At 46.2% G+C, this 63402-nt stretch overlaps 1 protein-coding gene across 1 annotated transcript; it reads left to right on the top strand.

The window, feature by feature from the left end:
* Positions 1-18114: 18114 nt before the first annotated feature.
* LOC119452848 (uncharacterized) lies at positions 18115-50336 on the top strand. The gene is made up of 5 exons (XM_037714804.2): positions 18115-19611; positions 22601-22811; positions 25288-25438; positions 39180-39335; positions 48930-50336. The coding sequence occupies exons 1-5, from the start codon at positions 18555-18557 to the stop codon at positions 49107-49109; spliced, it is 1755 nt and encodes a 584-aa protein (XP_037570732.2). The 5' UTR covers positions 18115-18554; the 3' UTR covers positions 49110-50336.
* Positions 50337-63402: the final 13066 nt, after the last annotated feature.

The following is a 63402-nucleotide window of genomic DNA, read 5'->3' as shown; positions in this document are numbered from 1 at the left end:
TCGGAAATGTCAGCGGCTTCCACCGTGTTGGTTTCGCCCATGGGGGAAAATCGTCCTGGTGCACAAAGCCCGCCTTTTCCGTTGATCGGCATGGACACTGCTTCTAGTCTTCATGATCGTGGCGCTCCCGGTTTTCATAATCGTCGATATCATCGAATGCGCGAGCTCATACTGCTTCTACTCTTGCCAAATTTGCAGCTTCGTCTCGAGAGTCTCGGATTTAGGCTTTGTCGGCGCACCTCCCGCTGCGCTTCCGCGGCGCATTTCCGCGCTCGCCGAGAGAAATACAGCTTATGTTTTGTTTTTTATTTTTTCCCCTCCCCTCCTATGGACGCTCGCATGACCGCCGCCGACGCGAAGCAGCTGGCGCCATCTTGCGCACGCTCCGCCAACTTGCGATGCTCTGCGGGCGAGATGCGCTGCGCGGTAATGGCGGCACATACGAACTCGCGTAGGCAAACTTTTCGTCCCGTATCGGTTAAGAGCAACTCAGGAACGCAAATTTCACGATTATTCTGCATGAAAAACGCCACCCAGAAGCAAAATTTCGATCGTTATATCCGAAATGCCGTGAATAACTTATCGTTACATATGTTTTTTTTTCTCATAGCCCTAATGCATAAGCTGATACTGTTAAGTCGACTCATCGTTAGAACCCATATATCGTTATATGTAGTATCGTTATAAGTGGACTGCACTGTATATGAACGTGCCAGTTGTATCGTTGCCAGTAAACGTTTCTGGTATGAAGAGGTAAACTCCTCCGAAAAAAGAAATTATTGCTAACACTGCATCAATACGAATGTTTAACAAAACAGCGCAGTTGAGCACGAAAAGCGAAGTATTGATAGCGATAGCAATGTATTAGGCAACTACACGAAGTAATGTTCGTAGTTTTATCAGCTGTGTAAATTGCAGTAAGTGATTAAGTTAACAAGCATGGTGGTACGCGCGCACAGGCAAACATGAACAGCTCTCACTCGATGGCCGCGAAAACTCGCTGTCAGAACTCTGGCATGGTGAAGAGCTGCAGCAGCGGCGAGCGAACGCTTCGTGCTGCCGCTCGCTTGAACGCGTCTTCGAAGCTTGAGATTACGTGACCTCCACAAACTAGGTGCGCCGAAAGACAACGCCCACTAGTGTGCCTTGAAGAAGGACATCGATGAACCAGCCATCTCGGCTCGCATGATCTTTGCCCAGCCGCACTTTAACTCCAAGGTAAGGCACGCGGTCCGCGTATACGCTCAGCCGCGCCATGAGTAGCCACAGCCACGCTAGAAGAGTAGACGGGGGCTCACCTTCAACTCTCCATTCCCTCCCCTAGCGCGCGCTCGATAACGTGACTTCCAACATTGGGCGCACGAGATGTTGGAGCGCATCAAGCCTCTATGCTTGTTGCGCTTTCCCTCGTATCCAGGACATACGGCGCCCGGGGCACGGTCTTATTCCACTTGGATGTATACCAACCTCACGGCGATGCCGACGACGACGGCGAAATTTTGCCTGGAGTATCTATATATACCCTATCGCAATAAAACAGTAAGCCAAACAGAATGCGCTGTTTTACAGCTGTGGTTCGTGTCACTTTCATTCAGGGAATCTAGACTCAAAGACGCATGCAAAACAACCTCGCAATACATGGGATTCGCAACGTCAGCGTTTTGATAAATTAATAAAATTGAAGAACGCTCACAAGAGCAAAATGCCAAGTCGTGAAGAATGCTGGCTAGAAAACAAAGATGCTTAAGAATACCCCAACTAAGACAACAGCGCCCGTGATCGTGTCTCCCTTTTCTTGGATAACATTTTTAGCGCCAGCGGACGAGGACAGAAGGACGACGTTGACAGCACAATGCGATTTTTCTTCTTTATCTTTTGTTGCGCTTACAGATTATCAACTTAGACATTGACGGCAAGAAGCAATAATTATTGTCCTACAACACGAGTAATGCTGGGTAACAAGAAAAATGCTTACTTCTCTGTTTTAACAAATTCATTCCATCAGAAATCAGTAATTCCATCAGCATCAGCATTACATGCTTCCATCAGCAATTGAAGGGCAGCGATTGATGGGCGTCACTTTCAGTGTAACCCGACTTTTAAAGGAATTCAGGGCCATCTACTCTTCAGACTAAAGACACAAAGTCAATATTTGCATCCGAAACCCTACTGCTGGAGAAATAAATTCCAAACTAAATTTTATGTTGAGGACTTCTTAAGCGTAGAACAACCAGCAGCTCAGCAAAAATACGGTATTTACTCCTTTAAGGCCCGCTCTCGTGTAAGGGCCGCACTCGCACTTTGAAGTGTGGGTTGACCCTATGGATCGCTCACCATCTTCATCATGACAATGCATCAGCCTTGCTTTCCTCTGAGCACCGAGCGTTCCTACAAGCCCAGAAGTCCATTCTCCCCAATAGGACACACGTGCTGTTACACCTTCGTGTGTCTCATCCTTCGCCACAAGCTTTCCCGGGTGGAGAAAGTTTGTCTTCGGAAGCTTCAAGTTGGGGTAGCTCTGACACCTGCTGTCACCTGTGCCTGGGAGATTTGGAAGTGACAACCCTACAACGTGTCCGTAGTGGCCGGCACTTGTGTCTGCGGCGGACCGTCGTCATTTCTTGTGGCTTTCCTGCCACTAAAGACATCAGGCTCAAGATGCTTAGGAGGGCCTAACTAAAGCCCAATGTCTCAGATTACTTTACCCGTTCGATAACGGACAAGTGCTCGAATTCATTGCGGCAGTAGCTGCATGAAACAGGCCTACACGAATTTATTTGACGCCTTTTGCTAAGTTTTGTTTGTACATGTGCCTTGCGGCAAGTCAACCGAATAAACAAAAAAATTGGCGGAAAATAGGGTAGGCTATATCAGGCACGTAGCCACAGTAGAGTACGTTAAACGTCTTGCGCTTGCGGCAGAAAGTGCATGCTTACTAGATATACGATATACAGAAGTGACGTAACCAAACACACAACTTACATTTTTTTTTCACGCACCAGACAGCTTGCATGCCTAAACTAATGTTGAATTTAGTGAGGTTCTTAGGGTCTAATTTTGCATTCGTGCTCACTCTCTATTCGTAGGGGTCCCGTTTGTTTTGCAGGGGAGTTTTGGGGCACTAGAGTACAGAAATGGCTTCCCAATTGGTCGAACCCGAGACTGCCCTGCGCCGTGCGAGAGCGCCGCCCTCGTAGACACTTGGGGCTCCTGCGCTTGTCTCAATCTCCGGCGCTTCCGCTCCCTATGGAGATGGCAATGTGGTGCCGCGGTCAAAGGCCCTGAGTATCCATCAGTGTTGGTGCCCGAGTCTGTTCACGCCATTTCTTGCGTGTCGAACGCAGGAGTGCCATAGCCGAGCAAGCGGGACATTTTTGCAACAACTTTTACACTTGTAGGCCTTATAACTCCTGATGAGCACCGGTTCGAGTTCGAGGAATTATATCTATTAAGGCAGAGTGAGACCTGTCAAACGCTACCGCTTCCGCTCGTATCCACGAATGAACTGCCGAGCTACGCCTATCTAACGCTGCGCTCGAGGCTAGACTTAGCTCTGATTGCGTCATTCGTGGCCCGACAACGGCGCCATCTGCGAACTCGACGTATGTATGATGAAGTAATGGCTTCTTTCCTCAACACAACGATTCTAAAGTAAGGCGTGTGGGCTGTACGGTTGCAAAGGTATAACCGCTATTGGTGTTAGATGTTCTCGTTTCAAGCGGTTTTAGGAAGCGACCAGTGTTGCGGAATGGGCGCCCCATTCCATGCCAATTCCATTCCGGGGAATTAGAACTTGCCACAATTCCAATCCTTTCAATTCCTCGGAATGAAAAAAAACTTAGCCCATTCCCACTCCTGGAATGTCCAGGCAGTTCAAATTTCATTCCTGTTATTCCTCAACGTAGGAAAGGCATCTTGATAGTTTTGTCGAGTTACCGATGAACGCACCATAAAGCTGATGTCATCAGGCGCGTTAAGAACTGCAAAAATACGCAAGTTCGAGGGAAAGTAGCTTGGTGACATACCTGGTACAGTACAACCACCCTACTAATTCCCATAGGGGCAGTTCTCCCGCTACCTATAGTACTATTTGCATGGTCAGCATGTTCTAACGGTTTGTGATGTTTTAATATTGTTTAAGCTTAAATGTGCTAATGCCAAAATGACGACATAGCGTATTTTTATGCTGAGAAAAGTAGTGTTCATGGAGACCTTATATTATGGCGTCGATCGTCAAGAGCAGCCTTTCGATGAACAGGCACAGAGCTGCACCCAGCGAGGCCGATGTTATCTTCGGCTGGCTTGCCAGCCCTTTCTCTTGTTGCGTGTACTGACGTTCATGCTTTCTTTTTAGGTGCTGAATCAAATTAGATGAAACTCTGACTACATCATGTATAGTTTCGGAGCAAAGATTGCAGCGTGCATCTTGTTTGTTTCCTTCATGGTTAATTTCAAAAGATTGTTTCCAATGTGCCATGTTGGCGGAGTTACTGCGCACGTCAGCCGCTGGGCGCAGGAGCCAGTGTGGCAGTGCGTTATGGAAGCGCTTTTTATTTGCAATAGAAGACTGGAAAGGAGGATGGGGGTGGTAGCACCTACGAGGCTGTCACCGAGAATAGAAGAAGACTGCGAAGTTCACGCACCTAATTTTGTTCAGGCCGCCCTTGCGAAATGGGGGAACGTTAAAACAAAACTTTAAACCGCTCTCCTACCGGAAACAGGTGTGCACGCGAAGCTTGTCCAACCCTAGGGGAGGGGTTGGACGCCAAGCGTATGATACGTTCATGGGCCCACTGCCGCTGCCGTTTCATCAACGCAGGGTGCTTTTCGGCAGAATGAACCAAACACGGCCTCCCCAACCGACTACCGGGCCTGAACTGTCGGGAAACGGCGGGCGCGAGGCGAGCGAACACGCGATCACCATGGCTATGTAGGCTGGTATACCCCCCAGGTAAACGGGAATTGCGCTACGAGCGCCAGTTTCTCCCCTGATGCTTGGTAGGCCATACTTCTGAGAAAAAAAACATAATTAAGTATGCTGTTATGGCAACGGTTTGCTGATGCGCGAGGGGGAGGCGGCCATCCCGCTTCTCTGCAATGTTCGATGAGTGTGCGATCTTCTAGGCAGACGCAAGAAGAAAATAGCACGAGTTCCGTTTGTGGCTACAGTCTGCATTATTCTAACAGCTGTCATTTTCAGCCTCTCTCTCTCTTTTTCTGTTTTTTTGTAATGACCATTTCCTTTTGCGTGTGTGGTTCGTGTATTGAATAAACGCCAGCAGCGCATATGTGTTTACTAAAATTTTACCCTATTTCGTTATACGTGAGACAACATGCCATAGCGCATGGCTACTGCGTTTCGGCAGGACAAGAACAGGCAGGGAAATGTGCTTTTTTAAAATTTTACTAGCAACTTTTGTAGAGCAAGAGATACAATACACAAAAGAATATTGCAGACCTGAGTATCTCGCATCTACAGTACAAACTGAACATTCTATAGGCGCATATACATAAAGCTTCTTACAATTTCTGAATAGCAAAAGGGACAGTTCTTATATTTCATGAGACAACCCTACTAAGGCACCCATTTGTCGCAACAGTTATCTGTGATTAGTCATGCAAAATTTATCATCAAGCGAGACCAGTTGAAAGACTAAAGACAGCTCATTTCGCATACTCAAACAGAGACGAGGTAGAGCTGTCCATGCTGGAGCTGTGGTCTGTAAAAAATGGAATAAGTTTTATGCTTACACACAGCGCAAGTGCAGGAACAAATTTCAGCACTCTTTCCGCAAAACAGTGCTTTCAAGTCATGCGCGTCAACTCTTATTATATTTTGTTGTGGGATTTATGCTAATAGTATGGCAAAAAAAAATTAACAATCCAAATTATTTTAACTGCCACTATATCGAAGTAACAGGTTTGGCAATGCTGCTTTCTTAAAAGCTGTCGGAAAACACCGGACAGTTTCTCACAGCTAAATTATCTTGATCCCTAAATTTTTTATTCACTTGTCAATAAGGCATCAATTGATTAATTTGTTCAAAGTTTTTGTATAGTCCTCGTCTTCCTAGTTCTGCAGAATGGCTATTACTGGAAGATGATCTTCCAAAAGTTGTAAGCCACTGGTCAATGGTCCATCAGCATTTCCTACTCTAGAAGCATTTGTTTTGGACAGGGGGAGCCATACCTTGCGGGAACACCGGAGCGCGTGGCTGGCTAAGCGCCGACGTAAACACCTTCGAACGCAATACGTGCCAGCGCGAATTGACACGAAGGTAAATTCGCTCGTTTCGAACAAAATATCTGCTCGTCTGCTTCGTTCGCAGTTAACAACCACGTACATCGCACATCGGAGATGAATATTCGATAAAGAAGAACAAGCAAGCAGGCGTTTTTTTTTTTTTTTGCGACACACAACAATTCGCTGCGCAACGTAAAATGCGCCCGGTGCCGTAGTCTCAAAAGCGAAGAAAACAGCGCCAGAGAGTACAGATGACTGGTACACCTGCAGAGCCGTTGTTTAGTCGCAATCAGCACCTCTTGCAGTCAAGGCGGCCACATACTTAAGGATAGATCAAGATTTGCGTTGTACAAATTTAACGACAGGACGCCAAGAGATGCGACCATCCATAAGGACCATAACTAAGCCCAAATAACGGTGTTGTCGCACCCAGCTTATCGGCGTTTCGTCAAGGTACCGTCGGCTCAATGTTCGACGAGCGCCTTGTTTAGGGTGATATGCTATTGCAGCCGACTTAGCAGGTGATAGCAGGTAACTTCACCCAGGTACTCGGAAGTCGCACTCAGAGCTCTTTGCAAACTTGCACGAAGCCGCGGACTAAGGTGCGAAGGGCTGCTTATCCACTGAGCAATGTCATCTGCATAGATAGCTTTGCTCACAGGGAAGTCATTGTCCCGAGGCAAGCGACTTGAAAGCGCGGCGAGTACGGTGTTAGAAGCGGCGATAAAACGCTGCTCTGTGGGAAACGGCACTTTACAGAGCGGGATTCACTTGTTATTCCTTCGACAAGCACTTTCATCCGGAGCTCCGATAGGAAATTGTATACAAAGCAGAGCAGACGACCACACATTTCCATGGTTCCAAGAGCGAAAATAATCGTCTTATGCGGAACCGAGTCGAAAGTTTCCTGTACCTCTAGAAAGAGCACGTAGGCGAAGTGCTTGTTTCCTCTAGATAATTGAAGCACTGAGACAAGGTCTGAAATGCTGTCCACAGCTGAAAGGCCGCGACGAAAGCCACTCATATCGCGCCAGGAAAAAAAAATAAGCTTCTCTATCATGTCATCTAGACGAAACAGGGCCATTCACTCCTTTAATTTGATGACATTTGTTGTCAGGGATATAAGCCGGTAGTACTTGATGTGTCTTGCTGGGCGCCCGGGATTCAAAACTGGTATTACCACGGACGATTTCCATTACACCGGTTCTGCATACTTCCTTATACTCGTCTAATAAAAGGTCATGAAAACTCTTATCAATGTTCCGCAATGCTTGATACATCACACCGTTTTCACCAAGGGCAGTGCGGCGTTTGGAGAGACTGAGCGCGTGTCGCAGCTCCTCAAGGGTGAAGTCTGCCTCGTCCATCTGGCAGGCTGGACCGTAGAAAGTAGAGCTGTTATGATACTTTCACTTGTCAAAGAAGGAAGGTTGCCATTTGTGGTGTCACTGGACATAGGAGAGACGACAAGGTCTGCAAATGCCTCCACTAGAACTTTTGGTGACTGGCCAGTCATTATTCACAATGCAGCCGTAGGGTTATTGCAGATTTCGGGAGTGCGGAGAGCCTTCAGTATGCGCCATACACTTCCAAAACCACTTCGAGTATGCAGCGAACTACATACGGCTGCCCAACTCTTGCGACGAAGCTGTTCTGTATGCCACCGTATGACTGCATCAATGCGATTATACGTACTGGTACGTCGCTCAGAGCGCTGCGCCCGCTTATAAGCGCGGCGTTGACATACGCGGAGCCGCAAAAGCTTAAGATAGAGGTTTGGTTTGCCGATACTCTGTCGTCGTTGTACTGTAGCTTCTTGTAAACACTCACTCATCAGTTTAAACAGACTGTCTTAAGATGGTGCCTCTGAGATAAGCTGATAGAATTTGTCCCAGTTTGTCACTGTATATACGGCAGTCTGGCACCCCGCAATATGTGTTGGTGCTCATCAAATGGGAAGTTGATCTGAGCCTCACGGGTCAGCTTCACATGACCAGTCTAAGCACCCATCTCTCGTTGAAATGGCAAGGTCTATAGTAGAATGCTCCTTTCCTCTACCTATAAATGTGGGTGAACCGTCATTCAGTATTTGGAGCTCATTCTTGATAATAAGCTAGTTAGTCTGTCCCCAGATTGTCTTGGGGACGGCTACACCATCGCGGAGGGTGGGCATTAAAATCGCCGCATAACACAAACGATGCACCACACCCAGACACTAAGCACTCAAGTAGTGAGGTATCTGAAGAACGTGTAGGCCGGTTGTATATGCCTGCCACCGTCATAGTCACACCCCTGAGGCTCACAGTAACACCTGTGCACTCAAACTCATCATCAAAGATGTCGCCTGGGTCAAGAACCGTGAAATAAAATTGAGCACGTACGTACACAGATTCTTTTCAAGCATTGCGCGTATGCGCCGCGTCGACGCACTGGAAAGAGCCACACGTTGCTACCGCGCATCGAGTGTTACTGTGGACACCCACGAAGCCTGGCAGTCGGTATTTGTTTTTCCTTACGTTAGTTTCCTGAAGCGCTATAACACATGGTGCAGTCTTCATAGCGATGAGTGGAAGAACTAGATCAGCGTGCCGCGGTCGCAGCGACCTGACATTCCATTGCAGCACAAAGGGGCGAGGCTGCCGACCACTGTTACAATTGTTTCCGGTCAAATGTCTAATGAACGCCGTCGAGGACTGCAACGAGGGCCTCCAAAAGTTGATCGACTGCTGATGCAGCTGGTGTCTGAGACCGGCGATTAGAGATCTGATGGCGTTGGCAAGCATCTTCAGAAGATTGGCAAGTTGCACCTCGTCGTTGGCTGAGACCTGTTTATGTACTGCGTTTGCAATATTCTCCACTGTGGATTAGTCTTTGTAGAGACTTGTTCCGACGATTTTGATGACAGCACTGACCACGATGACTCTGAAAGGTAGAAGGTCCGCCCCCTCTCTTTTCGATGCGTTGTGTATTTGTCATCCCTTGAACGCACTGTTTTTTGCTTAGTCGAGGCGTTTACAGTCGCTGGACTAGCACTACACTCTTGGCACGGTAACGTTTATTTTAACCTATAATTGCAAGTAACGTATAAAATAAAGGTTACTCGGTGACTAAAAAAACTTGATCTTTGTGTTTTCGTGAATTTCCGTCGCGGCTAGAGGTTACATGTGCCGAAGCGCATATTTTGAAGGTAACTGGAACGCCAAATGTCTTGTAACCTTTAGATTGTAACTTCTAAAGGAGTTGCCATTCGTGGCTTAGGGGACCTACTGTATGGATTGGAAGTTCAATTATTATTGTGTCGTATTGCTATCCTGATGTGGTGTTTTTAGCCGGGACTAACCTATACGATATGTTGTGCGGCCGAGGGAATGAGGCTGGTTGGACTAGATTAATATTTTATTGATACCAGTAGGGTTCTTCGGTTTCGCAATGTAAAAAAAAAATTAAATCTTCCACGAGCGTATGCTCAAGAGAGACAGCAGCAATTCATTCGTCACTGATCTGTACTGCATATGTGCCATTATAATATAAAAGGAAGCCACAGAAACAATGAACATACACCGGAGAATATTGTGGCAAACGATGTTGTGGCATGAAGTATCACTACGCGTTTCAATGTGATGGAAAGCCCCCCGCCGCTACCGGTACAGACATTTTAGGCTGTGGTATAAAACACAGACTTGTGGGCCTGCACAAAACCTAAAAGCAGATGCATTATGGTGATTGAATATATAGTTGTACCCAATATTCTTTTTTTCCCTTGTGTATCAATGCACCTTATATTCGCGTTTGTTTTATATTCTCCTGAAACGCGACACCCACTAACAGCGGGCGCACACTGAAGGCCGCACGTGGGCGCACGCTAGAGTCGTGTAAAAGCTCGACGACCGACAGAATCAAAGCGTCGAGCAGGCCGAATAACTAATCTGCAGGGCGAGAAAGATGCTTCGTAATCAGACTTACTTGTACACTGCAACTGAATGCTTTGCCACCGCGCTTTCTTTTTCTTCTTTTCTTTCTTTTTTGTATTTTGATGTATAAGAGGGAGTGGTTCCTAAATTACAGCAAATGTTGGGTTCATTAGAGAACGCCAGACACGCACCAATTTTGCCCGCTCACTAACACGCGAGAAAGACGCCCCTACATTCACATGACAGCAGGCGACAGCCGCTCCAGTGAGGTCTCGTAGAGAGATGAACGTGCGCTCACGGTGGGAGGCCACAATGGCGGCCGGCCAAATGAGCAGGGAGAAAACATACAAATACAAACGAAAAGCAACATCCTGAAACATTAAAATATTAGTATCTTGATATATATGGTCCTGTGATACTTTGACGGAACTGTAGTTTATTATATTTAGTTGCGCTAGATGCGGGGCGTAATCAAACGCGCTTCAACTTCAGCCACACATGAGCGCCGTCATATCTCCTCTGCATTGCGCAGTTCTCGCGATGCATGCTGGGAAGAGTATGGCCGGTGGTTTCGTTTTAAAACGGTCGTGTCGCGCTTTGTTTCATCCCTTTACCCACGTTTTTACGCTCTCCGATTTGGTGGCGTGCGCTTACCAAGCGTATTATGTGTCTGAGTCACTCGTGGCGGGTGGTACAGTTACCAAAAGGACTCCTAAAGGCTCGCGCGCCGCTGAAAAGAAGCCGTGACGCCGGACGTGGAGCACGGACATGTTTGGCGTGCTGCGTGGCCGCTGCGACGAGACGCATTGCCGATGGCCAATGGTAAAGGTTCTTCGCTTACCTGAGAGTGGTGAGCATCGTTCGTGTTGTGACTGCTGTAATGAATGCCGAAGACAGCAATAAATGTGACCTAGGTAAGCAATGCTTCCTGTTCAACTATCTATTTGCTGGTGTGTGTTTGTCGTATATTTCACCGTCAATTCTTGCTCATACTCGCACTGTTCAGTTTTATTTAAGTGAACTACTTGCTTGCTTCATAAACACTGTTGTTTTAATATTTTTTATCACTATCAGTCACCGTGTTGGTTATTTTTAAATCTCAAGTTTATGTTGCACTTTTGTGCGGACGCACATTGACCTCATGCACGGAACTGGTGTTTTGTGCTGATATTCATTTTGTAATCACTTGATATTGCATTTTGACTGTTAAACTGTCACATTATTGCGGTGTTGTTTTTTGTACTTGTACTGGAGGGGAGTACGAACTGACTTGAGAATTCATTTTCGTTCAGTTTTTTTAATCTTTAATTTTTATTCTTACCGACATTTCCTAGACAGAAGAGTATATTCGCCTTAGGCGTGTTTAATTATTTGTTCTGTGGTAGTTTTTCATCTGTTTGTGGTTTATTTATGTCTCTTTCATTAGATGTTAATAGCTGTTGTTTGCAGGGCGACGCTAACACATAACTATGAGATTGTAAGATTACTTTTCTGTCGTTGTAGGCTCCACTACACAGCAAGGAGATCTGAAAATTAGCAACTGACATACTAACAGCAAAGAGACATGATTGTGCTCGAAACAGGGATGAGATCGGCCTCCACGTGGAAGTCTAAAACTTATATGTATTTCTATTTGAACATATTGTACACGAACCTTCAACATTTCTCTTTTTTTTTGCCCTATTCCTCGTGATGCTGTAGAAATTGGTGATGCCAGGCAGCGCTGTACTCAGAGGTTTTTTCATTGCTGCTTCATGGCCGTGGAGAAGAAAACAGACCAAGGAAAAATGTAATTTTGCTTGTGAAGGGAGAACTTTGAGTTACCTTGTTTTGTATATGCAAATAAACATGACATTTTCACTAAATGTTTTGTGTCAGCTTTCCTTCTCACAGCTGCTACTCACATCATTTCCAGAATGTGGGTGCTGCCGTCTCATACCTATATATATATATTTTCGATACAAGAAATATTGCATGCAGAAATGCGTATTCATTCTGAATTGTGCCGCCTTTTCAGATGTGCTTTCCACTTGTACAAAATATAATTATTAGAAATCTCATTATCATGTGATGACGACATGATACTTTTTGCAAAAAAACTTTTAACATGGTCCGCAGCAAAGAAAAATGTTGCGGGACGAACCTTTATAAAATGCATTCACCAGTATACAAAAGCAACATACTGTGTATTTCATAAATTATTTTGTGTTTTGCACATTTAACCCAAAATTACCAATTATGTGCCAGCTTATTTCAAAAGGTACAACTCTTCATGCATTGTGCATTCTATACTAATTCCTGCAAGCTGCCTTGTGTAAATGAGCTGCGCTGTAAAATAGCAAGGTGGCAAAGGTTTATACGTTGTTAACCAGTCTGTCCATGAATATGAAAAAAAAAGAATTTGAGACGAAATGTTGAGGCTAGCTTAGCAGGGCCATTTGAGGAATTATCAGGCATTGCCTGGGATATTATTTGGTGTAGCGAGGTTATGATTTCTGCTGAACAAGTTTTATAACCGCAACATAATTTCAATAATAATCATTAGTACGAATGGCGCCAATGTTTGACTGATTAGCATGTAAATAAACAATCGTGGTTAACGGCAGAGCTGGTCAATCAGCACGCCATATCCGGTTGCTGGAAGCATTCTGCCACAGAATAGTCTCAAAAACACATACTGTGAACATGCCATAAAATGCGTTGCTGTTCCAGTTGAGATATTTACAGAATTTTGCAGCAAACATGCCATAAAATTCATTGCTGTTCCAACAGATATTTACAGAATTTTGCTGCAGGTTGTGCAGAAACAATAACTGAAACAGCAATGCACTTCATTGCAGATTCAATTTCTCGAACTTGGTGCCAGGCACAATTATGGCAAATCGGTATGTTTTCAGTACTAGCTGCCTTCAATGTGCAATTACATGTTCCCAAAGAAATGAAAAAGCTAATTAGTAAAATTTTCTTCCCAAATGTATTGAGTATCGCGCTAATGCTGTGTGTCGCCACTATGAAGTTTTCACAGCAATAAAATGTCATTTTGTCTTAAAACCTGAATATCTTTTTGGTTTTAGACAATGAGTCATGTCTAAGAAATTAGGGCATAACCCCTGCGGCCATATTTAGGAACCTTTTTTTCTGTAATCTTTCGTATAGGCATCCAGTCTTGCACGTTTTCACCCGCACGTCCTTCTGCGCACGCACATGAATTTTGTGCATTGCTCCTTCAGCCATCCATTGAACTTCACTGCAGGGCACTAGCGTAACTCACTGAGTAGCGTTTTCAGAAAAAGTGTATTTCGGAAGATCAGCCGAATTTCAACAACTTTCCATTGGCTACGTCGAAAGGATACCTTTTTCCGATAACATAAGCTTTTACGGCGCTTAATCGTAAATTGCCTGCTGAGTTATAACAGTGATTTAACCTTGACCAAAGCGCTAATATAACGCAGCAGAGAAGTTATGACTAAGTGCCTTAAATGCCTATATTTTCAGAAGAGTGCATCCTCCTGACGTTGGTAACCGAAAGTTGTAGAAATTCGGCCAATAATTTGAAGGATAATTTTTATGAAGTTCTGTTCAGTGAGTTACGCTAGTGCATTGCGTTGAAGTTTGGTGGTTGGCCGAAGAATCAATGTCCTAAATTCATGTACATGCGCAGAAGGACGCACGTGCGAAGCCTTGAAAGACTATGCCTATACGAAAGGTTACATACAAAAAGGCTACGCGTACCTATACTAAAGGTTACTATATAGTAACTTTTAGTATAGGTACATGTAGCCTTTTATTTTATAGGTTACACGTTGGTGAGAGTGTACCCTTCATTAAAGGTTACTTAAATAAAGGTTACTATGTAACTTTTTTTTTATAGGTGCACAAATTTGTGAGAATATACCCCTTTAGTAAACGTTACCGTGCTAAGAGTGTACGGCGACGCGTGCTTTCATCTCCTGCTGCCTTCTTTTTGGCTTTCTCTTGTAGTGCCTTTTGTTTGTCCTTCAATGAGGGACATCCTTTATCCGTTGCCAAATGTTCGCCGTTAAAGTTAGGGCACCGATATGCCTGACTTTCACAGGAACCTACATGATGGTTCCCACCGCATTTCGCATGGACCAGATCTCTGGTGCAAAAGCCCTGAACATGACCAATCTTACGAGATTTATGGCATTGTAAGGGCCGTGGTACGAAAGGCCAAGCAGAATAGCGCACAATTCCAGCCTTTATATGACTAGGCAGCTTTCTATAGGCAAACAGTATCTTCATACACTTTGACAAGCCCATCCTATACGAACGCTAATTATTTTGCATGGTGGTGTGCAAATGATCATGCTCTTAAAAATGTTGTCTTTGAGAACCAAATCGACATCAGATACGACACCAGCTGCTATATGCGCACCTTGTGGCATGTAGGCGCGCGTGTGGACACCACAGATTTGAGGCAAGCCAAGTAGACTTTGCACCATCTTATCATCTGTTGTGTCAATGGCAATGACATTTTTCCAGGGGTTCACGCGAATTTCTTGGATTAGTCCAGAGGCAAGCTTGAAAAACAAATCATTATGTTCTTTCGGGAGATAGCATTCTGGCTTACCATCGCATCGACGGGCATGAAAACTACTGTCGTATTCACGAAGCTGTTGTATATGATAGTTGGTTCACTTGAGGTCGATGGCGTAGACGTCCGTCTTGGATGGTGGTGCTTGCAGATATGAAAGCATCCGAATCGTCCGACCTTAAGTAATAAAGCTCAGAATCAGCAGCGTCTGATCCTACTGAAGAATTGAGCCGCTTCCAAGCCCCGGGCGGTGTGTGCTGGCCACCAGACGAGTCCATCTCTTCCATGGCAAGCTCTGCGCGGAGGATCTCTCAGCAGAATAGGAGTGTTCGGGGTTCAGCACAAACGTCGTTGCCTATTACTGATGCATGAAAAGCACATACATAGAGAAAGACTTCAGCACCAGAACACACGATGCTACCGAGCACGAAGTGCAAAAAAAAACGGGTTTAAAACAAAAATAATCACAATGTGTGTCACGGCTGTCACCCGTTCGCCGTCGGCGCGAAGTCGATCGACGGGGTATACAAGCCGGTTGGTCATTCCCTACTAGAGCGACCATAGTGAAAGAGTCAGAGTCGAGAGTAAAAAGAAAGAAACAAGATATTTACCGATTGACCACGATACACAGATTGATAACATAGAATAATAATAAAAAACACGAGATAACTAACAGCCCTGAAGTTAATATAGCTCAATGATGACGACAAAGAAATATGACGAGCAAATAACAGTGGATATAAAAATGAAACAGGGTGCGGATCAAATATACAAGAATACACTTAACAGTAGTTCACTAAAACAATGTTCAAAAGAAAACAAAGTCCACAAGAAAACAAATAGTGTCATACGCGTTGCTGGGCAGCAGCAGCAAGTCCATAAACCGTGAAGTCGGCGCGCAAAGCTTTCTCGAAGAATGCCGGCGAGCCGATCTTGTTGGAGTGGATGCGATTGCTGGGCTGGGTTTCCCAGGAATCTAGATCTGACGACTTCCCTCAAGCAGGTTGAGCTAACTTAAGGCGAACTACCGTGAGCTTCGTTGCAGACGTTGGTTTGTCGTCTCGTACGTCAACGAGTTACTCGGAGTTCCGACGTGGCCCGCTAGGCGGCCCAGGCGATACTGGACGGCACTAGCCCCCAGACTGCTTCTCAGCAGATTACAGGTTCAGCTTCTAGACTGATTAGCAGGCTCTAAAACCTGCGTTTATATAGCCTCTCCTGTCCCTATTTCCTTAGGTCGGGGAACGGCAGGTATAAGTAACAGTTCACCTAATTATCTCATGACTCCTCCCAAAGGTCTTCGCCACGCCCATTTTAATCAGGGGCGAGGGAACGGATGATGAGGAACTGAACACAGCACGTGGCGGCTCCACCGCCGGTTGAACGCACACTAGACTACCTTGCTTGCACAGGAAAGCTGATCGAAAGCAACAATCAAGTAGGAGGAGGCTTCTTCCTGCTCCCTGACCTGAGAACCATTGCTTCATGAGCTTACAGAGAGAGAGAGAGATAAATGAGATGCGAAAGGCAGGGAGGTACATCGGCTCGCCGGCATTCTTCGAGAAAGCTTTGCGCGCCGACTTCACGGTTTATGGACTTGCTGCTGCTGCCCAGCAACGCGTATGACACTATTTGTTTTCTTGTGGACTTTGTTTTCTTTTGAACATTGTTTTAGTGAACTACTGTTAAGTGTATTCTTGTATATTTGATCCGCACCCTGTTTCATTTTTATATCCACTGTTATTTGCTCGTCATATTTCTTTGTCGTCATCATTGAGCTATATTAACTTCAGGGCTGTTAGTTATCTCGTGTTTTTTATTATTATATTCTACGTTATCAATCTGTGTATCGTGGTCAATCGATAAATATCTTGTTTCTTTCTTTTTACTCTCGACTCTGACTCTTTCACTATGGTCGCTCTAGTAGGGAATGGCCAACCGGCTTGTATACCCCGTCGATCGACTTCGCGCCGACGGCGAACGGGTGACAGCCGTGACACACATTGTGATTATACAGAATGCAGTAAAAACTAACCAGGTGCCTGCTGCAATGAGTAAAAACAAATGCTCTCTATGCAATAGGAACTTACCCGTTTTCACAGTTGCGAAGCTACTGCTTTCCAGTATAGCATGGACATCGCTATGGCTAATATTTACGCCAACAAACCTTCATAACATTTTTAGGTGCGTGATCTGACTTATAAAAGTTGGGAACTGGGAGCCAGTTGCATATCTTGTATATTTCAGATTTTTTTTACTCTCAGTAATTATACTCAAAATAGCAAATTATTACTTTCATTCTTGTTCTTTGAGGTGATTATTTGAAGTTCCACATAACAATGCTCAGAACCTGTCTGAGCGATTATTACTGCTTTATATCCATTCAAAACACCAGTAATCAGGCTGTAATTTTATGCATCGCGGCATACATTGCGATTACAACGTCTTCAACGAAAATTTTAAAACATAAAAGTACTGGAAATGAACCCATTTCTAGCGGTAAATAAAAAGTTAAGGTACTAAACGTTGAGGAAATGGACTCGGAAGTACATAGCCCTCAGCTGCAAACATGATGCGCTTATTGAAATGGTCGCAAGGATTATGACTCAAGTACTAAAGGCCGTCCTCCTGGCACGACATTCTCTAAACTGCAGCTGAATCTGACTGCGTCAGTAGCTACAGTGTTTTTTTCAAAGCTGATAAATGGTGTGATATTCGGCTGTGACGCCACAGTGGATTTGGGCAGCAGAAATACGATCCGCATCAAGATCATGAGGGCGTGGTGCTCATGATTGCCATTGGAAGAGAAAGATCCCAGACGATTTTTTTTTACTGTACTCAATTTTTTCAGGTTCTGCCACACAAGTGCTATGCCACGGGACATCTCGCATGCCGGGCACAGCGGTACGTATTTGCGACCTAAACGATTACTGCTGCTCTTTACTATTCCTATATGGCTTAAAACTGCGGCAATATTATATATATTTTCTGTCGGCGACAAAACTTATCGTTATTGGCGATGTTCATATAAAACACGGAATTTTTGTCGCGACTCGACAAAGAGTGCTTACAACATTTTCAGTGCATTAAAGCCACTAAGACTTTAACGCTTGTTTTGAGCGTGTGAAGTCACATGCTAAGAGTGCAAAGTTGTAAACGAGAAATAGCATGTGCAACGCGAAAAGAAAAAAAAAATGCAGTGCACCCCCGCTCACGATCAACCATTAAAATTATAGTTGGTTTTGGTTTCACAACATTGTTCCTTCTTTTTTTTACTTCTGCCAGGAATGCGCATGAGCATGCCGGGCTAGGCATATCTATCTTTGATAAAAAGAAATAGGAAGCTATCTTAGTTCATTTCCATCGGCGACTGCTACGAATGGCGCAGGTCATGTTAAATTTCCGTGACGCACGACGTGAGCAAGAGAAATGCTAGCCCGATGCATAACATTTACTGCTACGCCATGGATACACTGCAAGTTTTATTTCTAAGCCGAAAGCTACATTCCATGACACTTCATCATGAGCGGGGGCAGGGATGCTGGACCAGTATTCCCTGACGTGTCCCCTCCAGGAAAACTGTAAGTGCCGAGCAAGTGGTGTGGAAGCGTAAGCAGCATCATCAGGTGGTTACGTCGGGGGCGTGGTCCGGAATGAAGATCGAAGTACGAGGTGCAAAAAAGCTTATGCGTCCTGCAAAATGTCCGTCTTGAAGGGAATTCTTGTTAAAAATCCTGGGCGCGTATGTTGGTTTAGTATTCTTGCGTTTGTTAATTGACGAACTACGGAAGAACACTCGCTGAACCTTGAAGCTGGCCAAGAAATCATCACGCTGACGTCTGTTATGGCTGAAGGGTTCCCTGCTACTGAACATGACCCGACCGATGCTGTTGTACACGAAAATGAGGAGAACACTGGCGAAGATGCCGACAAGCTTCTGACCCTGTCGGACGACATCGCGAAGAGTATCTTAGAGTCTGAAGAGTGGCCCTCTTACGTAGAAAGACTGCGGCAGGCCGGCGACGACGATGAGCACACCGAGGGGCTGTTGCTGGCTGAAAGGTTCGGCCGACAGTACCCGCTCTGGAACGCCAATCAGAGTATTCTAGAACACGTCGATCCACCACTTCCAACAGGTTGCCTTGTCGTCGAGGCTGACTTGCCTTCTCCGCGCCTGACAGAGGACGATCCACTGCCGGCACCATTGAACAACAGCTTCCGGGCTGACGACGCGAGCTCCCCTAATTCCTTACTGCTACAACACGGCTCGCGTAACAGCGTTTCAGACTGCCGTGAAGCGACGTCGTTCACCCCTGACCACTACAGTAAGTCGTCCTCGAGGTCTGTGTTCCTGACGTCTCCGTTCAAGCCCCCCAAGAAACTCGATATCATCGAAGAAAACAAGGCCAGTCGAGAACGAAAGCAATCGTCGTCATCTAAGCCACTCGGAACCCCTGGAGCCTCCGCGCTGCGGTTCCTGTTTGGACGATCCGGAAGCCGGAATGCTGAATCAAGTTCATGCTCCAGGTGCCCGTTAACGTCAAAGAACTCAAAAGAGTGGTCGCCTGATATTGAGCAGTTGCGCGCTTCTCTGATTAGTTCGGGATCTTCTGGCGAGGGTGATTTGTTCAAGTCTTCCTTTCGCATAAGCAAGAGCGGCAGCTCCATCTTAGCCTTGGAACGACTCTTTCTCGAAGTCGTAGAAGCATCGAGCCAACACCAATTGTGCTTGGCGCAGTTTCAAGGAGACGTTCGCTGCGGGCTACCAACGACCATAGTCGGAGAGGATTGCAATGCGCTCCGCCGCGCAGTAATAGCCTCTAGTGCCACGAGCAAGGGACTTCCCCTGCAGCGCCTCGGAAGAGGAGCATTCGGCAGGGTTTTCGGAGTTCAGATAAAAGGTAGGTCACAAACGAAAAGAAGAAATATTAAGTTACGCTTGCCCGTGCTATGGCAAAAGTACTGCGTGTAGAACGTTATTTCTGTACATATCTGACATATGCTTCAATGCGAATGTGTAAGTTTCGACGTTAAAATGCAGCTGTTGAACGGTGTCTTTCTCATGGCCAAGCGGGATCTGACAGTTAAAGAACTTCACATCATTAAAACAGTATACGCGGATAAAAATTTGTCTAGGAACCAATTGGTTCTATAGAAGTCACGTTGTGTCGTCTAAGAAGAGCGTACGCTGAGTGCGTGCTATTATACGTCTGGTTAACCTTAAAGAACCTTCAACAGACATACCACAACGCCCCTGTAGGGTCGACAATTTTTTGTTGACACGTCCAGAGCTTGCATAGCAGCACGAGACATATTTAAGAAGGTTTCCTCGTAAGCTTAACAGCTTCTTATACGTCTCTAATCTTCCGGATAAAACATTCTTGTGTACCAGATCCCTTTTACAGCAAGCATCAGTTATGTGATATAAACAGACCGATCGTGTTCGTTAGTTCAGCACGAATTGTTTTAGGCAGGGCACGCAAGAAAGATTCCTGAGCAAGTCAATCGAAACATCGATCTTGTGGTTTCGAGCACGACATTCTAACAGCTACACCGAGGTTACATTGCGCAAAGGAACAAATAATACTTGTATTGGGCGCTCATGATCTCCGTTTGTTATCGCCGGGCCGATTTAGTGCACCACACCACTGCTTTGACTTGGACGCGATTACGGTATCATTGGCGTACGTGCTCTTCGGCCATTTATTCTTTGTTCAGGTTTCTCCGCTTTGTTCTTATATCCGCCACAGCAGGGAAGTTATAGGCTTAAAAAAATATAGACGTGTACATTCACACAGTAGGCTTGCTCAGCTGGCACCCGATTTCCACTGAGGGGTGGTTTTAAAGCGAAGTTTTTTTTTCAAACAATCTCGGACTTTCCTGACGGTGCAGGCTGGGTGATGGTGCTGTCTTGCCGAATAACTCGTATTTTTAAAGAGATTAAATTACGTGCCCGGATGGTGGGATCGGACCTCGGTCCCCCCAGCACCACAGACCGATGCTCTAGCCATTAGGTCACAATCGCACGTAAACTTCAATCGTGCCAACGCTAACTATAGCTCTTCGAGATGATTGTCGCATGTGTCACATTGCGTAATACGGGTGCGCGAGAGAGCACGAGCGAGCGCGTCAGTTTCCTTTACGCCAACAACGCAGGAATGAAATCGGCATATTTATAGAATTTGATTACCCGCTTCACGAAAGCTTCGCTTTACATGGATTCCAAGATGTGCGTTGCATCTGCATAATTTTTTTACAAAAAAGAGTTTGCGCACAGGTTCGCCTTGCACTAGCATTCAAAAGGCGTCAAAGTTTGCGTACTTTTCAGAGCTGGTGCTAAGTACACGACTTCTGCTAAACGAATATCACTTTATTACTGGTCGACTAAAATTATTCTGTTAAGAAATGTGCCCTAAGGCAATTACGCACGAGGTTCTTTGTGAGACTGTTCATTCTATGACGTAACACAGTGATTATCGTTCAAGTAATGTAAGCCTCTTCAACTAATCCAGCTGGTGATTGAATTGCGCTATCTGACAAGTATAACATTCTCAATAGATCTGTTGCTACTACAAAAGGATAACATAGTATAGTCCTATGCCATGCCGTTAAGCAAAAGCCAGTTTTCAGCAAAGGGTGCAGTTGAGCCTCGTGAGGAAGCGATAAAATTAGTTGATAAATGGTTGATGATAACCTCAATTTTGTAACAAGACCCCTGAGGGACACTGGCGTCGACCACCCGAATTGAGTCATTACAAGGGCACAACAGCGCACCTTTGTCGGTGATTTCCAGTGACGTATGTCTGGCGTTTGAGTGCTCTGAGCTATGTGTTGTGAGCTGTTTTCCTTCTATGTTTTATTTGTATCAGTGTTGTTTACTTTGAGTGACCGAAAATTCGCTCGACAAATATACATTATAGCTTAAGAGGAAGCTTTAGCTCGGGGCTGCAACTTACATGAGAAAGAACTCGTTTTTTTTTCTTTTGGCAACCACTGCATCGAGTTTGATGAGCCTTGTTGCATTTAGAAGCAAATAGGTAAGATCTAGTGACTGTAGTACGCGGGACTTTTTATTTAGGCAGTCATTTTTAGTACAAATTGCTAAAGATCGCCAAAGTTCAATGAAACGAAATTATCAAGTTTACAACTTTCTAACTCAGCTATAAAAATTACGTCAGAGTTTTGTAAGCTGCACGTAATAATACAACTAAACCGGACAAAATTAATGTTTCATGCAGCTCTGAAAATGCTGTTAATTATGTGATTAGGACTTTTTCAAAACCCTAGTAAACATTGTGACAAATTTACGTCAGCCTTACATCAGCTTAATACATAAAAAATTCTGCTTTTGACGCCCTGACACGTAATTGACGGAATTGTGGTATCTGTTTTTGGTGCCGAGTTACGGATTTGTAGACTTCGTGCTTCTATCTTTTTTTAACGAAAATAATTCCGGCAATCTTTTTAAAAACGTCCCTGCCGAAAAGCAAAATTAGCATTGCTACATTTACAAGAATCCAACTTTCTGTCTCAAATGCAACAAATTGTATTCAAATCGGTAAAGGGATTGTCTCATCAATGCATTTATGCGTTTTACATGTATTTGAATGAGTGGAATTGGGGTTGGTCCCAAGAATTAAAGCTTTTAAAATATCGCGCTATGTCTAGGTTCTTTCCTCATTCTGCCGGCAGATGAAAGAATCCAACTCGTCTACGATGACAGATTGCAAAAGCCAAGTCAGCAGAGTACAACGGAGTAGAAACTTAGCTGTTGAGGAACTTTTTATTTTTCTCCGAAATATTTCCCAAACTCACGCACTTGATTAATCGACCAAGCCCCATATGCTTAATGTCTTTGCATTCTGCTATAATCTCGGCGTTCTCCCGCAGGGCGCCTGGTGGCGGTGAAGGACGTGCGCAACGTTGACGAACCCAGCGAGCGGAACGCGTCGCAGCTGGTGCATCGCCACGTGGTGCGCACACTTTGTGTGGCGCCGCTGGAGCCTCGCCGCTTCCTGGTGGTGATGGAATACGGCGGCCCGCACACACTTCAGCACCTGTTGGACGAGCGTGGCCCGCTGGGCACCCTTGACGTCTGCCGGTGAGGAGAGAACGTCTGATTACGACTTCAGGTCAACTTCCGCAAAGCGTCGTTGGTAGCACCTGGTCAGTTTTTGAGGCTACTCGCAGTTTATATGATCAAGCGCGGTTTGTTTTCACAACAGGTCCCTGCAGTTGTACCCATAATAATCCCTCTTAGTACGCGCTCCCAATGCGAAGAGAATAGTCAAAATATAAGACAACGCTGCAGTGGCGATAATATTGTTTTTCCAGCGATGGTCGAAGTGGTGGTTGCGAAAATCACCAAATGTGTGTATAAACTGATGAAGTAGTTACCGAAATTTCGCTAATTAATATGACAATATCCATTATATGTACACTTCAACCGAATTTTCTCTGTCACCGGGATAAAATACAAGTGCGATAAGATCCTATCGCGACCCGCGCATAGTATGGTGTGGGTGTGAGAGAAAGCGTGCGAGAATAAGTCGAGAAGAATGGTGACTTGAAGATCACGTGATCAAACGCACGCTAGGGGAAGGGCGCGCGCGTCTGGTCTTCTAGCCGGCTGTGGCAGCGCGTGGCTGTCCAAGCGGATGAGTGCATGCGCGGCCCGCGCGCCGTATCTTAGAGGTAATATGGCGGGTCAAAGGATCAGCCGAGATGGCTGGTGACTTCATGCGCGTTGTCTTCCCGCGTGCCTAGTGTTGCAGGTTGCGTAATTGTAAGTTTTGGAGACGCGGAGAAGCGAGAAGCAGCACAGAGCTTTTGCTCTCCGCTGCCAGCGCTCTTCATAATGCCAACGTTGTGACAGCGAGTGTTCGCAGTGATCAAGTGAGATCTGTTCATGTTTGGCTGTGCGCGCGTGACACCATGCCTGTTCATTTTATTAGTTAGCGGATGCTTACTGCAGCTGATACGGCGGATATTAGTACGAACCTTAGTTCGTGTAGTTGTTAAATACTTGGTTATTACTAATGCCTCGCTTTTCAGGCCAAACTGCGTCTTTTCAAAAGAAATTTCTCTATGACACATGTGTCAATGGTGCATTTGAAATCGGTCAGTTATCAAGACATGTATACATTGCAATCCAGAGGTCAGCGCCAGTAATTCAAGTTTCCCTCCCCAAACTTGCGAAATAAATGCGTTTGTGTTCCGATTATTTTTTTTCAAAGCCTCCCTCGTGCAATGCTCCCCGTAGGTAAGCGGAAAACCGATGTCCCTTATGTCGGTGTTTGAGGACAAACATTGCGAAACTGCTGCTAGTCTCAACATTTCCTAGGAAGTGGATGTTTCTGGACCACTGACCGGCTTCGATTGCGTGATAACAACAATACCCTAACGCAATTCTTTGAGAAATGTGTGAGAAAACAACCTCTTTTACTGACGTTTGCTGTGTCGTTAGTGATGCGTTTTCAAATAAATAGTTATGTGCACTGCTGTGCCTTAAAGACTTCGGTGTGTTCCCATTAGAGGAAGGAACTAGTGTAAGATATCGTTCAGACTGAAACACGAATGGCAGCGTTTGTTTTTTCCGAGGGCATTACTTGCTTTGCGTATGGCAAGCAAGGAGTGACATGCAGGGTGTTTTATTTTAGCTGCACCAAATCTTTAAAAATTGCCTGTGGCAGATAGCACAATGATAATCCTTGATCTAACCTACTCGATCAGGCGGCCATTACTCCCACGAGAAATCAAAACGCCTAATTGAATAATTAACATAATCACGCCAATTACCTTTTTAATTATTTACGGCACATCTTTCAATCTACGAATTATAGCCGGCTGTATCCACTTGGAACAAGTTCTCAGGACTGAACCAGTTTCGAGATATTAATTTTCAAAATGTCCGACGAAATGCATGGGCGTTCCAGTTAACTCTGTGCTTCAATGCATAAAACAGCGTTTTCATCAAAAAGTTAACTGGATCGCCCATGCATTCCGTCGGAAACTTTGAAAATTAATATCTCGAAACTGGTTCAGTCCTGAGGATTCGTTCCAACTGGATACGCCTTGCGAACTCAGCGGCTATAATTCGTAGATTGAAAGATATGCCGTAAAATATTTAATTAAAAGTTAATTAGTGTAATTATTTTAATTACTCAATTAGGCCTTTTGATTGGTCGTGGAAGTAATGGCCGCCTCATCCAGCAGTTTAGATCAAGGATTAAAATTCTGCTATCTGCCACAGGCAATTGGCAATTTCAGAGTTGAAGCTGAAACCCTATTCCATGTGAACAGCGTGTAATTTTGGGAAATTACTCCAATTTGTCTTGTACAGTTGCTTCCAGGAGCCCAGTCTGGCTTTTACTTGAATGTCGTTTCACATTTCTCGTGGAACGTTTGCCAGTTTATGCAATATACAAGGTGCTTTTGACTTCAGGCTAGAATGCTTCTATTTTGGTGAATATTTTCGCAGCAGCGACCAGTTTTTGGTAACATATATAAATGTATGCATATGTAGCTATGTAAAGGTAACTATTCGAATACGTGGTTTACTTTTTGATTGGTCGCAGTTTCGGCCGCCAGCTGGCTTCGGCGCTTCACTACTGCCATCGAAACAACGTGTTGCACCTAGACGTCAAGCCAAGCAACGTGTTGGTTCACAATGGAGAAAGCAAGCTGGCCGACTTCGGGAGCAGCGCGACCCGCGGTTCCCAGCCCAAGGTCCAAATTTTTTCTCCAACTTGTTACCGCGATGCTGGTGTGAATTCTAGTGCTTTATTTTTCTTTCTTTTTGAGTCCTCAAGCTGGACATGCTGATAACTCTTAATAACACTTTTGACTGAACGCTATGAGAGGAAGAACGCTATGCAAGAAAGAATTGGTAGTGTGTGGTGTAACAGGCGCGAAGCATGATGTAAATTCCACACAATATTGGTGGCTAGAGTAAAAAAAAAAAGAATGGCAGTCATAAAACTGTGCCACGTACTCAAATACATGCCAGATAATTGAGAGCCATGCTCGTTGCTGCACGTACCTTGGCTCCAAAAGGAAGTGTGCAGCAGCGAAGAGGACAGCGTTGGGATGTCATTTTCACAATTATAACCATTTGGCCTTTTCGACCAATTACCATCTGCACAAATTCTTGACAGGAACAACCAGCGCCTTTAGCGGGCACGCGCATTATTATTATTATTATTATTATTATTATTATTATTATTATTATTTGGTTTGTGCACATATAACACAAGGATACGAAGGAAATAGGGAGGGAGCAAGCTGACAACTGCCACCGAGAGGTGCACAACGCCTGCCTACACTTTCAGGAGGAGGGAATAGAGGAAATGAAAACATGAGGAAAGAAAAGAGGAAATGAAGAAATGACGGAGACACAGACCGAACAAAACAAAATACAAATAATGTCTATAAACGGGAGGCCAAGTCTGTGTCCTTAAGAAGAGTTAGCAGGGCTCGATGGGCCTGATCACGTCGGGAAGCGCACCCTCTTGGAAAGAGGCTATCGTCAAGGGTCGCACATTGCAGTTCAATAAGTCCATATTCCTTAATTAGCAATGCGCGCTGCTCAACGAATGCGGGACACTCTAAAACGAGATGTTCAAGTGTCTCATAGGAGCCACAAAATGTACACGACGGGCTGTCCACACGTCCTTGTCGGTATAGGCGTTCGCGCACCAACACAGACCCAACCCTTAATTTATATAGCAGTGCTCTAGCACGACGGGGCAAGCCTCGACCACGAACACGGGGAGGGAACGATCCGTCTGCAACACTCCGGTCTGGGTGCTGCTTTAGGAGGTGTCGGCGTATCAGAAGACGAGCATTTTCAAGCAAGCAGGAAATGTCAGGACAGTCACATTCGTGGTGGGCACAACTTGAAGCGAGGCGATCAGCCTCTTCATTTCCAGAGATGCCTACGTGCGAAGGTATCCACTGGGCAATGAGGGACACCCCAGAGGAAGTAATTTTGCCAGAAGTTTCTTGAATACTGCATAAAATTGGGGTATTGGCATCATGTCTCAGTCTGCTGATGGCAGCACGGGAGTCTGTAAGGATGACGACCTTCAATGCTTTTAACTCTTCGTGTACGTACTTCAGAGCAACATCAATCGCGGCCAGTTCTGCAGTTGTTGATGAGGTTGGATGTAGTATTTAAAACACCCGTCTGATGCCAGTCGAAGGGCAGAAGAAAGCTGCAGAAGTGCCTTGGGCATCGCTGTGTACAGACGCGTCCGTGAATACAATAATATAACCTCCAAATTTTTCAAATAGGTGGGACTGGGCCAATTGAAAAAGTGCCGAAATAAGCTGGCTAGACTTTCTGTGTATTTGGGGAATTGAAAGATAAATGGGGAATGAACATTTGTTGCACTTCTTCGGAGTTGTGAATGAAGTAGTGTCTCCCGAACTGCGAGTAATGTCCACAAAAAATGTCGCCATTTTCCCCATCCGAGAGAACGGGTGCTGAATCAGCCGATTAATCAGTGCGTGGCCGTCTAATGCTCGGTGCAAACGCTCGATATGATGTAGCGCTCTCTGGCCTACTTGCAAGCTCAGGGGCAACTGGTGCGCTTCTGTGAGTAGTGGAACAGATTGCGCCTCACGAGGTAAGCCAAGCATGACTCGGAGGGCAACACAATGGCCCCATTCCAATTGCGACATCACATTTGGCGGCACGTTCAAGACTGGCAAGGCATACATCACGCCAGAGAGGACAGATGATTGGTATACCTGAAGTGCTGTCGTCTGGTCGCAGCCAGCGCCCCTAGCAGTCAAAGCGGCCACATAGTTGAGCAGCGACCGAGATTTGCACCGCACAGAGGTAATGGCAGGGCGCCAAGAGAGGCGATAATCGATAATTACGCCAAGGTAGCGGTGGTGTTGTACCCATTGTACTGGTATCTCTCCGAGGTACAGCCGGCTCATGCTTCGAAGAGCCCGTTGCCTTGGATGATACGCAATTGCGGCCTGACTTAGCAGGTGAAATCTGCAGACCAACTTCCTCCAAGTACTCTGAAGTTGCATTCAGAGCTCTCTGTAAGATTCCACGAAGACATGGACCGTGGCGCGAAGGACCGCTGATCCACAGTGCAATGTCATCAGCATAGATTGCTATGCATATTGGAAAGTCAGGTTCCTGAGGCAATCGGCTTGGAAGTCCAGCAAGTACGCTGTTGAAGAGAAGCGGCGACAAGACGCTGCCTTGCGGTACACCCCACTTAACAGGGCTAGAATCGCTTGTTGCTCCTCCAACACGCACTTTCATGTGGCGCTCAGATAGAAAGTTATGCACGAAATGAAGCAGTCGACCCGAAATTCGCGCATCCATAAGGGCGATAATAATCGCCTTATGAGGAACCGAATCGAAAGCTTGCTGTATGTCCAGGAAGAGCATGTATGCAGAGTGCTTGTTTTCTCGAGCAGACTCTAGAGATGATACGAGGTCTGCTATGCTATCGAGGGCTGAACGGTGACGACGAAAGCCGCTCATGACATCGGGAAAGAAATTCAGCTGCCGTAGCCTGCCATTTACACGAAACAGTACCATTATTTCAATCAGCTTCATAACATTAGAACTTAGCGATATTGGCCGGTAAGACTTTAGGTGTTTTGCAGGGCGGCCGGGCTTTAAGACTGGTATCACCACAGATGATTTCCAATCCTTGGGGATCAGAGACGTTTGCCACACTTCGTTATATGCGTCCAACACATTTGATGAAAGGCCTTATCGATGTTTCGTAACGCCTGGTACGTAACTCCGTTTTCACCAGGGGCAGTGAGACGTTTGGAGAGGCTGAGCGCGTGATGAAGCTTCTCGAGAGTAAAGTCTGCTTCATCCATCTGGCAGGCTGGACCATAGCAGAACGTTGTGATGTTCGGACTTGTCAGAGGATTATGGTCATTGTTTGCGTTGTCACTTGACGTAGGAGGTGCGAAAAGGTCGGCAAATGCGTCCGCAAGAATTTTCGGAGTTCGGCCAGTCGTTATGCACAAAGCAGCAGTTGGATTCTTGCAGATATCAGGAGTGCGCAGAGCCTTCAGTATTAGCCAAACACTTCCAAAACCATTTGCCGTATGCAGCGAACTACACAGTGCTGCCCAGATCTTTCGACGAAGTTGTTTTGTGTGCCGCCGTATGGCTGCGTCTAGGCGGTTATATACCGTCTAATCGGAGCTTCTTTTAGAGCGCTCCGCTCTCCTGTAAGCGCGGCGTCGACAGGCGCGTAGCCTCAAGAGCTTTAAATCAGGGTTCCGTTTATTGATTGCCCGCCGTCTTCTTACGGTAGCTTGTTGAAGACACTCGCTCACCAGTTTAAACAACTTGTCGTGTGATGGGGCCTCTGAAATCAGCTGACGGAACTTTCTCCAGTTTGTCACTGTGTAGGGGGCAGTCTGGCGGCTAGGAGTATGTTCTGGAATCAACAAAATTGGTAGGTGATCTGAGCCCCATGGGTCAGGTTCACATGACCAGACCAGATACACATCTCTTGTTGATATCGCAAGGTCGATGGTGGACTGTTCCTTCCCTCTGCCCACAAATGTAGGTGACCCGTCATTGAGTGTTTGTAGATCATGTCGAACAATAAGCTCGTGGATCTCTGTCCCACGCTGACCTTGTGGACCAGAACACGAGCGAGGATGGTGAGCATTGAAGTCTCCGCACAGCACAAATGATGGGCCACACCGACAGACTAAGAATACCAATAAGGTGATGCTTGAAGCTCGCGTCAGTTGATAATATATGCTTGCCACAGTCGTCGTGGTATCTCTGAGACTCACAGTAACAGCTGCACATTCAAATTCGGCATCGCAGATATCGTTTGTGCCAATAACTGCGAAATGTAGGTCAGCTCGGACATAGAACGATGCTTTTGAAGTATTTCGCAGATGCGTGGCGTCCGCATCTGGAAGGACCCGCATGCTGACGCTGTGCATCGAGCGTTACTGTGGATGCCTACGTAACCTAGAAGTGTAAATTCTTCTTTTCTTACGTTGGTTTCTTGTAGCGCTATAACATCTGGCGGGGTGGGGTGTTCACTGCGAGGAGCCGAAGGACTAGATCGGCATGCTGCGGTCGTAAGGACCTGACATTCCATTGCAGCACAGAGGGACGGGGCTTTCCACGAGCATTCATGTTGTTTCTAATGAAGGCCGTCGAGCACAAGAACAAGAGCCTCGAGAAGTTTCTCTGCGGCTAATGCTGCTGGTGTCTGACGACCGGCAATGAGAGATCTAACGACGTTGACAAGCATCTTAAGCAGGTTGATAAGTTTTTCGTCATCATTGACCGAGACTGCTGTAGGCACCCTATTTACAGAGTGTTCTACTGTAGACGACGCCTTGGATGGAGTTGGTTCCGAAGCTTTCGGAGGCGTGATCTTGGCAGATACTGGTTAGGACGCTTTCGATGGAAGCGCCGGCCACGATATCGCAGAGAGACAGAAATTCCGTTTCATACTTTCCTGCCGACGCGTGGTGTCCTTGATATTCTTCGTACGTGCGGGTACATTTTCAGTTTTGCCATTTGTAGCCGCTGGACGGGCACTGCGGCTGCTCAGCTTCTCTCCTGATGCTTTCTTAGCGTTCTCATTCAGAACCTTTTGTTTTTTCTTCAGTGTGGGACATTCTTTGTCTGTTGCCAAGTGTTCACCGTTACAGTTCGGGCACCGAGATGTCGGACTGTCGCAAGAATTTGCGTCGTGATTTTGACCACATCTGGCACAAACCACAGCACTTGTGCAGAAACCCTGCACATGACCAAGTTTTAAACATTTGCGGCACTGTAAGGGTCTCGGTACGAAGGGCCGAACTGGGTAGCGCACTAGTCCAGCCTTTATATGACCAGGCAGTTTTGCACAGTCGAAAAGAATCTTAACACACTTTGACGAGCCGAGCCGTCGAGCGCTGATGATTTTGCATGGTGGTTTGCAAGCGATCATACTTTTTAAGACGTCGTCTTGAAGTTCTAGGTCAACATCTGATATGAGGCCAGGTATTACATCCGCGCCCTGTGGTATGTAAGCCCGCGTGTTGACATCACAGAGTTGAGACAGGCCAAGTAGAGTTTGCACTGTCTTTTGATCTGTTGTGTCCACGGCAATAATATTTTTCTTTGGGTTCACTCGAACCTCTTGAATAAGACCCGGTGTCAGTTTGAAGAAAAAAAAAACATGTAGTTTCTGTTTGGAGATGGCATTCAGGCTTACCATCACGTCGACCGGAACGAAGGCTACTGTCGTAGTCACGATGCTGTTGTATATGATGGTTGCTTCGCTTGATGACGATGTCGAAGACTTCCGTCTTGAACGCCGATGCTTAGCAGGTATGAAGGCATCCGAGTCGTCCGACCTGGCGTCAGACTCGGAATCGGCAGTTTCTGCTTCCACTGAGGAGCTGAGGCGCTTCCTTGCGGCGGGAGGTCTGTCCCTGCCGCTAGACTGGTCCACCACCATCTCCTCCGTAGCAGGCTTCGCAGGGAGGGCCTCCCAGCAAAGCAGCAGTCTTGAAGGCCCGTACAAACAGCGCTGGGTGTTGCTGATGCACGATTAAACACAAAAAATAGAAAAAACTTCAGCATCAAAAGGAACCACCACACAAACGCACGAACGTCTTCGTCCACGAGCATAAAACAGCAGTTTCAGGCGCCGTTTAGTTTTGTACGTATGAATACCTACACACTCAAGGACATTTCATTTAGTCACACGAGTTCTCCGCGCCGAGCCGTGCTTATGGTGTCAAGGGCAGTACAAAGTTTCACTGCCGTATTTCATATTTTTCTTTCGAATGCTTGCGAAGTTTGAGTGATCAAAACTCCGTGGTAGTTAAGCGGGGAAAGTGAACCCAACTGTCAATAATTTCGTTCCATGCCGTTATCTGCGCGCACCCGCCATTTACAGACGTCCAGAGGTCTGACGTATAAAGGTTAGAGCGAGTTCCTGCGGAAAGCATCTTGTGAGTGTACAGGAGGGATATTTATAAAACAATATACATATAAAAAGTATGAGCTTTCTTTAAAGAAAAAGAGCTCGCTGAACCAAACTACGGCATTTTCTTCCAAGAGTTGTCTGCACTTTCACTGTGCCACAGCTTCGAGAAACGAGATAGATTTTAGACCCACTTCTTAGCCACCGTGTCAGCAATAATGCTTGCGTGGTTGTCGCAATGATCACTCCAGCGAATCGTTTCTACGTGCAAAAACATCGCCGCGGAGCTGTCAGGAAGTAGAAGACGATATACAATATACGAGAATGGGTACCTTTAGCCCTTTCTAGCACAGTGGTACATGTACAGTCTGTTTCACACTTAGGGGAAATCTCGGAGCGCATTGCATCGCGATGCGGCGAGCGCTGGAGTCGGCTGCCGGAAGCAGCGCGCGAGCTGGCGCAGGCGCAGACGGTCGCGGCGCGTTATCTTGAACCGTGTCGACTGCTACGGTGGCGCACGCTGGCCGTATCATCGGGAAGCGTGCTACTGTCAAGGGTATAGTTCATCGTTACTGCGGGCACTGAGCCGATAATGTTAGCTAAATGTTGTGCGACGCCAACCTCTCAGCCTTCATTGGCGAAAATGGGGTTCTACACAGTTCTTTTGACAGCACGCTTCGTTTGTTCTTTTCGAAAGGCCGAGGTACTGAGTGCGTGCACGCATATCTCTTCACTGCGTGTGCTACCGTAATACGCAGCGACAAGAAGGGGACACAAAAATGTGCGCACAACGTTTAGTTAACATTATCGGCTCAGTGCCCGCAGTAACGATGAACTGCCCTTTATAGTAGCACGCTTCCCGACGATGCGGCCAGCGCGCGCCGCCGTAGCAGTCGACGCGGTTCAAGATAACGCGGTTCAAGATAACGCGCCTCAACCGTCTGCGCCTGCGCGAGCTGCTTCCGGCACCCGACTTCAGCGCTCGCCGTATCGCGATGAAATGCGCTCCGAGATTTCCCACAAGTGTGAAACAGACTGTACGTCCCACATTGTGATGTGTGCGAAAATGCTTCTCAGTGGCAAATGGGCACGTTTAGCTCGTTTGTTTGGTGCTGAAGTCTGTCTAAAGATTTCAGCTTTCATGCCACAATAGTTTTAGGGGTGGATACTAAATGGCGACAAGCATGTGCTAGGTCTAAAAAAATTGTTTTTATTTTTGTAACGCTTCTAAAATTTGGCCCACAATTGCTCGCAAGAAGTAGACGGAGAGACAAAAAAGGGAAGGAAAGTCGGGATGGTTAACCAGTATAAGTACCGGCTGGCTACCCTGTGCTGGGCAAAGGGTTGAAGGGAATAAAAGGTGATAGAAGAAAGAAATAAAAAATAAAGGGAGAAAATTTCCCAAAATAACGCGTGGCTACGCTCTACAACTTTCAGCATGCCGGATAATTTATTCCTCTTTCCTGCGTTTAGATTTATACCTTTAGCTCACAATGAGCCCCCATTTTTGTATCTTGAGGCGATAGCTAGTCTGCAAAACTCGCACTTGTGATTGCACGTGCGGAAACACGCACGTGCTGATGACGTTGGTCGAGTAGTATGGGCAAAAAGTGCATGGGTAAGAAGTGCGCACAAACTTTTTTGTGTATGGACTCCGCTGTGCCATTTTTTCCGTAGTGCTTCGGCATGTTTTATTTTATGAGGACAGTTGTTACATATAATTTTTCATTCAGAACCTAGAAGTTCAGTGGATCAAACGAGCCCCACTAAAAAAAAAAAAGCTAATTAGTGTCAGCTATCCGTATACGTCCCACATTTAAAAAATGAACGACTTGCTGTACAGAAGTGAAATTAATGGAAAATTACTCCTAAGCACCTCAGTTACTATACCGCACACAGAAAAAGAAAAATGGGGAATTTTGGGTAACGAAAGGAGCAGTCAGAAATAATTTTGCATTGAGACTCTAGAGGGCCAGTGGGCCGTATGCGTCCCACTTTTTGAAAGACGGTTTCGTGTCGGTGGGAGAAATGTGTCCCACTTTTTAAAAGTACACGGCTTAGTGTAAAGAAGCCATGCTTGTTTGCTTGTTGGCTGTGAACTATTTCTAAGCACCTTATTTACTCATACTACGCATAAAATTTCAAGCTTTGCAAAAATCATACGCCATCCTATACACAGGGTTAAATTTTACACTGAACGAATCCCATCTTATTGTCGAGAAACGACTGTGGTCTGAAACCGTTAGCTGGGTTCGGCGCCAGCGGCAGATGACGAGCCCATAAGGTGACGACTTGCAAAAGCCCCCATTGGGAGAATCGCAGAAACCCCCACGTCCGCACACCTTTACGCTATGGAGATTTTTTTCAGATATTTTTTTCTTGGGCTTACCTGCATTTGCTCTTCTTAACCCATCAAGCCTTAAAGCTGCCCGGATCGACGACGAGCCGAGCTCTCGTTAGAGCGTTTTCACTTATTTGCGCAGCCCTCAACACGCGCCTTTTTCGCGTACCGCTTTCTTTGCCCTCAGATGGCCCAAGAAAGCATTTTATAATGTTACTTAAATAATAACTTCTGTTTTCTCTCATATATTACGTGATGATTTCGCCAAAACAGCGTCATCCTCGCTGAGCGATGACCCTTCTTCAGGCAAGAAAAAAAGGGGTGTAGCTTTTAAGTTCTTTAAAGAGCCATCGCGTGCAATTAAAAATGCAAAATACTGGCGACGGAACAAGAGCCTGTTCTTAATACCGAGCAACTCTGCACCATACCTCGCTCCCATTTATTTGAAACGTCGTAGTTATAGAAGCAGAACAGCTTCAGAGACACTGCTTCTTTTATGTTATGGTAATTACATTTGTAGTGCCAACTTTGTAGAAATACAAGAGATTATTCACGTAAATGTATGAATAGCGCTTTAATCTAACAGTTTTTAGTGTGCCCAAGGATCCAGCTCATGCTCCGAAACGTCTTTGTTCACCTTGACTATGTAGTGATCGCAACTTAAACATATACAAACACTATACAGAGAGAAAAAGGAGCAGGCTTGCAATTATCTCCTGAAAGAAGCATTACGTCCACCCGCTTGAATAAGAGAGGGAGAACGTGAGAAAACAGGAAGGCACACAGATGTTTTTCGAGGATTGAAATGTGCTTCACAAGGCGGAGATGCCTCGCCTCATACATGCAAGAGACTATACTAATAACATACCTGCCAGCTGTGCCAAATTTTTCGTAAAGTTTACGAATGTCGGCCCGTTTTATAAGTTTACGAATGCCAGCCCGTTTTCTAAGTTTACGAATGTTGCGTCAAGTTTTACGAAAAAGCTATTTTCTTTGCGATATTGGTCTCACGTCGCTCTCCCTACTTGACGTTTCAAGTTTTCTGATGGCGAAAGGATGCGAGAGGGATACTTGCTCAGAGCGTTTATACAGGTGGAATTGGTGGAAAGCTGGTGGAATTGGCATACACGTAAATTACTCAAAGAGTCAATGATGTAGGAACAGTTTCTTGCTTGTCCGTATTTGCAGTTACAAGCTTGTTGCTACTCGATGTGCTGCGCCTGAAGTTCAATACTCGTTACTAAACTGCGCATGTATCTCTGAAAAGACGTGTTCAGGGAAGCTTTAAAAAATACGTGCCCTCTCCCCTCACCCTTGCCCACCTCCCGCAGAATTTTTGCGAATTGTAAACTTCAAAGGTTGGCAGGTACGCTTCAGGGACAAACAAAAGAAATGTGTCTCATTGAGTGCTGCCTTCACGCTGCGATCTACTTTTGATTAGCAATAAGCAAGGCCGAACTCGGCCGCCTATCTGCGCTTGGTCTTGGGAGTGGTGTTACAGGCCCTCTTGCAGAAGGTAACGCGTACCAGGACATGATGAACTGGCACTGCTCAGGAAAAGGAAAAGGCACATAGTGTTGTCACCAGCTCATAACGCAGTCCACAACCTTGAGAAGGTACTGTGCATTTAGTGCACGTTAAAGAACCCCACGAGGTCAAAATTAATCTGGAGCTCCCCACTGCCACGTGCCTCAAGATCAGATCGTGGTTTAGGCACGTAATAGCCCAGAATTTAAAAATAATAAATAACTTTGAGAAGACGCCAGCCCGGTTCGGTATCGTTACTGTGCTTTCCACGCTGAGCAAGGTGGCTGGACGGTATCCACGCACCACATATGCATCGACAAAAAACAAAATAAAAAAGGGTGCCACCTTTGCAGGAGGTATTGCTGGGAAGGCATGTAGGCCCCTGGACTACGCGTTATAATCCAGCGTAGTAGTGCAAGATTCCATGCCGGACAAACGGAAATTAGTGCACGTGAATTCCACACTCCCTGAAACTGGAAGCCTCAGTTTCATTCAACTAAGGTTCTCGGAAGGAGCAGACACAATAGCAAGATAGCTATTCCACGCTGCTACATTGGGAAGTTAAAAGAGACAGAGAGATATAAATGAGATGCGAAAGGCAGGGAGGTTAACCGGAAGATAGATATCCAGTTTGCTACCCTGCGCTAGGAAACAGATAAGGGGAGACAGAAAGATAAAGAAAAATGCGCACACATAAAGAGGGAGAGTTAAGAAAAAGCAGCTATCTCTACTCAAACTGCACGAGACATACAAGGACAACATTCACATTTACAATGATGGTTCGACAACTCTTCACGCATCTACAGGAGCTGCGATCTTCCTCGAAAAAGCCACTATTCAGTTTAAAACTTCTACCGGACAACGTCGATTGCTGCGAAGCTTGCTGCACCTCACAGCGCACTTCACATCATTCATGAAGATCTACCTGGAAGGTGGAGCATATTTACAAATTCGAAGGCAGCCGTGCATTATCTGCTATTCACTCTACGTCGTGGACCACAACACCAGCTTGTGCTGGAAATCAGGCAGATATATCACCAACTAGCAGAAAAAGGACATTACATCACTTTTCAGTGGCCACAGGCCACAGCAGCATCATGGACAACGAACAGGCCCATGAAGCTACTAGGAGGGCTCACGAAAATGCTGTGAAGAAACCAATCCCGCTATCAAGAACCGATGCAGCAACAAAGCTTCGCATACTCGCGCGTGATGCCACACGATCCCTGTGGAACACGCCAGTTTCCCGGCATACTCGACTGCATCGCCTGGACCCATCCCTCCGACTACGCATTCCAAATGGACTTTCCCGAATCGAGACAACTGTTCTCTGCCGACTGTGGCTTGGAGTATTTTTCACGAATGATTTTGATTCTCGCATCGGAATGGCTGACAGTGCTGCCTGTGATAGTTGCAGCAGCGACAAAACCATCGAGTATATCCTGTCTCATTGTCGCCACTACAGCTGCCACAGACAGTTGCTCGTGACGGAGTTGGCACGCCTCGATGACAGGCTGCTTTCTGAGCAGACAATCTTAGAGTGCCGGCTGATGCTGTCTTCACACCAGAAGGCGACGAGGGCGCTACTGAAGTTCCTTCAGTCAAGCGACCTGTTTGAACGACTGACACTCCTGAGTTCCTTCGTATGTGTGTTTGCGTCGGGAAGTTGAACCCTACGAATCAGTCAATCAGCAGTCCTATGAAGATATCGAGTAGATTTTTTTGTCATTCCGTCTATTCTCTAAAGCTATATTTCCCTCCACTCTCATCTGTAGTTATTCTACTAATCCGTTAAAAAGTAACATGCCAAAGTTGACGGCCGGCTTTGACAAAGATAGGTGCACCTATTGAAACTTCGGCCAACCTGTCTGGGGCACTTCACCCCCGTTATAGACATTTGTATCACAGTGTGTTTCCATCTGTAGGCATCCATCTTTACTTTTCAGTTACTGCTTGTTACACTACTTTACTACGCTGCCGTGAACAGGCTGTGAGTGAATCAATGTTCGGCTATCGATGGAAGATAGCGGAAAGTGCCCACGAAGGGGCATGCTTAATCGTTATAGGCTGCTGGGCAAAGCTTTTACTTGAAGATTTGTGGGCTGTTTGCGTTCGCCATCAGCGTTCCAAGGCCAGCCGCTTTTGTCGAGCTGTCCTGAATCAAAGCTGGGGCTGTATTTCGCATAACGATTCATTTGACTTCCCGTTCTTATTTTATCACCCGTCGCACCAAATGATCGAGCTGCGCGGCAACGTCCGAGAAAATGACGTAGGGAGAAAAGACTGGAAAACGGAATAACTCGTTACGAAACAGACCGTATTTTTTGCATATTCGTCAAAAGTTGATCCCTATTCCTACTCAATTTCTCGAAATTCGCGCCCACTAAAGTTGAATGGGGCATTGCCGATGTGAGTTGAGGTTCGTTACCTACGACCGAGAAAGGCTGCCATTGGTAGAAACGCAATGGTCTCATCAAGACTGCATGATCGAGTCTCTTTTATCCTGAACAGTAGATCGCTTGCTGGCTACAAATAATCCAGAGCTCTTCAGTTAGCGCCTACCTCGTGCGCGTTAAAGAAACATCTGCGCAGTATGTTGAGTGTAACTTAGAACGACTGAAACTTGAGAAAGTTGGCAGGGATTCATATGAAATGAAGGCTGGTTAACAAAGACATAAGTAGGAACGAAAAAGGACATTTGTGTTGTCCTTTTTGCTCCTACTTGCATTCGAGTTAGCTTGCCTTTCATTCAGGGACGTGAATTAAGTGTCGACAGACATTCACCTTTATTGCGGTATCACTTATATGGAGTCTCCCGGCGCATTTTTGCCGTCGCCTTCACCGTGATGTTCAGTATAAAGTCCAACGCCGATAACACCATCGCCGCGCGCCGTATGTCGTATGTGCGAGTGGACGCACGTGATGGCAGCCGACAATCGCGGCTCAATCTGGCGCGCGCGAGGGAGAAAAGCGCAAAGCAAATGCGCTGTCTTCCATCGCGCGAAAGGCCGTTGGGGGGGGGGGGAGTAATAGGCCGGAGGAATGGGGGGGGGGGGGGGCGGCGTTTTGCTCCGGCAGCAACTGTGTGTTTCGCGACAGGGCACAAGGGGAACTGACCATCGCGGATCAATGCTCGCGCGCGAGTGGGAGGAAAGCGGGGAGGCAGCGCAGGAGAGAGGGAGAGAGGGAGGGAGGGAGGGGGGTGGTTTCTACTTCGCCTGGAACTGGGTACTTGGCGCGCCGTATTTTGAAAGCGAACTGCAGACGGCTCATGCCTTTGTGCGTGCTGTGTTCTCGCCGCTGAGTTCGCGTTGAAGCGATAAACAGCACGCAGTTCACTTCACTCCTGCTGCAGCCGCGCTTGCTCACGACAGCGTTTTGACAGCGAGGGTCCGTGGTCATTGAGTGTGTCGTGTTCAAGCTTGCCTGTGCGCTGGCACCATGCTTGTTAATTCAGTTAGTAAGCGAATGTTTCCAAGTTTATACGGCCGATACAGCTACTATCCTTACTTCGCATAGCTGTCTACTAATTTGCTATCGCGATCGATGCTTCGCCTTTCGGGCGAAACTGCGACTTTTTCGTTCCAGCTCATTCAAAATCTAGCGGTTAGTTTACACAAGCACTCTGTAATTTTGTTTTTCCTTTTTCGGCCAGGTTTGCGGAACGGTGCAGTACATGGCTCCAGAAGTCCTCTTGGGCCAGCGGCCGGAGTTTAGCGCCGACGTCTACTCGCTAGGCATCGTACTCTGGCAGATGCAGTCCGGCGTGAGGCCCTTCGATGGCCTTCATCAGCACGCTGTCATGTTTCAGGTCTGTGGGGGGCCAGTCAGTGGTGAACATCACGACACTTGTGCATTGTTGTATGGCTTTTCTTGCGTCTTCGTGCTTTCCTGGTTTGGCGTGGACACGGCGATGTGCGAACTCTGTATAACGGCTCTTCATCTTTACTTTTACTAAAGAGGAATCTAGGAAGAGGCGAATGGCTTCGTAACCCCGGCTACATTTCAATTCTTTCACTATCTTTTTATCATTTTGTTGTTGGTTAAAGGTTGTCTGTTGCACTTTGACGTGAACCACAACGTATGCCCCGTGAGCCCCTCCGGTTTTGAACGCTTGCGTTTTATTGACGTTGTAGCTCATTTGCCTGGAGAATCAGTTTACAGCGAGTAAGCCTTCTTGTTCGTTACCATTTGCGGTGCCTTCTCTTCTTATAAACCTCGAACTTTATTTTATTGATGACATGAAGACTACTTCGTACTGTGGACTGAACCTGATTGAACAACTTTGGCACGCAGGATAGCATGAACTGGTTTTCGCTGAAAATATTGGTAATAGAGTTGCTCCGTGACTGCTTTTGGTGTTTACGAGGCACAAAATTCAATATCACTTAGAATTTGGTTCACGTGTGTGAAACCTAGCTGCAGATAACATAATCCTTAGGTAACCTGAATCATGTCCAGGAATTCGGGACATCGACTGTTAGCACCGTCTCTGGGGTAACAGGTGCAGAGCAGTCGTGTGACTCAACGTAGAAGGTCTTTTAAAAAAAGTGACGACAGCGCAACACCCTTCACGAACTCAAATCGCTTTGCTGAAACATGCAAGACATTGTCACACCGAACGCATAGCCTGGCTTTATTACGTAAACGGTTTCAGTGGTCACTTTCACTGTACCCATGGAAACTTTATAGCAATGTGTTTAGAAGGTTCATGTAAGCGTAATGCTCATTCATCGCTTCACGTAATTATTTTGACGTAACCACTACAATATACTCCTGGCACATGTCGTGTTTGGTCCCGTCCAGGGAAGTTATCGAGGTTCCAAGGTTCGAAATACCTTTTTGCAGAAAACTCCGGAGTGAAGCAATATTACAGGGGCTGGCTTGTTTCTACGTTGTGATCGTTGGTCACCTGACAAAAAATAATTTTTTTTGGGGGGGGGGGAGGGGGGCCGGGAGATGGGAAAGAGCAGGCAACCTCTACTCCAAAAAAGTGCGGAAAAAGTAACTTTTCAAACCGCATTCAGCGTTAAAGCGGCTCTGCCACATGATATGTGTTTGTGAAAAAATTGTTTTGCGAAGAGCTTGACGTCCCGTGCGTTTTACGCTGAATAAGATGGTTCCATATATCTGAAGATACTGTGGCCTCAACATAAGTCTAAAAACGGGAGCTACGGAGGCCATTTTAAGGCTAAACGTGACCAGAGGCTTCGTAACAGACTGAAAGCGTGTAAAGACACAAAGCTCGCGAACTTTATTGAAAATGATCACAGGTGGGCTCACATAAATCTCTAAGCACATATGAGAAGAGGTTGGTGCTGAATGACCTTTTTTTTTCTTTTCTTGTGAAATGTAAAAATGCTCAAAAGCAGCGCCTTTCCGACAAAATTACACTCACCGCTATAATCATGCATAGAGAAATAACGGCCGATAGTTACGGCAAAAAAATTATTTTTTATACAAATACGGATGTCCTTATGCTTTACATGAACAAAAGAAACGTTCATTTAGGAGTTTTGACGCAAGGAACGAAACATTATACAGATCCCACGCACCTTGGGAATTGACGTTCTGCTTAGCATTTGTCAGGTATGGCTAATGACTCCTGCGGAAGCCAGCAAGCTGCAGTCAGGGTCCGGAAAATTGTAATCCACACGACTGTGGGACCACTTCGCAAATGTGTTGGCCTCGAGTTTGATCCCCAGATCAGGAAAAATTTGTCTTGAAGTGTGAAGATTTTCTGCTGAGCAACCCGTATTGGGTTTTCTTTGTGGCTTCGTACTATAGAGTCGAGTGGATGACAATTTTCCTTATCATTTTGTAGGTATATCTGGTTATCCAGCGAGGTACGATCCTACCATCACACACTTAAGAAACCCTTTTATTGAAAACCGAAAAGAGGCCAGACAAGAACCTATCTATCGCTAATTAACTGGAATTTAGCGAAATAATGGGTCTCCTTAAAATAGCCTCGATCTGCGACCAAAGCACCGACTTGTCACCAAAGCGCAATGCACTCACACAATGCAGTGAAGGCAATGCATAGGAGCACGCCGTGAAGTAATGTGGTGAAATGAGTTTCTTAGGAAATAATGAAATGAAGTGGGCCGCATTCACCCAGCCGCCATTTTAAAGATTCATGGACTACTAACAAGCCGATAAATGTGTGATCGCATTTAAAGGGGCCCTGAAACACTTTTTGAATATAAAAAAGCTTGCCAGTCTGTTAACGAGGCTCCTGCGAACATGTGAGCCAAATATGATTGCACTGCATGCAACAGGGAATCTCCTACTCGCTCCTACTCAGCAGCAATCTTGTCTCAAAAGTGAACAGAAGCTTGCATTCGCACCCGCAATGTCATCGAAAGCTGATCGACAGCACTTGGCCGACCAACGTTACTGGCTGACTTCCTGATCGCGAGAAAAATCTCAGTTATACATAATTGCGAATTTTGATTTAAATATGAATTTTGATAAATATGAATTTAAATATAAATTTAAAATGCTATGATCTCGCAAGAGATTGGCAGTATTGTAAATAAATAAATAAATAAAATAAATGAAAATTTCTAGGTATGCGATCTCAAAAAGAAGAAAAAATAATTTTATTTTTGCACTGCGCATATCTGCGTCGACTGCGCGTGACATCGGAGAAGGCAGCGGCGTTCTGTGTAGACAAGTCTACCGCGGCAGCAACGGGGTGCCGCGGCAAGCCCTTTCGCCGCCACGACACAACTTTTGGCACTTTTGGCCGAGGCTTCACTCTCTTGGCTTCTCGCTCGGAAGCTTCCAGCGCACTAGCGGATATGGAAATATAGAGAAAGCGGGCTATCGGTGCGATAACTTCAGGTGTTGATGAAGGATTGGAAAACATTTTCCGGCATGAGGTTCGTGGGGCGACCTACTTTAATAGTGGGGCGTTATTATGATTAGTTAAAAAGTGTTGCTGTTGGGTCGGCTGGAGCTCAGTTGATTACAGCACTCTGCGAAGTGCGCATGCGCCACTAAGTGTTAAAAGCAGAGTGCCGGTCGCTAGCGGTGCCTTTTCTTGCCCGAGCCACGAACCCACACGCATGGGTTAATAAACGTCGTTCACCCGGAACTTGTCTGATCCTTTCGGTGCGTCTGGCGCGAAACGGAACAGTTTCAGGGCCCCATCAAAAAAAAAAAAAAAAAATTCAGAGCCCTTCTACTACTGTGAAGATAGAAGCCAGCGATGTTGTGACTATGGCGGGTCTGCTGTAGTGAATATTGCTATAGTGAATTTCTATATTATCATTATTGATTATATTGAGCGTCTTCGGCATGTTCGTCACAGAGCAATGACACCGGCGTCTTGTTTTCGCCCGACGCGATGGACAAGTAGTTCGTTTGCTGCGCCAAGTCCGCCCCATCTTCATAGACTAGCGTATGAGCCACAGCGTTCATAGCCGCGGCACATTGCACGGCAGCGTCAGGATCCTGTGAGATCTCTCCCGCTCCTACTCTCGGTGGCTCATACCCACATATCCAACGCGGGTATGAGCCCACATTATTCCTATCTTACCTTCCTTCTTTCTCTTTCTTTCTTTTTTTTATATCCTTCCTACCTTCCTTCCTTCTTTCTCTCTTTATTTCCATCCTTCCTACCTTCCTTGCTTCTTTTTTTGTTCCTGCCTCATACCCGCATATCCCTGGCTCATACCGGAATATCAAATGCGGGTATGCGCCACACGTGATTTTATTATCGTTAATCGTGACGCAATTGACGAGCATGTAATGTTATTGCTGTCATGACTGATCAGTCATGTTAGCCATCCGTTTTGACACCTGTGCTAACGCACAACTATAGGGAAACCGCCACGCAAATGGAGCCGAAGCACTGATGATAGTTTTTTTTTCTACACGCGGACACGATCCTGGGGAAACTAGCGCTTAACAGCTTCGCCGTAAAAACTTCGAGGACGCTTAAGCTTCGCCTTTAAGAGTGGAACGCGATAGCAATCAAAGATCCCTGACTGCTTCTCACCCTTCCCGGCAACTGCAGCTTATGTAACCGTAATGCTTACCTGCAAACGCTGGGGGCGAACGCCATGCTCGAACGCGAGCTTTCTGGTTCTTTTATGCCCAGACCACACTTAAGCTTGCGGACGCGCGCAAGCTCGCGTCTACACGCGTTGCGCCTTCCGGGCCTCGCGAGGAATGGCGGTTTGCATCCACAAAGACGCGCGACAGCGTGCGCTCACTGGGTTCACTCATAGACGCCGTGGCAGACGCCACTTCATACTTTGTTATTGACACTGTTTTAAAATACTTTGATATTTATAAACATAATTGTTATATTCTTAGAGCTATTAGATCAGCTCAAAAAGAAAACAAGCACTTTCTTGCATGATGTGAATATTTGAATGTGCTTCACTGAGAGTTGAATGTACCGTGTCCTAGCTGCGTATCCAGGCGCGCCTACGCGAGGCAGCCCAAGCGCGCAATAACAGAGAGCTGTTCACCTAGATCGCACCGCGTTTCGACGCGTACGAGCTGTGCAGCAGTGTCTGCGCAGGCGCGCGGACGCGAGCTTGCGCTCGTCCGTAAGCGTACCTGTGGTCTGCATGTGCTTTACGCGATAGCGTTAAAGGCCCCGTGTCGCTGAAAATCCGGCGTCGGTGTTGGTCTCGGCGTCAACGTCCGCGGCCAAGAAAATCATCCCGAACCACCCCGACCACGCAGGTCATCCGCGTGGCGCAGAGGCGCGGGCGAACTAATCAAATTTCTCAAAGTAAAATGCGTCGGAAAAATAGTAAAGTACGACATAACCACAACCTACAGACGTGATAGCGTCGGACTGTATTTTCAATATACGAGAAAACATAATTGTCTTGCGCGGAAACTCAAACACAAGCCCCTTTTCGCGCATTTCTACCACGCATACAGCGGCGCGCCGCGGTTTGATCCTTGCAAAAGTACCATCCCAATGGCGCTCGCCTCCTTGGCAGCCGCATGCGGAGGCGAAGTTGGAGAAAAAAGAAAGCTGCAGTTGCCGGGAAGCCTGATAAGCAGCCAGGAATCTTTGAATACTATCGCTTTCCACTCTTAAAGTGCCCCTTACCATGTCTGCCCATTTTGAGCTGACAAACGCAGTGCACAAAATGCGCGCTAACTATCGTGTCTGCTAAATATTACACCACTACGCGCTGCGGAAGCAGGTTTAATTTCAAACTAAACGCAGTTTGCCCTTCTCCTCGTGGGCGCCGCGCTGCCAGCCGGAGAGCCGATGTATATCGCAGAAGTGCGCCTACGTAGATCGCAGTGCGGTGACGTCGCTGGTAGTGACACGTGACTTCGAGAGTCTCTCTTGGCAGTGGCACTCGCCTCTTGAAAGCATGGTTTCGCGGTACTGAAATATTTCTATCGCGGCTATTAATGAGCTAGTTTGAAAAGCTCTTGCTGCAGAACCCTCCCTAGAGGGCATGTAACAATTTCCAGCGTATAACCAAATATTGCTATGTTGTTTGGTGAAGTGCCCTATAAAGGCGAAGCGTAAGCGTCTTCCCAATTTTCTTTTACAGCGCAGCTGTTAAGGGCTAGGTTCCCCACGATCGTGTCCGCGTGTAGAAAAAAAACGATCATCACAATTTGCTTTGGCTGAATGGGCGTGGTGGTTGGGCTCCATGTGCATTGTGGTTTCCCGCCCGTTGTGCCTTAGCACATGTGTCAAAGCGCATGATGGACGGCTCATTGTGAAACCCCTCACCACCGCCGATGCCTCTTTCACAAGTGTCGCGATACTCGGCGGCGGCACGTCCCACCAATCATTGTGCCTCTTTGTCTCGTGACGTAGAGATCGCGCTAGCACTGTTATCAGCAGTTGCCCTTTGGACTCGCTATGGGACTGACGCTCGTTTAACCACATCTTTAAGGATCCCGACGTCAGGATCCTGATGATGCCATGCAGTGTGCGGCGGCTGTGAACGCCGTGGCTCATACGCGAGTCTATAACGATGGGGCCGACTTGGCGCAGCAAACGCACTACATGGCCATCGCGCGGGGCGAAAACAAGGCATCGGTGCCCTTGCTCTTTGATGAACATACCGAAGACTCTCAATATAGTGAATAATGACAATATATAAAGTCCCTATAGCAATATTCACTATAGCAGACCCACCACAGTCACTGCTTCGCTGGCTTCCATCTTCACAGTAGCTCTGAATATTTCCACCGCATGGCGGACGCCGCCGCTGCCGCGGATGCGCAGAGGCGAGCGCCACCTGGATCATGTGGCAAGGAACGGAGCGTTGCGCTCTGCTCCCACTAAGACAGGCCTCAAACGGCAGCTGGAAAAGTGGCTTGTGTTTGAGTTTCCGCGCAACAGGATTATGTTTTCTCGTATATTCAAATTAAAGTCCGGCGCTATCATGCCTGTAGGTTGTGTCTAAGTCGTAGTTTTCTGGCGCATTTTACTTTAAGAAATTCAATTAGTTCACTAACGCCTATGCGCCACGCGGAGGCCCTGTGTGGTTCGGGATGCGTGATTCGGGATGAATTTTTTGTAACGGACAACGCCGCCGACGCCGATACCGAATTTTCTGTTAAACGGGGCCCTTAACGCTATCGCGTTAAAAGCGCAGATAGTCGCATGGGACACAGGACTACACAGCTGCTCGTGTATGAGCAGTCAGCCCACTAGCGACCTTAATGTTATTTTACTTCTTTTCTTGAACTGGTACACTTATACCAAGGCTCCCTACAACACTTATCTACAAGGCTGAACAACAACAAACACTTAATAAAGAAGTTACTGGAGCAGCAGGCCTCTTACCAGTGATACCCTTACTGCTAAGAAGCCCGCTTCGAGGTCGCTTTTAGTTGCGAAGCACCTTATGCGCTCAGGCTGTCGGCGTCTCCTGTAGCACGGCGTCACGGTATAGCAAGCCGCTCGCGCTCGGCACGCGCTCTACAGCTCCCGCGTTCGTCGTCATCTTCCACAGCTGTCTGCCTTGCCGCTCATCATTCGAGCGTAGAATTTCACTTTTCTTCTGTCGTCGTAATGGGGAGGCCGCGTTTACGCGGTTATGAGACATTGCTTAAGGCAGTATGAGCCCATTAGCGGTGCATCACTGCATGCTTCACACCTCCCCATGTTTCACGTTAGTGGAGCTGCGTTTTGCTCAATGAATCATTTGACACTTACGCATAAAATTTAATTCACCGCTCAAACCGTGCCTATGGCTTAACTCGTGCTAACTGTAATAACTAATAAAAACTAAAACAGTAATAAAGGCGTCCATAATGGCCAAATTGCTGAGGGACAAAGAAAACAATTATGGTTTCGCTAATACTTCATGTTAAAAGACATCAAGCCGGAATTTTTTTTAGACAACCATGCACTAGTGCGCTCAAGGAATGGCAGTTTTTAAAGGAGTGCTGCATCGTCTCTTGCTCACTTAGTCGTTTGCTTGTTCTGCCCCCGCTCATTAAAAAAATTCTAGGTGGATTGCCTTAAGGCATAGTAATAAAAGAAAGCTATATAAATGCCTGCAAAGCCACATCGCGCAAATATACCAGTGATTTCCATTAGTTCATCATTGCAAACACGGTATTTCAGACGAGGAGCCACCCGTGCGGCGATTGCGAACAATCGGCGAGTCATGAGCCAATTTCCCTTGTATTTTTTGTTATCTTTTGCACCGATCTGCAGGTGAGCGTGGTCCGAGCAACTGTTCGAAGAAACCTGCCGGCTGTAGGTTTCATATACTGGGTGTACCGAAATTAAGCTTTACGGAATTTTAAAAAATCGCCTCTGGGAGGTAGCACAATTGTTATCGTTGAGCTGGATTATTCGAAGAGGGCGGACATCAGTAGCACGAGAAATCGAAACACATATTCAACTAATTAACAAAAATTGATTATTTAACTTCGTAGTTAATTACTTTACGACACATACTGCAATTTACGAATTGTAAACGGTGAGTTTGCAAGACGCATCCACTTAAAATGAATTTCCAGGATGACACCAGTTTGGAGATATTATTTCCCAAAGTGTGGGACGAAATACATTGGCGTTCCAGTTATTTTGTGCTTGGATGTGTAAAACAGCATTTTGGTTAAAAATTAAGTGGAACAACAGTGCATTTTTACGGCGAATATGATGGCGCATATCCGCAAACTGGTGTCATTTTAGGAAATCATTCCAAGTGGATACGCCTGACAAGCTCACCGGCTACAATTCATAAATTGCAATATGTGTCGTAAAGTAATTACTAAGAACTTAATTAGCAAATTTTTGTTATTTAGGGCAATATGTGTTTTGATTTCTCATGCTACTAATGTCAGCCTCACCGAATAACCGAGCTCAATGATAAAAATTAGGCTACCTGCCATACGCGATTTCTAAAAATTCCGTAAAACTTAAAAATGAACACCCTATAAATTACTGCGAACAGAAATTGTGTAGCCTAGACTTCTCGGTACGCTTAATACCCACCTAATCTTGAAACGAACCTCCGATACTCCTACAAAAAAACTTTGACAGAACTCTGTCACTTAACGGCATCCCGGCATCCCGGAAGATTTTGTGTCCATATATGGAGACAACACCGAAATCAAGCACTTGCTCATTAGTAATAAATGTTTGCGAGTATCTCTTCTTGCTTCAGTATTTCAATACTCTACCTTTTTTTCTCAGTGAAAAAAGACGTATAAATTGGAGAGGTTGTACGTGATAGCCTTTTATAAGTATTTCGGTCAACGGTGATTCGTCAGCCTGCGGGCTGTAAATGCAGTGGCGAAATGACACATGCACGGCTACCTCCGTTGTCCATTCAAGAAGGCTTCCGGAAAATGATATGTTCTGGCATGCAGTGTGCGTAAGAGAACCGGTTTTCACTCTCTTTGTGGCGTTATAAAATGAGCGTGTGTTAGTAAATGTTTGACTTGTGGACCACACAGTTACGGCTAGATGTTTACGTGTCGCGGACCTAGTGACGTAAGAGAGCACTTAGCGCTTTCAGTGTAAAATATATGATAATGAAATATATTTGGCCGATATTTAAATGTTTGCCGGTGGATTCTCCTCGACCAAACTTTTTTTGTCTCGTAAAATGTTGCAGGAAAAGCTTTGGGACCTGTTACATTGCATCCGTAGAGATGGCGTGGCAGCGAATTCTGAGAGTGTGTTTAATGCAAGAATCGTTGCACGAGCGATGAGCTGGTCGTCTGTTTGAGCTACGTATGGCATGAATGAGGTAACTGATGCCGGCTTCCAACTTAGCAACGCACTATGTACTTCAGTGCCCGCATGCAAATACCCTGTAGACAAGTTTTACGCATGAAACTTCTCGTGAAAACCTTGTATCCAGTTCTCTGGGGGTGCCCTGTATGCGAGTCTCCTGCGCTGCACGCTAGTGCTAGGAGTCGCATTTTATTTCAGGTGGTGCGCCGGCGAGTAAGACCGAGGTTCGCGGAAAACGACGGGGCGGTCGAGCTTCAGGATCTGGTGAAGCGCTGCTGGAGCCACGACAGTGAGGAGCGTCCCAGCGTGGGCGCTGTACTTTTGGAGCTGAGTGCGCTTCACAAGGCGGCGCTCAAGAGCCGCTCGGGGCTCGAATGACCAGTGCTGAGCCTGTACCTAACCACTGCTTCAGCGGTCTAGTTCTCTCAAAACAGCGAGGCAGTATTGAGGCAAACCGCGGAGACAAACTGCGTCGAACAGGTCGAAATGATGCTCTGTGAAATGGTTTTTCCGTCGCATTTGAATTTCTGTCAAGCACTTGTGTGTTTAGCGAACTGCGTTCCGTACCACTCGTCGCCCGACGTTCGCCTCGTTTGGCGACGTGCAAAAATCCACTGGCAAGCTGCCGCTTTGACACGTACTTTGTTCGTGTAACCGTGGCCATGGCACGTTCATTGCTTATCGCTGAAAAAAAAACTGGATATCCAGCATGCGCGATGTACGTAAGACATTTCAGCCTCATTGGGCGGGAGGTTGTGCAGGCTAACTGGGCTTGAGCTGATGTGCCCCTTGCGTATTATTCTTTAGAGGCTAAAACTGACTTTTTTAACCCTGAAGAAACATGGGAACAATCCTTCCTTATAGTCAGTAGATTTATTCACAGAAATATGAGGAAAAAATGTTCACTGCGAACTTATGCGAAGCTTCTCTGTGCAGATTGACCACCCGATGAATTATTACGCTAGGAGTGCGCTTTATTTACTCGGCGAAAACATTCTGCCAACCCCTACTGCCGGCTCGGCCGTGGTGTTAACTTAAACCCCCCCCCCCAAAACGGGTCACTGCTGCGAGTTGACAGCGTACATTGCGAAACACTGCCAGTCCCCTTGATGCGCGGTGGACAAACGCCAATGTGTAACCACCGCGCGCATTTTTAATTGTTGAACGCGATTAATGGACACCAAATATCATACTCATATTTTATATTGACTTTCTTTCTCTTCATCACAAGGTTCATCACGCTTTTAATTTAAAACGCCTTTCTTGGACACTACAATCGTGTCCTATGTTGGTACTTAATGTACTGACTGTCGCGCCCATCACGTGATGCACCTACCCTCTCCGACAGCACAATCACGCCTGAACACTTTCGCTGCAAATAGCGAAACTCTGGTGGAGTTCGTTGCAATGGAGTGCGCCTCATCTTTCTACTCATCCGCTGGTGTGTCGCTCTCATTTGGTAATAGCATGGGCATGGACACTTTCTAAGTTGCGATTTTGTCATGCGGTGCATGAGCGAGTTGTATTATTCTGTTGCCCTTGTCACCAACAGTGAGAAGCTACTGCACGTGTTTTTAGTCTTGACGCATGTCGTGAATAAACTCTGTACCCCGTATCCTAGCAGTTGTCGGATTTGCTGCGGTGTGCGTAACAGACGTATGCGCTGCAGGTGTTTCACATTCCTCCCGTCTTTGGTCAACATGACCAAAAGGTGAGAAAGTCGACTTTGATGCTTGCATTCTTGGAAGCGTGAAGAAGCCTACGAGAAGAGACCCTTACAGAGTGCGCGATATTCGGTATAGTGTGCCTTGCTTTGCTATTTCGTTGCATTGCCAAATCTTCGTTTCCTCGACCCCTGCGTGAGTACAAGCGGTGACTGAGATTCATTACTGAAGGCCAAACCAATGTACTATTCTTCTTCCTCCCAAATTGAGCCGCTTTCAGGGGAAGGTGGGGGAGGGAATGTGTGCCCTATTGTTAGATTTGATCGTTAAATGACTGCTAGAAGCGTACGCGGAGCATTCGGGTACAGCTATAGGCGAGTGGAAATTTTTCATTTAGCTTACATAATTAACTTTGCGGATTTCAGAGTGACACAGTAGCAGCTTGCAGGGCTTCAAATTTTTGATCATTTTGGTCTCGCACTGCCATCTCCTACGCTCTCGACTAACTCAGTAAGTCAGAAAGAGGGGGGGGGGGGAATCTTGTGCCCCGCACGCATTGACTCCTAAACTCATCAGGCGGAGCTGCGCAATCGTCGACCTAGCATTCCTTGTTTTCGCAGAGGTTCGTCACCCTTGCCAACCCATATCCCACAATAATAATGGTCAGAAAACACTGCAACCGCTGGTAGTGTAGATCAACTGATCTCGCGGTATAAGCGAGAAAAAATAAAGATACGTCATTGCGTCTCCAATGTTTCAAGAAGTAGTAGCGATAGCCGTATCATCGTCACTTAAATGTGGATTCAATAAACATTCCTGTGTTCAATGGCTCGAAACTCCCCAGTTGGATATGAGGGATGCCGTAGTGATAGGCTTCGGATTCATTTCGACCAGTTGGTGTTCTTTAACGCGCCCCCAAAAGACGTTGCATGGGCGTTTTTGCATTTCTCCCCCATTAGGAGTGCTCCTGCCGCGGCCGGAAATTAAACCCGCAACCAGTGAGATGCTAGGACCTTACGGTTGTGTTAACGCCATGTAGATGCCATCAATTAAGACTTAGAGATTGACTCCAACCAAATAAGGAAATTTACTAGCCCGACGTTTCGGAACCAATTCGGCTCCTTCTTCAGGGGGTATTCGGAGGTGGCGGTGTGCCGCTCACAGCTGCGAGTAGACACAAAAGCGGCACACCGCCACCTCCGAAGAATACCCCCTGAAGAAGGAGCCGAATTCGTTCCGAAACGTCGGGCTAGTAAATTTCCTTATTTTGTTGGAGTCAATCTCTAAGTCTTAATCAATTTTCCCAACCAGACAGGTAATTCTGTCGAAATGTTTAGCTTCAAGATGCCATCAATTTATTTTTCTTTGTTTGTTTTTAATTCAGGGAATGCCAACATTTTGCGTTTGGCGATGTGCATTGGGAAGGCAATAGTAATCTTGAGGCAGTATTCTCACCGAGGGCTTGGTCAGTATACGTGTGTCATGGTGAATTCTTGGTGTACGTGGCAACGTCGGGCGGTGCAGAGTTTTAATTAGGATCCTAGACATCTGCGTAGATCACGAAGACGAATGCTTGAATGCGGTTCATAAACCTCCGTGACGACCTGAAATTTCTACTGTGCAATTGAAGCGAATTAGGTGGGGAGCTGGAATTCGGAAATTTGCAGGAGCAAGTTGGAATTAGCTAGCACAAGGCCGGGGTAATTGGAGATCGGCTGATAATTGGAGAAATAGGCTGATGATGATGATGATACGCACTCGATTTCAGAGTATCTGCTTGAAAGAAGGGAAAAAGCCAAGGTTATGTTTCTGCCCCGCGGTCCACAATTGCCTCTTAAACCAGAACAACGCCATCAGTGAAATCACGTCTGAAATTTACGCTTCCTTTCAGTGTCGCAAGTGGCGTGGGGTGATAAGTCATACTCTTATATCGCAACTGGAGGTCGCCGGGAATACCCTATCAGTAGTCGGTTTTAAATGTTAGGTAAAAGTATATGTGATTCCACGTACTGCACCTACAAAATATAATTTTACTAACTTTTGACTCCCACAAAAATACAATGGGTGGCATGAATTGTTGAATACACTGAGTACGATTAGCCCATAACGTCAGCCGAGTTGATTGATTCCTTCGCAATCCCCACCTTCATTTTCTGTGTGGTGTTCGTGTCTTCAGAGCGGCGCCGGCCCATGCAAATATTACTATTCAACGCAAAATTTGCCTTGTCAAACCTCACACAAAGCATGCAGACAGATTAGAAAAAAACCAATTGGCGGGGCTGTACGCACCCATGTGCAAAAATAACACTCGAGTTCAAGCGTTGTCTTCTATGTTGATGACCTCAGGAGGACAGGCAGCCTGGCAGGGCCATCTGTGCGATTCTGTTTGCACAGAAAAAAAAAAGAAACGAAAAAAAAAACTGAAAATAGGCGCGAAGCTTGACACGTGCACAACTAAGTTGGGTCTTCGATGCGCTTCCCATTTTTCTTTGATATTACTATATCCGTGCGCGCGCCATAGAATTAGCATGAAGGAAAAAAAATAGAGGGGGGGGGGTGGTTTGTTTATCTCGTATATAATATACGAGATTTTGTTAGTAATCGATGGGACCTCACGGGGGCAACAAACGCAGGGCGTGTGCGCTCCTGAAGTGAAGAGCATAGCAGGCTACACTCACACTGGAGAGTGCTTTCTGCGCTTGTGCGTAATATTGCCGATCTCGTTGTTTATCGTTGTTATAAGGCACAGACATTCCGTGTCGTGGACGCTCGCGCGACGTTACGAAAAGTTTGAGAGGCTGTACTGGCTGTACTTCAGCGCACAGGTCTAGGGAGGCCCGCGATGCCATCCAGACCATCACGACTGCGCTAGCTGTGCCACTGTATACGGCTTAATGACCGGTCTCGCTGCAAGCGTACTTTGCCCAATGACAGCCCATCAACATGTCCCCGCTGTAAGCACTTCTGCCGGGTGACTTTCACCACATGTAACACGTGGGCGAAGATACTGACCAAGTTTTAGTGAATTCTTAGGATTATAAATTTCTTGTCTCTTGCACGACAGAGTAGAAACCATTATTTGAGCGTTGCTTACCAGCGCTTTGTTCCAACAAATGAAACATTTATTTATTTATTTATTTATTATTGCAATAGCAATTATATGGACACTCCTAGAGCATTTGCGCCGTCGCCGTCACCGTCGTCGTCGCCGTGACGTTCCGCATAAAGTCCAACGGCGATAAAATCATCGCGGCGCGCCGTATGCTGTTATGTGCGACACACGACATCTTCCGTCGTGCGAAAGGTCATGGGGGGTGGGAGGGAGGGAGGGAGGGGAGGCGACGTTTAGCTGCGGCACCAAATGCGTATCTTGCAACCGGGCGCAAGGGGCACTGGCGATTCAATCTCCCACGCGAAAGGAGGAAAGCGGGAAGGCAGCGCGGGAGAGAGGGGGCGCGGCTTTACTCTGTCAGCGACTGCGGACTTGTACTTTGCGCGGCTCCGGGCTGTCGCACGTAGAGCACTGCACGAGCCCGGCCGGCCCGAAAACCCGGGCCCGGCCCGGCCCGGCCCGCGGGCCGTCCAAAGCGTTTGTCGGCGGGCTCGGGCCGGGCTTGAGGCTGCAGGCCCGAGCCGGACTCGGGCTTGAAGCCACCGGCCCGGGCCAGACTCAGGCCCGCTCATTGAAGGGCCTAAGTAGGCCTTCGAGCACACGCGACCGTTATGCATTGCATGGTTCAGTGCATTCTGTGCCAAGCTGAAGTGACACATGCAAGATGACTGTCATCATCATCATCAGCCTATATTTATGTCCACTGCAGGACGAAGGCCTCTCCCTGCGATCTCCAATTAACCCTCTCTTATGCTAGATGATTACAACTTGCACCTGCAAATTTCCTAACTTCTTCACCCCACCTAGTTTTCTGCCGTCCTCACTGCGCTTCCCTTCTCTTGGGATCCATTCTGTAGCTCTAATGGTCCATCGGTTATCCATCCTACGCATTACATGGCCGGCTCAGCTCCATTTTTTCCGCTTAATGTCAACTAGAATATCGGTTATCCCCGTTTGTTCTCAGACCCACACCGCTCTCTTGACTGTATATCTTATCACATGACTATATCTTATCAAAGAAAATAGCAAAACAGATGAAGTTCTCATATTTAACCGCGGAGCTGTTTCAGCCGGGCCTAATGTGTCCGTTGAATCCAAAAATGTGGGCCCATCCTGGCAGCAGTGCAGAAAGGGTCGAAGTGCAATGGCACATACACCTGTGAACTAGCGAAGCTGAGCCTGGATAAGTCTAGCTAAGAATGGTGGGGACTAATTGCCTATCGATAGGCAAATTATAGCCAATCAATAGCTAGTCGATAATCGATCAATATTCAATAAATTCCCGAAAATGCTGGGGATGACTTCGTAGTGCCTAGCCTAGCCCAAATACGTGGTCAATACCTTACGATAGCCAATCGACAGCCAATCAATAGCTAATCGATAATGGATCAATAATCAATAAATTCGGATAACTTGGTAGTGCTTAGCCTATCCCAAATACGTGGCAAATATCTTGCAATAGACAATCCATAGACAATCAATAGCTCATCGATAATCAAGCAATAATAAATAAATTCCGGGAAATTCTGGGGATGACTTGGTAGTGCTTAGTCTAGCCCAAGAGCCAGGACCAGCTTGGTGCCCATCATCTCCGCTGTCTCTTTAGCATTGCGCAGCTAGTGCAAGCTACGCTAATTTTTTTTTCCTTCTCCGCAAAAACGAACATTGTTTCCGCGTAAGGAAAAATAAATTATACAAAGAACCACTCCTCAAACCATTTCCATGTTACCGCTTTTGCGATCGCACTATTACCAGTGTGGATACTGTGGCTTTATTTTAGCGCTAAGGCAAGTTATATTTGTGCTTCAATGCATAAAACAGCGTTTTCCTCAAAAAGTTAACTGGAACGCCCATGCATTTCGTCGGACACTTTGAAAATTAATATCTCGAAACTGGTTCAGTCCTGAGAATTTGTTCCAAGTGGATATGCCTTGCGAACTCAGCGGCTATAATTCGTAAATTGAAAGATGTGCCGTAAAATCATTAATTAAAAAATTAATTCGCGTAGTTATGTTAAATATTCAATTAGGCGTTTTGACCATCCATTACGCTATCCATGTCAGAATTAGCTTGGAACTACATAAAACAATTAGCCTCTTTAGAGCGTCGTCGAATTATTGCCAACACAAGAAATCCTGAGATATGGTCAATTCCATACTTCAGAACACTCTATAACCATCAGTCGTTAATACATTACCTATCATTCACTTTGTACAGATACAAAAATGGCGGTAATTTCAGTAAGAAAAACTCAGGTGACACTTTTGTCGCTTGTAATGTATCTGATGGGATTATTATTCTGCCTTTGTGTATGGTTCTGAGCATATAATGTAAATGCTGTTTCGTTTTCTTAGCAAATGTTGACCTTGTAAAATTCAGTCTCATGCTATGTTGTATAGCTGGTGTTGCGTTGTTTTGTATAGCTAGTATTGTTATTGTAGTGTTGTTTAAAATGCATTCTGTTAAAACTTTATCCAATTCTGTTAACTCGCTGTGACGCAAATATTCTTTCTATTTCCGTTCATAGCTATTTCGTCTATGAGGAATTCCAGCGACAGCTGGAAATATATGTGAATTATTGTGCATGTGTGCACACTGTTTGCGGTACTATTGCCTTGCCTGGTCTTATGGGTCACGTCAAGCTATATATGTAGCTCTTAGTCCAAAATGACCGTGCAGCATGTAAACTGGACAATAAATTGATTTGGTTTGATTGATTTCGTCGGACACTTTGAAAATTATTATCTCGAAACTGGTTTAGTCCTGAGAATTCGTTCCAAGTGGATACGCCTTGCGAACTCGACGGCTATAATTCGTACATTGAAGGATGTGCCATAAAATAATTAATTAAAGGTTAATTAGCGTAATTATAGTAAAACTTCAATTAGGCGTTTTGATTTCTCGTGGAAGTAATGGCCGCCTCATCGAGTAGTTTAGATCAAGGATTATAACTGTGCTATCTGCCACAGGCAATCTTTAAAAATTTGGTTCAGCTAAAATGAAACGCCCTGTATATTTGCATTCTAAATGACATCATAGAACGATATCGTACAAATCAAGGCATGCGCACCACCAGAAAAAATAGTAGCACAGGCAATGGGCCGGATTACTGATGTTCTCGTGGGAGAAACAAAGATTTCGGCCTTATTGTGTACAAATATATGTTCAATCACCATAATGCATCCGCTCTTAGTTTTTGTGCAGGTACACAAGTCTATGTTTTATACCACAGCCTAAAATGCCTGCAGCGGTAGCGGGGGGCTATCGATCACATAGAACCGTAGTGATAATGCATGCCACATGGTTTGCCACAATATTCTCTGATGTATGTTCACTGTTTCTGTGGCTTCCTTTTAGATTATAATGGCATGTATGCATAGAGATCAGTGACGAATTAATCGCTGCTGTCTGTCTTGAGCATGTACGCTCGTGCAAGATTTGCATTTTTTTACATTGCGAAACCAAAGAACCCACTGGTTTCAATAAAATATTAATTTAGTCCAACCTGCTTTATTCCCTCGGCCGCACAACATATTGTATAGGTCATTCCCGGCTAAAAACACCAAAATAATAAGTAAACTTCCAATCCATACAGTAGGTAACCTAAGCCACGAATTCCAACTCGTTTACAGGTTACAATCTGAAGGTTACAAGACATTTAGCGTTGCAGTAACCTTTAAAGTATACGCTTCGGCACATGGAACCTCTAGCCGCGACGGAAATTCACGAAAACACAAAGATCAAGTTTTTTTAGTCACCGAGTAACCTTTATGTTATAAGTTACTTGCAATTATAGGTTAACATAAACGTTACCGTGCTAAGAGTGTACTAATGAAGAATGCTAAGCCTCCGCCTTTCGATGGGCGGTGCAATTTGAAAGATCGGAAGTTATTTATGTGAAAAGATTGATGTGTTGAAAGCCATGTTTCTTGCAGTGCAATAATATCCGGGGAGAATTTCGATGCCAAATACAATAAATATGTTACAGCAGAGTGAATGGACCGGAAATTCCAATGTAGAATTTTGAGGAATCTTATGGTTGCGAAAGGATTGACTCAGTAACTGCCTTCCTTAAAATGCTGTCTCTTAAGAAATCGCTCATCGTAAGGTAGGGCATGCAGATCATCGTCTTCGTCCACTACCACAATTATGCAGCATGGCTATGCTAGCCAACAAGGTTTTTAGATTATTTTAGATCTAAAAACGGTGAATTGCAAACATAGACTTTGAGTTGTTACCACAGTGTTGTCTGCCGGCCGTGTGTGGAGACGGTTACTACAGTTGTAAGTGAAGGGAAGGAGAAGCAATCGCCCTGCACCCCCGCGTTCTTAATGTGCGGTTGAAAAGAAATACAGCGAAAGTAACCCAAAACGCCAAAACAGCCAAGAAAACGCTGCGATGGCCCCGCGGTAGACCACTGGTATGTCCTCGCTATGCATTAACTTTAATTAATTTTGTTCTCGGTTCGACTCGTCAAAGAACTCATAGGCGCAGTCTCGGTCTCTGTGTACGCAGATGATATCTGTATATGGACCACGAGCTCAACGCGCTTACAAGTACAAACGAAGCTACAGCGTGCAGTGTCAATAACGTCGCAATACCTAAATAGTCGTGGACTTCATCTCTCACAGACTAAGAGTGCCGCCATGGCATTTACGCGGAAGTCCATGGCCTGCTACCCCGTCATGATTGATGGCAAGATTATACCTTCGGTAACCCACTATAAGTTTCTCGGAGTCACCATCGACCGTGACTTATCTTGGTCGAAACACATCTCTGCATTGAGAAAAAAGCTGGACAGCTTTGCACAAATCATTCGACATATGTCTGGAAAATCGTGGGGGCCATCCTAATCATTTCTTCTGCAGCTCTACCAGGCACTTTTTGTTGGATACCTCCGCTACAGCGCACCTGTACTTTCTGGGATTAGATCATCTGCCCTCCGCACACTTGAAGGCACTCAGGCTCGCGCACTAAGAATTTGCCTAGGGTTACCACGATGTACTTCCACATGGGGCACTATTGCAGAGGCACGCGCATGCCCAGCTCGAGTGTATCTGCAACATGAGCCAATGCGAGTGCATTTAAGGCTACTGACAAGGCATAGGAATCATTCACTGACAATGTCACAAGTATACGGCCTGACGCCGCCTACTCAGGAGCCGTATTGTCGCAACGGGATCTACTGCCGTCGGACTTCGCACCGCATGGCATACCGGAAGCTCCACTCTGGACGATGGCAAAGCCGACGGTGAAAATCTCAATCCCCGGAATAACGAAAAAGTCGAAAATGCCGCTTGCGGGTCTCAAACATTTCGCGTTATCCTACATTGCTTACAAGTACGGATATACCGAACATGTTTTTGCAGATGGTTCTGTTACACAGACCTCTTCCGCGGCAGCTTACACGGTGCCTGCAATGGGCATTACGCAGCGGTTCAAGATAGGACACAAAACATCGTCTACAGCAGCTGAGTTGACCGGTATTCGAGAAGCAGTCCGCTGCATAGTACAACAAAACCTCGCTAACTTGACAGTGTTCTGCGACTCGAAACCGGCGCTGCAACTCATAAGCAATTATATGAATCCCAGAAGCGCATATAGCCCTCTAATCTACGACATCATGGCTCTGCTTACTGAGGCGTCTCAATCCGGACATACCATTGCACTGCAGTGGATTCCCAGCCACTGTGGAATAGCCGGAAATGAGCAGGTTGACGCGGAAGCAAAAATGGCGCACACTGACGGGAAGATTATAAAACTTCCCTTTTGCCGTTACGACATCAACGCCTTGCTACACAACTCAATGAAAACGTCTATGGAGCGACAATGGGACAACCCCGAACATCGACAAGAGCGCCTCTATAGACTTGACGCCGGTTTGCGATGCCGACTTCCACTTCGGATGCGGAGAGACCAGGAAACACTTATCCATCGATTACGGCTTGGTGTGGCGTACACTCGCAAATACCTTCACAAGATTGGACGAGAACGGGACCCTGATTGTAGCGTATGTCACACTCCCGAGACAATAGAACACATACTTGGCGTGTGCCCTCAATATGCGACCGAGCGAAGGACACTAAAACGTAGTGTTGACTGTTTGGACCCCCGCCCCTTTTCGGAAGCCAAGGTTTTAGGCGCATGGAGAAGCGTTGATCATGCCCAGCGCACCATAAGATCACTTTTGAACTTTATGTGTGAGACGGGCTTAGACGGTCGTCTCTATAGGAACTGTGCAGTGTGCAGTGCGCGAAATGTGTTTGTGGGATGACATTCTGTGTGGACAACACTACTCCTGCGTGTAGTGTGTGAAAAGTGCACAACCGCGTATTGGACAACGTGTGTAAATAGTAGCTCATTGTACGATATCATAATCACCGGTCACCTACCTCTCTCTGTATCTCCCACTTCCCCTTACCCCAGTGAGGAGTAGCAGGCTAGAGGCACGCTCTCCAGGCCGACCTCTCCTCCCTTCTCTTCATTAAAATCTACTCTCTCTCTCTCTCTCGCTATGCAGAATGGCTTACTGAGGTAAGGAAGAAAAAAAAACTGTGCTGGGATCTCCGTAGATCTCACTATGTAGTTGTTTGTTGTGATATAACCCACTAACTGAAGTTGGCGTCAAAGAGATTCATTAAAGAGTGACACATAACCAGTGGCAAATATTTAGTGGCCCATGGGGCACATACCTAGTGGAACCAGTGGCACGTACCCAGTGTTACATACCCAGTGCACATAAAAGTTTTACTATACTATCTTCAGTATCGCCCACAAAAACCCCTAGGTACAACACAATCACTGAATTCACTAGGACAAGAATGCTTCGCATTCAAAAACCAAACCACACAAAACTCTGACGCTGATCAGCGACTGATAAAGGTGGTAACGAAACACACTACGTAGAAGCTCGCGCCTCGTGAGTGTCTTGACTTGCTCGACTTATGCTATGGGAAAGAACTTTCAAGAAACTCTACCGAAGCGCCTAATACGCGTGAAATACTCAAGCAATCACAGTGCCTCGTGGCGGGAGTTACTTCCTGATTAGCTTCCTTACCATATCAAGACAGATAGCAGACCTTAGCAGTGTTGTACACGTTCCTCTAAAGCAGGAACGAAAGCTCGTTCCTTTCCAATCCTGAAACGAGTTCCCGTTACAAGTCCCTTTAATGCGAAAGGAACGCGTTCCAGTTACACTTCAAACGTTGGAACATGTCGTTACATTAACGTTACATTTGATTTTATGGCGATAGCAATTATATGGACACTCCAGGCACACTTCTACCGTCAGTGTCGCCGTTGCCGTGAGGTTACGTATAAGGGGGGCGTTTTACTCCGGCCGCCAGAGCGCCTGCGCACGCGCGCGCGCCCGCCTGGCAGCAAGGTTCCTGGGGGAGGGTAAGGAGGGGGGAGGCCGCGTACTACGCCGCACGCTCCCACCCGGACGGCTGTATCTCGAAAACCATCTGTGGCGGGGGCAGAGTCCTTCCTCCCTGCGTTGTGTTTTCGCGGCTTAGTTCGTGTTGATGCAAACGGCGGGACGAAGGACAATTCGCTCACTGCAGCTGCGCGCTTACTCACTACAGCGTTGTGACAGCGAGTTTCCGCGGTCATCGAGGGGGATGCGTTCATGTTTGCTTGTGCGTGCGTGACAACGTGCTTGCTAAATTAGTTCGTATACCTATGTTTACAAGTTTATAAGGCCGATAAAACTACTATCCTTACTTTGTATAGCCAGTTTGCTATCGTAATCGATGCTTCGCCTTTCGGGCGAAACTGCGACTTTTTTAAGCATGACGGAATTTTGAAAAACAGCCTGTTGCAGATAACATATTTTTAGTCCTTGAGCTGGATTTTTCTAAGAGGTGCACAAAACTTGCACGAGGAATAGAAACAACAAATTCATCGAAATAAAAAATATCACTAATTAGCTTCTGAAATAATGATTTAACGCCGCATATTGCAATATACGAATTGTAGGCTTGTGAGTTTGCAAGGCGTATCCAATTAATAGAGTTAGGGAGACGCGCCGCTTCTGTAGGTGACGACACGCCAACGACAAAGGCAAATAATAAATCATGATTAAGGCGTAGGAAAAATCCGAGGACACCTAAGCTCTTCTTATGAGTTGTGAATGCGAAAGCATTAATGTCCAATTGAATGCCGCGGAGCGGTCCTTCGAGATATGAACCGCTCGCGGGCAAGCGAGCGTGTTGAGACGCATGGCCAGCGCCTCCTAGATAGCATAAAGCCGGTACATTTCAATCCGTGACGTCACGCTGCCTTCCCGAGTGCCATAGAATCGAACGGGGACGCTCCCGAGTAAGCCGCGGTGATATTGACGTTACCGCTTTTGTCGCGCGGAGCTTAGGAATGGAAATTTTGGTCCAAGTAGCATGACATCATAAAGAAGAGTGGACAGGCCTGCTATGTAGGAGACGTTGAGCTGGCGCGGCAGCAGGTGTACCCTTTCGCCCGCTCTGCACCGTAGAGGCACGCACGTGACGTGACGTCACAGCAAATGGGAATTTAGGTGCCGTTTCCCTCCTACAGATGCCGGCTTTTTCGCTCAATTGGCCATCTGATGCTTTCGCATCAACAATAATGGCCGCAAACGAGATCATTATTAAGAGCGACGGTTCATTAACAAAGTGAAACTGTTTTCGATGACCCGAAGACGCGCCAGTGCCTTCACTCGACGCCGTGGCGGTTTAGGCTCGCCCAGTCGCCGTGCGCTTTTGTTATTCTCATTCTATTTAGCTTTGCAAATTTTGCTGCCGCCATTATGCAGTTGGTTAACACAGGCGCGCAGCAGCAGCAGTTGGCGCAGACAGAGGCGTTGGCCGCTGCGTAATCTTCTTGCTCCTCATCTCGTCTGCTCTTGCCTTTGACTACCCGCTCACGCAACAAATACGATGGTGTGCTCCACCACTCACTCTTGGCAGACCAAGCGTTTACCACATGGTGGCAACATCTCGCTCAGCAAGCGTCTTTCGAAGCACGCGCTCTGCAGCCATTAAGCGAACCACTTCGCGTGCAGTTTCTGACATTCGTTGGGCAGGTACAGAAAAGGAATGATCAAAAACGTTCATGTGTGCTGAAAAATTGCGCCGCTAGGTTGGGAAACAAATGAATTAGAGCAGTGGCAATGACGAGTCAGTATGGTGCCGTCGCCTCAACGACAACTCAAAATTACTGCAACCCCCGCAAAATGACACCACTGCAACATGGCAACGACAACTAGCACTCGAAACCTGCTCTGGACCTACACTGAGATTAGGCCCATCTTTGCCCATCGGCTTCACGCTGGTGTGGCGCGTTCTTTGAAACAGTAAAGACGCTATATGCAAGTCATGAAACTGTGGTTTTATGTGCAGGCTGCGGATAAAATTGCGACGGCTCGCAGGTGCCTCACTCGTGTGGCCGTGGCCCTCAGCGCCGGAAAAAAATAGGAATCCTCCGTGAGTTGTAAATATCTTACCGTCCATATTACCTGCCGCAGTATGCCAGCGGCTATGATGGTGCTGCGCTGCTGAGTTCGAAGTCACGTGTTCAATACCGACCAGAGCGGCCGCATATCGATGGGGGTGAGATGCAAAAACGGTCGTGTGCATAGATCTTCACGTTAAAAAGCCCAGATGGTCAAAATTATACCGGAGTTCACCCACTCCGGTGTTCCTCATAATCAGATCGAAGTTTCGGGCCACAACGCCCTACAATGTAACCGGCCATATTACTCATTTCCAAAACGGGTCCGAATGTTAGCCCTTATAATACACACAACCATTAATTCATGGAACGTTAACACTGTGCTCATTTGGGCGTGTTGGTAGATTGTTGTAAAAAAGAGACTTAACCCTTTAAGGCCCAATGATTCCAAATGGAATCATCAATT

This window comes from Dermacentor silvarum, chromosome 1 (genome assembly GCF_013339745.2).
Source record: "Dermacentor silvarum isolate Dsil-2018 chromosome 1, BIME_Dsil_1.4, whole genome shotgun sequence".
Lineage (NCBI taxonomy): Eukaryota > Metazoa > Arthropoda > Arachnida > Ixodida > Ixodidae > Dermacentor > Dermacentor silvarum.
This window is presented reverse-complemented; position numbering and strand designations above follow the sequence as displayed.

Excerpts from the sequence above, each read along its gene's own strand:
- LOC119452848 (XM_037714804.2), top strand. The coding sequence starts at position 18,555 with ATGGCTGAAGGGTTCCCTGCTACTGAACATGACCCGACCGATGCTGTT. Across the intron at positions 22,812-25,287 it reads GGCACCCTTGACGTCTGCCG|TTTCGGCCGCCAGCTGGCTT; the intron begins GTGAGGAGAGAA and ends GATTGGTCGCAG. Across the intron at positions 25,439-39,179 it reads CCCGCGGTTCCCAGCCCAAG|GTTTGCGGAACGGTGCAGTA; the intron begins GTCCAAATTTTT and ends TTTTTCGGCCAG.